Source organism: Arachis stenosperma, chromosome 7 (assembly GCF_014773155.1).
Source record: "Arachis stenosperma cultivar V10309 chromosome 7, arast.V10309.gnm1.PFL2, whole genome shotgun sequence".
NCBI lineage: Eukaryota > Viridiplantae > Streptophyta > Magnoliopsida > Fabales > Fabaceae > Arachis > Arachis stenosperma.
In genome coordinates this window covers 15606431-15678519 of record NC_080383.1, presented here as the reverse complement: position 1 = coordinate 15678519, position 72089 = coordinate 15606431, and the positions used below count along the sequence as shown (strand labels likewise).

At 28.3% G+C, this 72089-nt stretch overlaps 2 protein-coding genes across 2 annotated transcripts; both read left to right on the top strand.

Annotated features, from left to right (window-relative positions):
- Positions 1-45061: 45061 nt before the first annotated feature.
- On the top strand, positions 45062-51152 carry LOC130940265 (ARF guanine-nucleotide exchange factor GNOM-like). Its single transcript, XM_057868366.1, has 3 exons — positions 45062-45272; positions 45856-46652; positions 47040-51152. Exons 2-3 carry the CDS (start codon positions 45912-45914, stop codon positions 50718-50720), a joined length of 4422 nt encoding a protein of 1473 aa, XP_057724349.1. The 5' UTR covers positions 45062-45272; positions 45856-45911; the 3' UTR covers positions 50721-51152.
- Positions 51153-59359: 8207 nt separating this feature from the next.
- On the top strand, positions 59360-60772 carry LOC130942107 (probable transcriptional regulator RABBIT EARS). Its single transcript, XM_057870797.1, has 2 exons — positions 59360-59807; positions 60453-60772. The coding sequence occupies exons 1-2, from the start codon at positions 59522-59524 to the stop codon at positions 60674-60676; spliced, it is 510 nt and encodes a 169-aa protein (XP_057726780.1). The 5' UTR covers positions 59360-59521; the 3' UTR covers positions 60677-60772.
- Positions 60773-72089: the final 11317 nt, after the last annotated feature.

The following is a 72089-nucleotide window of genomic DNA, read 5'->3' as shown; positions in this document are numbered from 1 at the left end:
ATAAATATTAAAAACAATATGTCTGTACAAAAAAAAGTTATTAGATTTTAGAATTAAAATAAATAATACATAAAAAATAAGTTAAAAATTCATGTACTAAATCCAAAAAAAAGATATATTAGAATCTTAAAAAAATAATATTAAATATATATTATGTATATAATATTAAAATTTAAATAAATTTTGTTTTGTGTGAAATAAAATATAATATTAAATATAAACACAATGATAAAAAAAATTTTTGTGTTATATATATATATATATATATATATATATATATATATATATATATATATATATCAGAGCCTGCCCAAGGGGAAGGTATCTGATAACATTTATAAAGAAATTATTTTTAGCTGGATTTTTATTACAAGTCTTCTTGATAAACCTCAAATATTTTATAGTTACAACTTTGAAGTAGCAGTGAGAACTGTTAATACGTTGGTCAGCCCAGATTGTAATCCCGGTTGTAAGTCCTAGTAAGGCAGTGAATTCGTTGATTAACGAGGGTGGTCCCGTAACTCACAAAGTTCTAACCATAAAATGGCTAGTTTATTGAGAACGATGAGTAGTTTAAATCTAGGAAAAAATAATTCTTTAGTGATAAAAACAGATAATGATGAAGCTTCCACCTCTAGAACTAAAAATGAATTAGAAATAGCTAAGTTAGAAGAAAGTTTTCATAATTGGAATATACCTATAATAGATAAAGATAAAGTATATAAAAAGAGAAACTTCTGGGAAGGAAGAAATTATGAAATTCATATGTTAGAATATTGTAAACCAGGAACAAGTAATAATAAGATTATTACCATCTTAGAAGAGGATAAATTGAAAGAACATAGTAGTAAAGGATATAACTTCATCCATATAGGATTAATACAAGTAGCAGTAAAACCTAATTTTAGAATAGGAATTAATCTGCCTATATTATTAACTTTAAGAGATACCAGATTCAAAAATTTTAGTGACTCATTAATAGGAATATTAGAAAGTAACTGTCATGATGGACCAGTTTTCTTTAATTGTTACCCAAATTATGCTATGAATTTAAAAAATGAATACACATGGCAAGCGTTAAAATTACAAGTAAGATCTGATGAGACAATTATAAATGAGAAATATGATCCATTCGAAATAATCTATAGAATATATTATAAAATTACTAAGGTTAATTATGACTTTAAAGCATTAAGACAATCCTCAAAAGAAGAAACGATAATCATGCATGCAAATTTAAAAAGATCTAATATACAAACACCTAGAAGATTAAGACATGAAGAATTAAAAAGTAGAATGCCTGAAGAATGGATAATACCTGATGGTATTGAAGAACCACAAATACAAAATACTAGGATAAGAGAAATAATAAGAGAAGGACCTGATATTAGAATCAGGATGAATAGATCCCAATCATTAATAATTTCTGATAATGTTAAAACTATTAGCCATAGAAATTCTATAGATAATTCATCAATAGAAAATATCGATGATATTGTAGGAATTGACAACAGAAGGCCACATATAGCCACTGCTGTATATAAATCACCGTCAGAATTTGATCCAAGAGAATCACAAGTTTTATCAGTAATTATAAAGGAAGAACCATTTGAGATTGATAAAGAGTGGATAAGACAAGATTTTAATGCTGATTATAATAAATCACTAAGAGATTGGTATTTTACCAACCATTCAGGAAATGAAGTTATTAGACTAAGAGAACTATTCTATGATTTTATGAAAGAAAATAGAATTAGCTTATACTTCTTTGACTGGTACGTTAATTATTACTCCAAACCTGATAAGAAATTATGTCCTTTAACAAAACCAACTGTAGTTTGGAAGACAAGCTCAGGATCAGTAATAGAATCTGAATACCCTCCTAAAGAAACTATTAAAATACCAATTGAAAAAGACCTAGAAGTTGAAGCAACACCCTATAAAGATAGCAATGCAGATGGAAATATAGAAAAAAGAGATATTAAGAAATTACATCAACAATTAAATTTTACTAACACCATGTTAGATATAATGAAAAATCAATTAGGAAGAATGGAAAATATGGAAAAAGTCCTTAAGGTGGAAAAACCCATAGAAAAACCTATATATAAATTACAAAGTTTAGATAATATTAGCTTAAAATCCAAAGTAGAAACAGAGGTTGAAGAACTAAAAGAAAAACTCAGAAGTATTAGTCTAGAAAAATTGACAATTAATACATTACAAGAGGAAGAAGAATTAGAACTAAATAAAATATCCTATAAAAGAGATTATCCTAAAACCAGAAATTATTATCCTAGACCATCACCTGCAGACGTAGGTCTAGAAGAGCGAACACAATTAGTACAAAATAGCTTCTCAGGATCAGACTTAGTAGAATGGAATATAGATGGATTAAGTGAACAAGCCATTTTAGACCAAATGTGTAATATGACTATGGCAGCAACTGCCTATAAGATGAGAAAGGCTTCTGATAAAGAAGCAGCAATCATGATAACCCAAGGATTTACAGGACAATTAAAAGGTTGGTGGGATAATTTCCTCAGCGTCCAAGAAAAAGAATTAATTATAAATAGTATTAAACAAGAAGATCAGTCACCAGACGCTACATCCACGTTAATATATACCATTATTAAAAATTTTGTAGGAGATCCTAGTATTTTTAAAGATAGGATACATACTCAATTAATGAATTTAAGATGTCCAACCATGTCTGATTATAGATGGTATAAAGATGTTTTTATGTCAAAAGTTATGATAAGAGATGATGCACATGCGCCTTTCTGGAAAGAAAGATTCGTAGCAGCCTTACCAAAATTATTCTCTGAAAAAGTATTACAAAAACTACAAACACAGTTTGGGACCCAGATTTCCTATAATTCATTAACCTTTGGTCAGTTGCATAATATAATAGTACAAACAGGTATAGAAGTATGCACAGATACCAAGATACAACAGAAAATAAAACAAGAAAGTATCACGGGTAAAAGAGAGCTTGGCACTTTTTGTTATCAATATGGAATAACTCCTGAAAAAGCACCTAGTGGACAGCATAAAGTTAAAAAGAGAAAATTTTATAAAAAACCTAAATATAATATAGACAAACCCCTTTATTATGAACAGAAATATCATAAAAAATTCCATAAGACTCCTAAAGGAAAACCTAAATTTTCTAATAAGAAAAAACCAGTAACATGCTGGAAATGTAAAAAACAAGGACATTATGCTAATAAGTGTACGAAAGAACAAAAAATAAATAAAATAGAAAATAAAGAAATTAAGCATGCTTTGACAGCTATACTAATCAATTCAGAGTCAGAAGAAGAATCAAGTTATGAGGGTTCTTCTGAAACTGAAGACTATTTTATACAACAATTAGACTTTATGTCAGAAGAAGAAAGCTCAGGAGGAAATAGTGGAAAGGAGGAACATGATAATAATAATTGTTTAGGAATAGGATTATGTAATTGTAGAAACTGTGAAAAAACTGTAAATATTTTAACTAAAGAACAAACCTCTACACTAGTCAAAATAATTGACAAGTTAGAAGATACACCATTAAGGGATGAGTTTATAAGACAATTAGCTGAATTAGTTAAAAAAGAAGAAGAAAGTAAGCAAGAAATAAGACCAATAGAAATAAAAGAAATTTATAATCGTTTTAAAAATCCACAAGAAGAAGTTTCCCTTAATTCTCTCAAAGAAGAGATAAAAAAGTTAAAAAGAGAAGTTTCAGAATTAAAACAACAAAACATTAATATGGACTACAGATTACTAAAAATAGAAGGAGAAAACATAATAAAAATCCAAGAACAAGCTTTGCAAAATAATGAAGGGACTAGTAATATAACAATCCCCGAGAATTATATTAACCTAGGTACAGAAAATTATATAATATATTAACATTATTGGTAAGTCAAAATGGTTCACTACGATAACTTTAATAGTAGGAGAAGAAAAATTTGATTTAATAGCTATGGTAGATTCAGGAGCTGATGTTAATTGTATACAAGAAGGATTAATACCCACAAAATATTATGAGAAAACTACAGAAAGAGTCTTAATGGCAGAAAATGACAAAATGACTATAGATTATAAACTATCTAAAGCAAAAATTTGTAAAAATAGGGTATGCTTTGCCACTACATTCTTTTTAGCAAGAAATATATCTCACCAAGTTATATTAGGAAATCCTTTTACTTTATTATTATATCCCTTTAATGTCGACATCGACGGAATAACTTGTACAAGAATCCCTAATCATCCTGTCCATTTTGAATTTCTCACAAGACCAAAACAGCATGAACTCAATATGTTACAACACCTATCTACACAGGTTAGAGCAATGGAAACAGAAGTAAAACAAATTAATTGTTTGAGCCTAGAGAAAATTTTACAACACTTACCGCGCCAAGTTAATATTATAGAAAGAAAAACAAGACAAATTAACTACTTAAACCAAGAAATTACACATAAAAGAATAGAAGAACAATTACAAACTTTAGAAATACAAGATAAAATAAAAGCAATCGAAGAAAAAATTAAAAAAGAATTATGTAGTCTAAACCCCACAGCTTTTCAGCATAGAAAATTACATGAAATATCTTTACCATATGAAGATGGGTTTAATGAAAAAGATATACCAACAAAGGCAAAACCGATACATATGAACAAAGAGTATTTAGAATATTGTAAAAAAGAAATACAAGAATATCTAGATAAGGGACTAATAAGGCCTTCAAAATCACCCTGGAGCTGTACAGGTTTCTATGTGATGAAAGCATCTGAAATAGAAAGAGGTGCTCCAAGATTAGTTATCAATTATAAACCTCTAAACAAGGTATTAAAATGGATTAGATATCCTTTACCAAATAAAAGTGACTTAATTAAAAGATTAAATAAAGCAAATATCTTTTCAAAATTTGATTTAAAATCAGGATATTATCAAATTGCAGTAAAAGAGGAAGATAGATATAAAACAGCTTTTATAGTACCCTTTGGACATTATGAATGGAATGTTATGCCTCAAGGATTAAAAAATGCCCCAAGTGAATTCCAAGAAATAATGAATAATATATTTTACCCGCATATAGAATTTACTATAGTATATCTTGATGACGTATTAGTATACTCAAAAGGAATAAAGCAGCATATATATCATCTAGGAAAATTCATGGATATTATAAAAGAACAAGGATTAGTTTTATCAGAAAAGAAAATAAAAATTTTTACAACTAAAGTAAGGTTCTTAGGATATGAAATTTATCAAGGAACTATAGTACCTATTAAAAGAGCCATTGAATTTGCAGATAAATTTCCAAATGAAATAACTGACAAAAAACAACTACAAAGATTTTTGGGATGTTTAAATTATGTAGCAGAATTCTTACCTGGAATAAGAGTCACATGCGAACCTCTTTATAAGAGACTAAGAAAAAATCCACCTCCATGGACAAAAGAAATGACTTCTATAATAATAAAAATAAAAAATGCAGTAAAAGAAATACCTTGCATAAGTATACTAGACCCATCGGCTAAATTAATTGTAGAAATAGATGCATCAGAATTAGGATATGGAGGAATTCTTAAACAAATACCTCCTAATAGCTCAAAAGAACAAATAGTAAAATATCATTCAGGAATTTGGAACCAAGCTCAAAAGAACTACCCCACAGTTAAAAAAGAAATACTTGCCATAGTATTATGTGTTTCAAAATTTCAAGAAGATTTATTTAATAAAACCTTCTTAATAAGAACTGATTGTAAAGCAGCCCCAAATGTTTTAGAGAATGATGTAAAAAATTTGGTTTCAAAACAAATATTTGCAAGATGGCAAGCTATTTTATCATGTTTCGATTTTACTATTGAACATATAAAAGGAGAACTAAATTCACTCCCTGACTTTTTTACTAGAGAATTTTTGCAGGGAAAGAATGGAGCAAAAAGCAGCCTCCAGTGAAGATTATGGTCAACCTTTTGACCAAGTAAAAGAAACAAAATTACCTATTACCGTTGTACCAGCAAAACAATTATCATTAAGACCTATGACAATGTCACAGGTTGTAAAAGTATCATCATCATCATTACCTTCTAAGAGCTCTTCTATTACTACTAATAATAAATTCACATTATTACAACCATCAGATCTCTACAACACTCAACCTTTGAAAGAACAGTTTCCTTACTATGAAAAGCCCAATCCTATTAAAATACTAACCATTGAAAAAGAGTGGTTCAAAAAAGACAGAAAAACCCTATACAAGACTATTTTCCCAAACACTTTCCATTACATTCCTATTAACCCACAAAAAACCCAAAAATTCTATGAATTCATATTAGTAGACACTGGATCTATTGAATTAACACATTATAGAGACTCCAATACCAAACAACCTATTTATTCAAAAATAAAAATCATGAAAATATTATCTCTACAAGAATGGGAATTACCCCCATATCAGTCTAAAAACTTCTCTTTGAAGTTTGAACCTCAAAGCTATACCTATTATGATTACCAAGAAGCATGGAACCATATTTTATTCCTATCACCAAGTCCCCATTCTTGGTTTATATGGTTCAGGAAGGGGATATCATTACAATTTCCCAAATGGTTCCAATCATGGTTCCAGAATTTCGGACCAGTAGAAGCCTTCTTCCCGAAAGAAGCCAGTATGGCGTATGAATACTTTAAAAGCAAGTCATCATTCCTACAAGAATATAAATTCATTTCATTCATAGCAGCCATGGGAATAAGCTGGATTATGACATGGGAATATGATTCAGCAGCATATGAAGAATCTCCAAGCATACAATATCTAGTAAGAGTAATAAAAATTAAATGGTGGAACAAATATGATATAAATTTACTAAGGAGAGCAGCTATTGATCAATGGTTAACAACATCACAAAAGCGTCCAGCAATAACAGCCTCAAGCACCACCAATGAACAAATAGCATATAAAAAAGAGACTCAATTCTTAGCACAGAAGCGACAAATTATGGCAGCCCTAGCAGCGGCAACCTCAGAGGAAGATATTCAAAGCTCTCTACAAGCAATACAAACCGTACCTCTTGGAGAAGACGAAGAGGTCCAGTCCAGCCCAGCTCATTACTATCAAGATTCTCAAGACCCATTTGAAATGTAAAAAGTATTGTATATGCAATGAATGTAAAAGCTCAATCATAAAGAAAAATGATTTCTGTAAAAAAAAAAAAAAGTAAAAAGTAAAAAAATAAAAGTAAAAAGTAAAAGCAAACAGTAAAAGCAAACAGTGAATGTCGGCAAACAGTAAAAGCAAACAGTACTGTCGGCAAACAGTACTCAAATAGTCATCATTTGGGGTCTATAAATACCAAAGGCCTCACTCATTCAAGATCATCAAAAAAAAACTTGAAAGCTCAAGAAATCTCTCTACTCTTATATCTTCTTACTTTATAAATTCTCCAAGTATTTGTAATAATCTTCAAGAAAGTATCAACTTTGCAAGCAATAAAAGTACAAGTTCATCTCTGTAAACTTACTATCTTTCTTTTCTTTATTTTCTCAGTTATTATTCTTATAACATGAAAGAGTTTTATAAAAGGCTTAGATCTTTAAAATTAGTTAGAAGAAATATGAAAACAAGAGTAATGGCAATAGATAGAAAAATAAGAGAACTAATAACTGAATCTTCGAAATTAAAAGTAGAAATAAAAAAGATGGACAAGAAAATAATCAGAACCAAAAAGTTTCTACAACAAATTAAAACCATAAAATCAGCAAAAATCGTTAGACAAAATAGTAAAAATAAACGCATTCATTATGTTAGAAGGATGCATTATTTGCATATACAAAGCATGAGACAACTTTATGAGATAGAATCAAGAATACATGTATATAACGTTCAAAGAATGGATGGCAATCCCCAACCTACTAACCTTGTACAAGAACCTCAACCTTTACAAGATCCTATATATATATATATATATAATATTAAAATTTAAATAAATTTTGTTTTATGTGAAATAAAATTATAATATTAAATATAAATACAATGATAAAAAATTTTGTATTATATATATATATATAATTTTATTTTGTGTGAAACAAAATTAAAACATTAAACATGAATAGAATGATAAAAGATTTAGTACTATATAAATTTAATTAAAAAAATATTTATACAACGTAAAAAGCAAACAAATATATAATAATTTTATTTTGTGCGAAACAAAAATTTATGTAAAAAAAATATTTATATAATTTTTTATTAACAATTTTTTTATTAAAATATGTTATTTTACTATATTTATAATATATTATTTGGGATAATTATATTATTTTAGTTAATATATATTATTTAAAAAAATATTTAAAATTTATTATTTTGTATTAAGAATATTATTAAAAATATATTATTATTTTTTCTTAAAATAACATTTTCTTTTCTTTCGTTGAAATACTATGACAACAAAATTTTTTGTGTAATTGCTTCTACTCAATAAATATTATATTTATTTATTTTTATATTGCATGTAAAATAAATAATTAATGTTTAAAAAAGTTAATAAAGGATAGAAGTATTTTTTTTACCAATTCTTAGGTGAATATAAAGAAATTATGTCATTTGAACTATAATTCGTTGGCAAAGAAAGAAATACTCTTAATTATATATTAAATAGAATAATTATTTATTAGGCTCATTTTTATACAAATAAAAACTTTTCTTAGTTTTATATCTGTAATATTTTATACCAATTAGCTTCATAATTTAATTATTTTTTGAATAAATTAATAAAAAATAATACAAATAATTGTTTAAATATAATTGTATTTTAATGGTTAATTTGAAATAAAAGATAACAGACTTGTTGTAACTGCTATGTATTTTGTGCTTTGACTGCGTCGTCATCTGAGAATCCATTTTGCGTTTGGAGTTAGCTAACCAGCAGTGGCAGACATGCGTCTTCCTTTTCTTTTTGGACTTTGATGGTCATTTATGGTAGAAGTGGAATATGGTGGGTTCAAGAGCGTCAAAATCTATAGCTAGCTAAAACGATAGTGGAAGCACCTGCCAGCAAACAAAACAGTGAAAATATTTGAAGACATCACATCGACAATAACAGAGTAACAGAGGAATTAGTTTTTTTGTTAGTGCTGGTTTGTTTGTTCAGCCCATGATAAAAAAAAAAATAATAACAATAATAAATAAATTAAATTTACCTGATAACTTTTGATAGTAAGTTAACTTTTAAGGAGTGCTGCACTCCCTACTTTATCTGGAGTGCACTAGCTTTTGCCTAACTTTTGATAATAGGTTAACTTTTAAGGAGTACTGCACTCCCTACTTTATCTGGAGTGCACTAGCTTTCGCCAATTCTCATGGATATTTTGTTAATCCTTTTTGAATTTTTAATCAATTCTCTGTTGATTAATATTATTTTTTTACGAATATTAGATAACATATAACATTAAAGATGTGGTAGGATAAAAATATTTATTAATTAATTTTTTTAAATAACATGATAACACGATAAACATCTGAATTTCCTATTATATATTTTTAACATTTCAATTTTCACGATATTATACAGCCTAATTTAGATAGTCAAAACTCAGTAAAATAAGTAAGAAGAAGATATAGAATTCTACTTTTTGTTATGTGGTACAAAAATGATATAATAATATAATAAATTGTAATAAAAAAAATAAAATAAATAAAAACAAGAAGATATAAAATTTTACTTTTTGTTCTGTGATACAAAGATAAAATAATAATATAATAAACTGTAATATTCTAGTACAAAAGAACTTATTAAGAGCCTTCTATCTTTTTATTTTAATTTTGTTAAAAATACTAATATCATTTATTTTTAACTTTTAACTTTTAAAATAAATGCAAAGATGTGATCTTTTTATGCATTAGATAATTTAAAAAATTTATTATAGAAAAAGTTAAGAATATGAGTAAGTGAGAGACATAGAGAATTTTTTAACATATTAAATTTGAGTTATATCAAGTGATGATTAAGAAACAAATTAAAACTTTAAATTCAAAAAAAATGTCTCTCTTTTTGCAGTGTTTCACTTTAAGTAATGATTTTTTTATAGATAGTATTTAAGTGACAAACAAAATAATAAGAAGGTTCGTATTAGATTATGAAAACTAATGTCATCCCTACAATAGGATCGCATTATTTCAAAACATGCAAAATAAAATAATAAAATATAGTTTAATTAATTTATCCAATAAAACAAACCTACAACTTATATAAAAGTAGTCAAATATAAGAAATAATAACAGTTTTTTATTCTAAGGGCCTATATTAAATTATAACTTAAATTTATAATTATTAGTTAAAAACTTACAATAATGTACTATTTTTATTAAATTAGTTAAAAATAATATATTTTGATCTTATTTTTATGGATTATTGACATCAAATTTTGATAATTTGAGCAAAAATTTTGAATGTTTTATATCGTACATCTTTTTTAATAGAATAATGAGACAACTTAAAATGCATATTAAGAAAAAACTATTATTTTTATACATTTAGATATTCAAAAGATATAAAAACCAATTCTTTTAACAACACTTCAACGACTCATAAAAGTTAATACAATAAATGATTATAGATCAAAGTGATAGATAATATTGAAAATTGCGATAATAGTGCTTGATAATCATTAATTACGATCGGGTGAAGAGAATGTGGGAGGAGAAGAAGAAAATGAGAAGGAGAACAAGGAAATAATAGTGTAGAGTAGAAAATAATAGTAAGAGAAAATAATAGTGTGTGATACAATAAGAAGATATAATAAAAGTATAAATTAATAATTTAAAAAAGTAATAAATTTAAAAATAAAATATTTTTTTATCTATTAGAATTATGAATATAAAATTTTAAAAATACTTTGAATATAAATTTTTATCTTTGCTTCAAATTAAATACTGTTAAAAAAATAAATAAATAAATTTTGGCCTCACTTAAAAAAGATGAAGACAAATATAAATATCTATAAAATTTAAATAAAAATAATTTTTTGTAAATAACTAATATGTATTTTGGTTTATATATAATCTTTTTGAATAGGATAATATTATTATCTTTATTTGTTTTTTCTAATAATATATATATATATATATATATACTTCTTTATTATGTATTTTTATAATTTAACATTTTAAAATTTTTTTATAATAATATTAATTTTAACAAAATATAATATAAATAAAATCACATTAATATTAAAATAATAAAAAATATTTATTTAATAAATTTTGAAAAGAATAATATATTAACCAAAAAAATTTTTAAAAAACAATAGAAAAGCGACTGATAGTGCCTGTTGAGCCACTAGTAATTATAATAACAATATTATATGTATATAAAAATAACTACTTATATAAAAAATATATTAACATATAAAATATAAATTATAAATAAGTTAAATAATTTATATATATTTATATATAAATATATAATAATTAATAAATAATTTAATAATTAATTTTTGTTATATATAAATTTTTATTATAAAAATTAATATTATATTATATAAATTTTATCCACATTATTAAAATTTTTTAGATTCGTCGCGGTTGATACAATAAGTCATCTTCGCATCAGCTATGAAATTGTCTCAAGAATACATAAACCGATTCTCTTGGTCTCTCTTTCAATAGGTTGCAGAGGTTAGATATACCCTTTGTGGGTATCCCGTTTTTAGTGTTTTGCTGTCCAATTGGACCCTCGTTTGTATTCAATTATTATTTAAAAAATGAATAAATTATTACTTTTGAAAAAAAAAATTAAACTTAAATGAAATAAGGAACAAGATTGAAAGAAAATCCGTGTCTTTACATACTTCTCCAGTTTGAATGTAAGCAAATTTTATATATTGGCGTATGTGTATTTCGATGTTTTTATTGTTTCTTTTAATTTAGAGTAAAGTATCGTTTTTGTCCCTAACGTTTGGGGTAAGTCCCAAAGTTGTTCCTAACGTTTCAATCGTCCTATTTAAGTCCCTAACGTTTCAAAATTAACTCAATGTTGTCCTGCCGTTAGGGATCCGTTAATAGAATTAACGGCGGGACAAAATTGAGACAATTTTAAAACGTTGGGGACAAAAACGATACATAGAAATAAATTTTAATTTTATCTTTCAATAATATTAATTTTTACTGTACATAATATTCAATCGTTTTTTAAATTATAGTTAATCACATTACTTTTATTTTAAATAAATTAATTTTGTTATAATTTTATTCTTAAAGTAATGTAATTTTTTTATAAATAAATAAATTTTACACTTTCATTCTAAATAATGTAATTTTACTTTCATTATTTAATCACATTACTTATAATTTTTTTAATAATTTTACACTTTCATTCTAAATAAATTAATTTTTTTATAATTTTACATTTAAAGTAATGTAATTTTTTTTTATAAATAAATAACTTTTACATTTTCATTCTAAATAATATAATTTTACTTTCATTACTTAATCACATTACTTATATTTTTTTTTAATTTTACACTTTCATTCTAAATAAATAAATTTTTTATAATTTTATGCTTAAGTATTGTAATTCTTTTATAAATAAATAAATTTTATACTTTCATTCTAAATAATGTAATTTTACTTTCATTACTTAATCACATTACTTATAATTTTTTTATAATTTTACACTTTCATTCAAAATAAATTAATTTTTTTATACTTTTACTCTTTCATTCTAAATAATGTAATTTTACTTTCATTACTCAATCACATTACTTATATTTTTTTTTATAATTTTACACTTTCATTCTATTCATATTACATTATTTATTTAGAATAAAAGTGTAAAATTTATTTATTTATAAAAAAATTACATTACTTTAAGTATAAAATAAAAAAATTTATTTAGAATAAAAGTGATGTGATTAAGTGTAAATGTGATTAAAAATAATTGAATACTATGTATAGTAAAAAATTATTATTATTGAAGAATAAAATTAAAATTTATTTCTATGTATCATTTTTGTCCCTAACGTTTTCGTCCTATTTAAGTCCCTAACGTTTCAAAATCGTTTCAATTTTGTCCCGCCGTCAATTTTATTAACGGATCCCTAACGGTAGGACAACATTGAGTCAATTTTGAAACGTTGGGGACTTAAATAGGACGATTGAAACGTTAGGGACAACTTTGAGACTTACCCCAAACGTTGGGGACAAAAACGATACTTTACTCTTTAATTTATGTACGAGGAGTAGTGTTAGAGAGTCAATAAATTTTATAATTTATAATTATTAATTATTTATTATTATTATTTTTAATAATATAAAATTATATCTAATGGTATGAAATTATATATTTTTTATTAATTAAATTTTAATAAAAATACTAATTTTTTATATTTTTTTTGTATTATTGTTTAAAAATAATTTTATGTCCGTGTATTTTAGCAGGTGAGAGGTTTACGTATAACCATATGCTATTTAAGAGAAGGGATATGATTTAGATTTGGGTCAAAAATAAAACACCGTATGTAATAATTGCACTGTTCATATTGCTTAAGTCCATACCAATAATAATCTTAGAATAATATATATTAAATTTGTTTAAAATATTTAAAATATTAGAAATTAAATTAAAATTTAATTTTAAAATTAAATATTAAAATAATATTTTATTATGTATTATACTATTCAGATAATTATTATATACTACTGAATAAATATTATACTATTGAATAATTTTTATTCGGATAATTTTTTAAAAAAAATAATTATTGGATTAGAAATTTATATGCTGTAAGAGCATTTATAAAAAATTTCACATCAATCCAAAGTTGTTTGTATATTTTATTTTATTAAAAACTAACGTAACATATTTTTACGAAGAATATTTCAGTTTCATGTTTATTAATGCTCAAATTTAATAAAGCTTAGTATACTAGATCTCCAATATATGTTATTTTATATTGTGGTTCAATATTTGGATCGTTTAAATATCTTAGGAAAAGTTATTTATGAATATAATTTGCTCTGGATAAAAAGTAGCCCCAAAAAACAGATTACTTTTGAGTCAAACTTAATATTTTCTCTTGCTCCTAATTTTGTGTTGACAGATGCCACACAGGCAAGGATTAAGAAAATGTTATTAGGGCATTAGTAAGTTTTCACTTCACCCGGCCTATTATATTCACTGGATAAAAAAACTTAATTTGTTGCATAAATTATTTTATTATTAGTATTTTTGTTGATAATAATATTATAAAAATATAAATTTCTTAAAATTATATCAGCTTTGTTTTGACATTATAGATTATAATACAAAAAATTTATAAAACTAAACTATTTTCACAAAAAAATCATAAAAGATAAAAAACTCATTGATTAAAAAAATCAAACTCTCTGTAGATAAAAAAGACTAATAAAATTTTTAGTTATTATTGTTATGTGAAAAGTTTTATTTTTACTAATAATTAATTTTAATATTATTTATTATCTAAAATTTAAAATAATTTAATGTATATATTTTTATATTTGATTAAGTGTTAATGTACAAATAAAAATAATTAATTTTTATGTTTGTTATTTAAAAATAATATTTTTTCTCTCTATATAAAAAAATATAATTAGATATTAGTATAAAAAAATTATATTGATAGTTATAAACTTTACTCAAAATCAATTTTTTTTAAAACAATTGAATCTTGATTCAAATTATTAATCATCACATTAGTATTTTCTCAAAATTATATGTAGTAAATATTTGAAGAGAAGTGAGAATATATATTAAAAAAAAGCGATAAAACTTTAAAACTAAATAAAAAACTAAAAAATATGCATATAATAATAATAATAATATTTTTTATGTGAATAATATTACAAAATTATTTTTTAATTATAAGTTTAATGTAATCTTTAATTTATAAAATTATTTGAATTATATTATTTTATTAATTTTATTTTTATAGAATAAAATGATAGAGAGATAGAGAATGAGAGAGAGAAAAGAGAAAGATAAAGGATAGAGGGAGTTTGTTAATTTTGGAGAGAAAAAATGATTTTAATTGTAATAAAAGAATATCTCATGTCACGTTTTAGTTTATCAAATTAATTAATAATATAAAATATAAATTATAAGTTATATATAGAATGAGAAATTACAAGTTGAGAGAAATAGAGAATGGACGAATGATACATAGAGAATTATGGAGGACAGGAGATTATTAATTTTAGAAGAAAATATTTTATTTTAATTTTTATGAGAGAGTGTCATATAACATATTTTAGTTGTTAAATTAGTAATATATAATATAGCTATATTTTAATTTTAATTTTAATTTAATTTTAATTGTAATTAAAAAACGTTATATTACACATTTTGATTGTCAAATTTATAATTAGTTATTGATAAATAATATATAAGAGATACATAGTAGATGAAGGAATGAGAGATTGAGAAAGGAAGAGAGAGAAGGAGACCATTTTTAATTTTAGAGAAAAATATTTGATTTTAATTATAATAAAAAAAAGTGACATGTGATACATTTTAATTATAAAATTAATAAAATATAATAAATAGATATATTCGATCTTTGTTGTATATTATGAGCCATAACTACTCAAAATTATTTATTTTAATTCTAACTTTATAATCAACGAATTTAATGACTATAATTACCTACTTAATAACTAAAAATTATCACATCAATTTTATTCATCAATTTTTTACTTATAAAAAATACTTTTTATGTCTTAAAAAATATAGACTCACATAATTAACTTTATAATTTGTATATGCCTATAAATTATTCATTAATATTCTATATTTAAAAGATTTTTATATTTTTTAAATATTTATTGATTTCAGCGTTAGAGTATATTTTGTAAATATTTATCATTTATATTCTTTTTTGCTGAAATATATCTCTTTTGAAAAAGAAGAGACAATCAAATTCAATTCTTTTTTTAAGATGAAATGTATGTATCTCGAAATTATTATTGCACAAAAATAGAATAAGATCATACACTAGAACAAAAACATAAAAGCTTACCATGTATTTGAGATTAAAGGGAGTAATATTCTTTGTACATGTATTCATGAAGAATATAAGTAATAAGACATATTAAAATATTTTTAAATTAATCAAATGACGATTTAAATTATTTAAGTTGAATAAAAAATGACGTATATTATTTAAATAAAGAGAGTATGCAACTATGTGTGTAGGATAATTTAAAAACAATGAGGTGATAAGGAATAGGATCGGAAATGAAAAAATATAGTAGTAATTTGTAATAATTCTTCTAAATATTTTTTTACTTGTTAAATTAAAAAATAATATAATTAATATGTTACAAGTTTTTAAAAAATTTATTATGTTCAGACCTATTTAATAGTTAAAAGATGCCAAAACATAAAACCCGATTAGAGAGAATAAATTATTTTTCAGGAAAAAAATGTCACGCCAAAGAGGAAATTAAAAGAGACAAATTAAAGAAGAGAGGATCTGTGAATCAGGATGGGAAATATTTCTAAATATATTAAAAAGTGAAAACTCTTAATAATAAAATAATTTTAATTTTTAATGAATTCAATATATTTAAAACATAAAAACTTTTATTATATTCTTTATCTACTTAACGAGGAGAAATACTTATGTGTAATATGTGTTGTATATGTACCCAAAAAACATTGACATATATATACAATCACTTTGATATATAATATTTATAAAGGAAATTATATGGTACAGATCTAAATCTGTACAGATTTAAAGATATGATTACGTGGCAAAATCTAAACCACACATTCTAAAGCTACACTTTTCACTTAAAACCGTAACTCTTCATAAAGAAAAGCGTCACCTAATGGAAAAAGGTAAATTAGAAGATTTGAGAGAAGAAATAATTAAGTTATCAAAATTAATAGATCAAAAATTAATGATTTTAACTAATGTTAACTATAACGACACCGAATTCTTAAAATCAATACAAAATGACTTTTCTCAAAATCTTTATTTTACTATAAGTTTTATTGAAGGACTTCAAAAACCTGAAAAAACTTATTTTTCACACGGAATTTCTAAAAAATGTTACCTTAGAAATGATTTCCCACATCTATATCATACTTTTAACCCACAATTAAATTCTATAGTAGATATGCTTGAAGAAATATTAACATCCATAAAATTTCAAAGAAATAAGGAAAAAGAGAATCCCAAGGAAGAGAAATTTCAAAATATAATCAACATAACAGATTTAAAAGTAAAACCACCACTAAAATTATGAATATTGAAGAAAAATTAGAAGAAGTTACAATGCTTTTTAAACAATTAAAAATGGCTCAAGAAAATAATATTATGGAACAGGAATTTCAAATAGAAGAAGAATTAGTAAATTCTGAAAATATAGAAAATGAAGAACATATTTTAGATTATTCAAGTGACGAAAAACCAGCAATTCCAATACAAGTTAAAAATGAAGCTGGAACATCTAAGGATAATCAATCTCAATTTAAATGGAAAACATGTTTTGATAATTATGCTTTTAAAAAAGGGTTTATAAATAAAGATTCAAAATATACAAAAATACCGTCAAAATACGTTCCTAAAATTCAGGAAATAGAAGGAGAAAGAATGCTCGATTTAGACTGCAAAAAGAACGAAAAAGAAATTTTCGAAAACTGGTTGAATTCCTTCTTATTAGAAGCCTTTACTAATCCAAAACTTAGTGAATTGTCTGGAAGGGACATTTGGAATTACATAGGGTTTCATACTAAAGGAACTATAAGAGATTATACGACATCAATAGAAAACCAAATAATAGAAGAATTAGAAACAAAAACAACAGCTTATGATAAGATATTATATATAATGATGATTCTATATAAAGAATTTTTTGGAAAAAATATTATAGATCATAGACAAGAAGTCTATAATAAAGAATATCAAGAAGTAAAAAACCATTTAGCTAATATTCAGATATATGATTTATGTAATGTGGAGTCTTATATATGTGAATATAGAATACATTATTACAAATTAAAAGAAGAAGATAAAAATCATTATCTTAGTATGTACATAACAAAACTTCCATATCCTGCTAATGAATTTATAATGAAAAGATTTATAAGAGAAATAAATAGAGGAACAATTGAAAATAATTTTGGTGGAGCAACCTCTGCAATAAGAGAGGAAATAAAAGAACGTTGTATGCAAGAAGCAACTCAAAAAAGATTTGCAAATATAATTAGAATTTGTTGTCAGGATAATGAGGAGATACCTCAAAAATATGGTCTTAATAAAAATTTTCAAAGAAAAAGAAAATATCAATTTAGAAAAAGAAAATACTATCCAAACTGGAGAAAAAAGAGATATTTTAGAAAAGAAAATAACAATAAAAACAAAAGACAAAGAAATAACTATTGCCCGAATAAAAAAGAAAATTGTAAATGTTGGTATTGCCAAGAAGAAGGACACTACGCAAATGAATGCCCGAAAAAGAAGGATAAAAAGGATCTTACTAAACAAATAGAAATTGCTAAGTCTTGTTTAATGGAACCATTAGAAGAATCTGATGATAACTTAGACTATATTTTGAATATGTCTCGGAAACAGACTCAGAGACTGAGTAATAATGCTACATTTATTACTATAAAATAACAGAAAAGTTTATAAATGCTTTCATAGATTCTGGGGCAACACAATGCTTTGCTAGTTCAAATATAAAACTTGATTGGAAAAAATTAAAGAAACCATTAAGAGTTAGAATAGCTGACAAATCAATACATAAAATTGACCAAAAAGCAGAGATGGTTGAAATTTTTATTCAAAATTATAGATTCATTGTTCCATCTATATATATGTTAGATTCTGGAATGGATTTTATCATAGGAAATAACTTTTTAAAGCTATATCATCCATTCATTCAAGAATTAACCTATATAGTTTTAAAAGCTCCACACGATTCTTCAATAAATCAAAAATCAAAACGTATAAAAATACCAACTATTACTATAGATAAGATCTTAAAATTTAAAATATTTTCTATATTAGAAACATGTTATTTAAATCTATACTTTCAGATAAATATTCCAAAAAATAATCTTGAAATAAAGATAGAAGAACTCTTGGATGAAATTTGTGCTGAAAATCCTTTAGATATTAAAAATACAAATAACGAATTAGTAAGCATTAAATTAAAAGATCCCCCAAAAGAGATAAATGTTCCAAATAAAATTCCTTATTTCGCAAGAGATAGAGAAGAGTTCTCATTAGAATGTAAAGATCTTTTGGAAAAAGGAATTATAAGATTAAGTAAAAGTCCTCATGCGGCTCCAGCTTTTTACGTTGAAAACAATAATGAAATTAAAAGGGGAAAACGAAGAATGGTAATAAACTATAAGAAAATGAATGAAGCAACTATTGGTGATGCTCATAAACTTTCAAGAAAAGATTCTATTTTAGAAAAAATCAAAGGAGCAACTTGGTTTTCATCTCTTGATGCAAAATCAGGATATTGGCAACTTCGTTTAGACGAAGAAACAAAGAAATTAACCGCTTTTACTTGCCCAACAAAAGAATCAACAAGTGTGTTGCTTTATGAATGGAATGTATTACCATTCGGATTAAAGCAAGCCCCAGGTATTTATCAAAGATTTATGGAAGAAAATCTAAAAGAGTTAAATGAATTTGTTTTAGTATACATTGATGATATACTAATTTTTACAAAACAGGATAAAGAAGATCATCTTCAAAAATTATTAATAGTTTTAGAAAGATGTAAACAGAAAGGATTAGTTCTTAGCAAAAAGAAAGCAAGAATAGCAAAACAAGAAATAGAGTTTCTTGGATTAATTCTATCCACTCAAGGAAAGCTAAAACTTCAACCAAATGTTCTAGAAAAGGTAAATTTATTTCCTAACAGAATAGAAGATAGAAAACAATTACAAAGATTTTTAGGGTGTATAAATTATATTTCGGATCAAGGATTTTTAAAGAATATAACAGAATACACTAAAAGCTTATTTCCAAAAATAAGTACTAAGAAAGAATGGAAATGGGATGAAAAAGATAGTATACAAATTCAAAGAATTAAAGAATTATGTGAAAAACTTCCAGAACTTTATATTCCAGAAGAAAATGACTACTTAATAGTAGAAACAGATGTTTCAGACATAACCTGGTCAGGATGTCTAAAAGCTAAGAAAGCTATAAAAAGTTTGAAACAAGAAAAAGAATCACTAGATTCTAAATATCCCCCAAAGGAATTACTTTGCAAGTATATTTCAGGGACTTTTACTCCAACAGAACAGAGATATACCACTCATGAAAAGGAAACTCTAGCAGCAATTAAATCTCTTAAGAAATGGAAAATTGATTTACTACCCAGAGAATTTACATTAAGGACAGATTCAAGTTACCTAACAGGTTTTATACGATATAACTTAAAAGTTGATTATAATCATGGACGATTGGTAAGATGGCAATTATTTTTATTACAATATCCAATAAAAATTGATATATTAAGGGTGACAAAAATCTTATTGCAGATACATTAACAAGAGAATGGAGTTCGTCTACAACGCATTAGATCAAGAAATTCAAAAATACGAACAAGAACTCGAAAAATGCAAGCATTGTCAGTAAATAAGGACACAGATCCAATCCCTCAAGAAGGCCATCGAAGCAATGAAATCAACACAACAACCGAAACCATCAGAGTTTAGCCAGCTAAGCGTGGTGGACAAATCAGGTGAAGAAAAAATTCCAGAAAATAAAACAATTGCTGAAATTATCAAAAAATCCACCCAAGATAAAAAATATTATGTAATTTATAATGGCCCCATGAGAGGAGTATATGATGCCTGGGAAAAAGCAGCACCATTTACACATCAATCAAGGATAATTCATAAAGGAGGGTTTTTAACACTGAAAGAAGCAAAAGAATCCTTCAGGGAATATGAAGTTCTTCATCCAGAGCAAACCCTAAAAAGAGCAGATAAAGCTCCAATTCAAACCCAGAGAACAGGGATAATAAGAAACATTCCTACAAGGGCTGAAATCAAGGAAAAGAAAAGGATCTGTAGATCAAATCTCAGAGAAACCCTTAATATAGTCCTGAATTGGACTGAAGAAAAAAGAGCAATCTTGGGATATTATCCTATTGCCAAAGAACAGCTAACAAAACTGGTTATATTTCCAGATGCTTCCCCATCTGACACCTATCAGTTTTTCCAGTATGGATTAATTGATACAATTTTAATTTTTAATGATTTGAAAATTATTAGTGAGTTTCCTGCAGGATTCATTGATGCAGTAAAGAGATTTAAAAATATGATTGACAACGTAAATCCAAGGGATATATCCCTAAAATTTACAAACAGTCAACCCATTTTTAATGAAGAAGAAGAATGCTTGGTTCCAGCACACCAAGTAATATTCATGTCCGTCTTCCCAGGAAATTTTCAACCAATTGATCAGATACAAGATTTAACAATTTACAGTCATGAAGGAAGGCTAGCCAGTACATTAGCAAGAGTTTTTGAAAGAACTCAAAAAATAACAAAGGAATCTCACACAAGGATTAATTATAAAAGTAGAAATACTCTGCTTGTGTCCAGTAAAAGGAATGAAATTGAAGAAAGAGAGATGAGACTCTTAGTGGAATTTGAATCAGCATTCTACAACTTATCTGGACTCTTAGAAAAGCTCCCCGAAGGGATAAAGAGGAATCTCTGCTATTTGATAAAAGACAGAGAAGATCACAAGTGCCAGCTATGTGTCTCAGAGTTATCTGAGGAAAGCAATAATGAAACGGAATCAACCCACATGATAAAGGAAGAAGACAACGCATCTGAAGGTCACATGATGAAAGAGGAGGACAGCACATCTGAGCATCTCTCAACATTATTGCATAGTGACGTAAGCACTTAGGTCATAGAGCACCAACAATGTAGCTGGTGCAAGATAGCAAACAATGACGTAAGCAATGACGTCATAAGAAGGGTAAGGATGGGAATTGTCCATCAAACTCAACTATTATAAATAGGTTGCTTAGGCAATTACAAAAGCATCAGACAATAGAAAGCAGGAGGCTAAGAGTACTCATATGCTAGGATAGCAAGGAGGAAGCTGCCAAGACGATTCTATAGTCTGAAGAATAATTCCTTTAGGAAAAACCAATTCTAAACTCCCCTCTGGAGTTAGTATCTACAATCTCCCCTTTGGAGACAAAAACATCTTATGTAAAATATTCTAAATAAAAGAAGTTTTTCTCCAGAAAGGTACGCCTTTATCCTAATCTCTTAGCCATGAATTATTTAGAAAGTTTAGAATTAACGGAAGAATCTGATTATTATAGATTATCTGCCTTATTAGATAATGAAAAACAGGCTGTTCTAAAAACAGAATTAAATCTCAAATCAAATGAAAATTTTAATAAACAAAATCTTTTAAAAGAAGTTTTTAATAGAAAAAATATAATATACTATGGAAAAATTCAACTTGAAGCACCTATAAAGATAAAATCCGCCAATGGAGAACTTGAAATAGCTTTGATAAATGATGAAGAATTGAGTAAACAAATTGAGAAAATTAAGGATCAACAAAAAAGATCTAAAATTGGATGGATCCATATTAGTACTATACAAGTCTTAATCAAATCCACATACATGAAAGGAATTAATTCACCAATAAGCTTAGCAATCTGCGATAAAAGAATTACTGATGATCCAATAGATCAAATAATTGGAATTGTTCATGGAAACTTGGCAAACGTAAATGTTAAATTCAATGCCCATCTTGGATACGCTATACCTTTATCAACTGAAAATCTTGGAAGATCTATAAGCTTAGCTTATAAATTTCACAGAAAGAATCTAATGGAACAAGATGATGAACCATTTTCAATTACATATGCAATAAATTATGCTTTAACAAATAGCCATCATAGTATAATATTTAAAAACAGAGAAAGAATTTATGTTGATGAATTATTTCAGAAAATCGTAAAAACAGAAATACCAAAATATAAAGCTATTGAAAACCCAGTTCTATTATTAAAAGAACCATCAGGAAAATTAGTTTCATCGAATTTTCAAATAAGAGAATCTAAAATTAATAGCCCTTTAAGTTTATCTAAGTTAAAGATTAAAGAAGAAAATTCTGAAATAAAAGAATTAACAAAAAAGGTCGAAAAATTAAATGAAACCCTAAACACTAAGTTATGACAATAAATAGAGAAAATATATATGTAACCTATCAAGACAAGAAACAAGAGCTCTTTGAAAGAGAAAATCGGTTGAATTATTTACAGTTTTCTGAAATAAATCAAAGAGCATTTGAAGCTCTAAAAGTAATCTATAACAAATTGAAAGGAGAAGTTGAAGAGTTAGAAAAATTAATAGAATCTCTAGAAAATAGTAATGAATTAATGATAGAATTTGCAGAAATTCTAAGATAAATAATGAAGTATACAAAGATTGAAAGACTAGAAAACAAAATAAAAAGAAAAAAGGGCGAAAAAATTAAAAAGTAAAATAAAGGAGTATAAAAGGGAGTTAAATAACCTTTAGTTCGAAATTAATGACCTTATAATAAAAAGGATAGAAATAAGAACAAATATAAACAAGTTGGAGCTAAACTTAAAAAATTTATAAATGCCTGTAAAACCATATTATGACTTAAAAGAATTAAAGCTGTTGAAAGAAAAAATGGAGAATGAAGTTGAAAAATTAAAAAGATATTTAGAAACAACAGAAAGTGTAGAAATAAAAGAAGTTTTTGAGGATTTGAAAAATTATATTAAAGAAAAAGACAAACAGATAAAAAATTTTACATGCAAAAAATAATATTATAAACTAAAACAAGATTGAAAAAACTATAAAAATAAAATCAGAATTAGTAATAGTAGAAATGGTCAATACTTTTGATTATAAAATTGCAAATTATAAAGTACCACCAACCAAATCTATACAAATTATAAACTTATTCGAATCAAAATATGAAGAGTTAATAGAAATTTTGAAAAAGAAATTACATTTTAAAATTGGTATCAGAGCCAAGTTAACGATTAAGGATAACACTTTCTCTTTAAGCAACACTTTTAGTGACACGCTTTTGAATCACTAAAAGACAAAAATCTGTACAAGGTACATCTATACACTAGATGGACCCTATTTATAAATGTCATATAAAAGATAAGAATTAACTGATATCAATGTTTTGGAGATAAATAATTTAATACATTTTACAAACATAAAGAATAGGGTAATTTATATAAATAAAATAGGAAAATATTATTTGTATATCAAAATCAGCCACTAAAATTATTTATTAATATATTTATGTATAAATACATGTGTGGTCGTTTAATTTATTTTCAATGTATATTTATATTCTAACATGTATTTTATATTAGTTGTTGACTTTGGTGGCTGATTTTAGTGTACACGTAGTATAATCCAATAAAATAAATGGAAGAAAGCATTACGCAAATACAATAATTTAGAAAATCAAACGCAAATGCAACAAACCTAACTATACGTAATCCACGACACTCTAACACAGTTTCTGATTACACGTAATCTGCTAGATCCTGTCGCGAATTACGTTCAAATGCTGCAAACACATAAACTGCTACACCCTGTAGCGGTTTATGAAGAGATAGGCCCAAAGTGTATTCTGCGAGACCTTGTAGCGGATTATGAAGGGAGCGATTCACTATAAAAATCACGTGACGGTGTAGCGAATTTCATTTCATGAGTGTTGATAGTGACTTAGAGAGAGAAAATAGAGAGAAGTTAGAGGAAAAAGGTTAGGTTTAGGGTGAGTTTCTTGGAGCAGTTCCATTAAGCGAAACCATGGAAGATGAAAGGCGCTTATACTGGCTCAACGGCGTTACTCACGTAGCTAGAATCATCAATAAAGAGGTAAGTCTCTTTATTCTCTTTCAATTGGTTAATATCTATATATTTTATTTAATCTTAAGTAAGTTATTTATTAATTAGGAAAATAGAACCTTAGTTTAGTTTAGGTTTTGAAAATTAAAATTTAAAATTTAAAATTTAAATTTAAATGTAGAGAATTTAAAGTTAGATATTTAGAAATTAAGATTGGAATTTGAAATGTGGGATTTATGGCTTGTTAGTTTTTGCAATAATTATCTAAAGTTGAAAATTTGAAACCTAATTTTTTGGAGGTGTAGGGTTTACTAATAGAAATTTAAGATTCACAGTTTGATTTAATTTTGTGGCGTTTGTTGTCCTAAAGTTTGTAGATGGTAAATTTGTAATTTTAAAATCTAGGTGGTTTATGTATTGAAACATAAATTAGGGTTTGGTGATATCAGTGCTATAAATTAATCATGTCGCTGGGTTTGTTGAAATATCATCATCGCTGTCCCCACCAATGTCAACAGGCTCTTTATCCGAATCATCCTCTCGCATCGCATTTTCAACCCGATCTGATTCCCCCTCACGACTAACATCTAGAATCGGATGGGCTGACGTAACTACCCCAACTGCACCAGCTGGACGCCTGATAGGCATCGATGTATTAGAAGTATCCCCCATCGTGGTCGACTGAGAATTCAGCACCGATGCCCTAGAACTATCCATGCCTTGTTCCAACTTCACAAACAACTCGTGTATCCTCACTTCTGAAAAACTCCGGAAATAGTGAAACAACACCTGCATATCTTCATCGGATCGTATCACAAATGTGTCATATTTCACGCCGGTTGACACAACGGCAATAGGAATCTTGTGGAACAAATTCTTCACTCACTTTGTGCCGCACACGCACAACTTCTGCAATATACTGGTCTTCAGATCTAACTGTGTACTACTAGATGATTTGACAAAAACACTCAGTGATTCTCTGTCGGTAAACTTCACACCGTGATTCTTACTCTTTTTTATTTTTCAGAGGAATGCACTAACACTAAAAAATTTTTTTCACTCTCCATTCTAAAATTTGGAATGAAAATGACACTCTACATAATTTGATAGGTATATATAGGCATTTTCCAAACTGCCACGTCTTTCATAATCTACTATAGGGTTTTACAAAATACATTTTGAGCCTATCTCTTCATAAACCGTTATAAAATATAGCAATTTATGTGTTTGCAGCGTTTGAACGTAATCTGCGATAAAATCTAACAGATTATGTGTAATCAAAAACTGCATTAAAATATCACAGATTACGTATAGTTAAATTTATTACATTTACGTTTGGTTTTCTAAATTGTTATATTTACATAACACCTTTTTCTATTTATTTTATTTATATAAATTACCCTAAAGAATATCTCTCGTTGACAAGAATCCTAAAATTCCTTATTAGGAAAAATTTATCCATATTCACAAAACATATATACATGAAGAATATTCGCCTTATTTTTCATCCTCTATATCAATTTCTTCGGCTATTTTTTCCCAAAATATTTATATATTTTAATTTAATTTATATTTATAAAATATCATTTAATTGAGGCAGACAGGATCATGTACAAACCTAAAGTGCATGCTGCCACCCTGCAGTATACGGGCCACGCTTCGCTGCATGTGAAATACAATATCATAACATTATTGTACAATATTTGTGAAAGAGCTCTCTATAATGGTGAAAGTATCTCTAAGATTTTAAAGGATTTGAGTATAGAAAAGAATTAGAAAAAACTAAAGGGATTAATTCATAGATATGTAATTATTTTATCACAAGATTCTAAAATTCAAAAACAGTATTATATAAAAAATCTGATCTATGACTATATCGATATATCTTATTATTATTATTTATCTATTTTTCAGTTATATTGATATTATTACTACTAATATTATTATTACATTTTCATTATTATTATTATTATTATTATTATTATTATTATTAAAAATTTGTCTATTATGATATAAAATAAAGATTTTTTTAACTCACTGCTTTAAAAATACGTGTATATTTTTCTTTACAAGACTAAAATAATTTATTAACTATTTCGACCACAAACAATTTTAATTAGAGATAATATTCAATTTGGTCCTTGAACTTACACGCGAGTCTCAATTTAGTCCCTGAGGTTTCAATTGTCTTTATTTAGTCCCCGAAGTTTATAAACATGCCTCGTATTAGTCCCTGAGACAATTTTTAGTATAAAGACGTTAATAGAGCGATGTTGTAGACTATCACATGTCATATTAAAACTTGTAAAATGATGCAGTTTTGGTTTTGACATTTAAATAGCTCAAAAACGGCATCGTATTACTTATTTTGTTAGGTAAAATTTTAATAAACATCATTTAGGATGTTGTTTTTGGGTTATTTGAGTGCCAAAACCAAAACGACATCATTTTACAAAGTTTAGTGTGGCATCCGACTGTCACGACAGTGTTCCGTTAACGTTTGTACGTTGAAAATTGTTTCAAGGACTAAAATGAGTTATGTTCACAAAGTTTGGGAACTAAATAGAGGCAATTGAAACTTCAAAGACTAAATTGAGATTCGCGTATAAGTTCAAAGACCAAATTAAGTATTATCTCTTTTAATTATTAATTGCTACTTATTTATCATTATTAAAGATTTACTAAATTATAACAATTAAATATTATTTAATTTAAATTGATATGAACAATTCTAAATATAAATAATTAAAGCATCATAGTTAATAATCATAAATGTATTTTAATTCCAAATGTCAGTTCTTTTAATTTGTCAATTAATTTTATTTTAAAAAATTTATTAAATTTACATGATTGAATAAAAAAAATTAAAATTTAGATTACTCATTATTAGTTGTAACTATTAATACAAATATACAATAAAAACTTTTAAATTTTATAAAAATATTTATAACAATTATAAATACACAACAGAATCTTGATTATCAATAAGATTAAAATAATAATTACAACTAAATATCTATTAATTTGTTTATAAAGTTTAAAAATTTTTCTTGTACTCGTTATTTTCAATTTTATTCGTTATTCTAGTTGTATCTATTGCAAAATGTAACAAATGCAGTACAAATTTTTAAACTTTATACAAATAAGTACAATAGTTATAAAAAAATTCTTATATAAAAAAATTTTAAATTTTATAAAAATGTTTATGGTGATCGTTCTTTACAATGTTTTCAACTCGTTTTAACTTAAACAAAATTTCATTCATCTATGATATTAAATTAGGCTAAATCTAACTAGGAATGTCAAGAGGGCAAGGGGGAGCAGGGGATACCTCTTTGCTCCCCATTCCTGTCCTCAAATTTGCTCTCTATTCTCGTTTTCAACTGTAGAAAAATATTGCTCTCCATTTCTATTCTCTACAGAATTCTATTTTCTGTGGAGAACCTATTCTCCATCTATCTGATAGTTCTAATTAATTATTTTCATATGAATAGAGGTGCTGTAAGTATCCATCTTATACAAAAACAACAAGATTTTATACAAAAAGTCTAAACGACAAGATGGTGACTTCTTTCAAAATGATGCAATGGAGGAACGCAACAACGAGCCAAAAGATAGAGCAGTGGACGAGGTGGGAGACGCAGGAACAAAGAGAAAATTAGACACGACGACAGACTTACAAAAAAGAACACTGCAAATAGAGGGCACGACACAGTAAGAGTGATGGTACGGTGGGGTGTGACGATGCGGCGAGAAAAGAGAGTGACGAGGGGTGGCTGCAAAGAGGTTGGATGGAGTATGGACAACGTTAGGAATCTCTGAATTGAAAAAAGATTATGCAAATGAGGATTAGGATAATTCAACTATTAAAGACAATTTAATAAATTTATGAATTTCGGGGATTAACGGAAACGGGGTGGAGATCCCCTCTCGAATCCCCGCATTTGTCTCGAGAGAATTCTGTTCTCCATTTCCATCCCCACATAAAATATTTTCTACAGTCGAATCCTTATTCGAGACAGTCCCCACAAAAATTTACGCATCTCAGAGAATTTTGCCATTCCTAAATCTAACGCCATTTACTTGAAATTCATCATACATATAGGGCCAAATTTTCAATTATCATATTTATGACATGGACTCATATAAGCCACTAATATGGAATCTGAAGCGTTAGTTTTATAAAGGTCCAGTCTCTACTTTTTCTATCAAAGATAAAACTAATTTTAAAATTATTACATAAAGAATATTTTGATATTTTTATGTTTAATATAAAAAAATATTTACTTTTTAAAAATAACTCCGGAGTTTCAATATTTTAAAATTAAAAATCAAATTTTAATTTGTAATACAATTAAACAATTTTATGGGTAAAAGGACATTTTTTATTTTTTTACATTTTATAATATCAAATATTATTTATTTATGATTAACAAATTAAATTACTAACTGTTTAACTTATCTAAGTTATAAAAAAAATAAATTACTAACTTAATGGCACTAAGTATTTGTATGTAAAAGAAGAAATTTTAAATTTAAATCTTTATTTTTCATCATATGTATATGTATTTTTACGAAAATACAAATTTTATATTATTAAGAGTATAGGTATAGGTTTTGCTAATATATTATTTTTTATTAATTTTAAAAGAATTAAAATTAGACCATAATCAATATATGTGTAATCTCTTTGTCTTTAATTACTATATTAATTTAAAATCAAAGAAAGATTGAAATTTTTTTCGTTTTAAATATATAAAAAATTAAAAGATTGACTATATTACTTAATTAATAGAATTATATGAATAATAAATTAAATAATATCATCGTATTATTAATAATTGTATTACTCATGACATATCTAGTTATTAATATTTATCTACTAATTAGTTTGAATATATAAAAATTATATAATTTGTAAATAATAATTTGGGTAAAGTATTAAATTAGTTCCTATATTTTAGCGTAATTCTATTTTAATCTTTAAGATTCAAAGTGTCCTAGCTATTTGAATTCAAAAAATTTCATTTAGCTTCAATATATTCCCACTGTAAGGTCAAAGTTAAATAATTAACGGAATGTCCTACATAACAGCAGTACAAGAACAAGATCGATAATCTGGAGAACAAGTACAAGGTTTAAAGGCACAAAATTAACTGTGGATACATCAATATATTTATATTTTCTATAGAACTAATAAGGATAATAATAATAAATAAATGTATTGATGTATCCACGGTTGATTTTGTGCCTCTGGAGCTTGTACTTGTTCTCCTGATTATCAATCTTATTCTTATACTGCTGTCATCATGTAGGACATTCCGTTAATTATTTAACTTTGACCGACCTCATGGTGGGACAACATTAATATTGAAGCTAACTGAAAATTTTTTTTATTCAAATAGGACATTTTAAACTTTAAGGACCAAAACAGGATTATGTCTAAACGTAGAGGACCAATTTAATACTTTACCCTAACAATTTTAAATTTGGTATTTACTTTCGGTGATAATTTTGTTAAAAGATATGAATTAATTATATATTTTTTGGTAACAATAAAACAAAGTAAACAAAATTAATACCATTTTTTATCAATATAAAAATAGAGATAACTGATTTTTTTATTTAAAATTGATATTTACTTATATATATATATATATATATATATATATATATATATATATATATATATATATCATAAATTAATTTTATTAAATATGTATTTATTACAAACAAATTCATATTTTTTTTACTAAATTTGTACTTACAATTATTAGCATAATTAGGCTATTTTTTAATTTAGTCATTATAATTTTATTAATTTAGAGACCATCTACACAATATTAAAAATTAATATAGAAAAAGAATCATAATCACAAAAATGACATATTTTTTTGATCCTCAAAGAACCAATTTATACTTTCTCCACCATAGACAAATTCTATTTGTGAAATGTGATCTCATCTTCTTTCTTTCTATTTAAAAAGGCAATTTTAATAAGGTGATTGTTATAGTATCTAAAATTATTTGTTTAATTTATTAAAAAAAATTAAAAATTAATATTTAATTTTAAAAATATAAAAATAAATAATTATTAAATATTTAAAATTTATTAAAAAATAAATTAAATAAAAGTTAAATACTAAATTATAAACACAATAGAATTCACATTTTTAACAATTAATATTATTTATCTCTTCTTCTTGTAGTTCTTTCTATTGAATATTTATGGAATTATATATGGGACAATCATGTTTTAAGCTGCGGCGTTTGAAAAGAAAATTGAGACAGAAAAATAAAAATTTAAAAGATAAAATTTAAAAGACTAAAATTAAATTAAACTTTTATATTGTATTTAGTATAAAATATATTAAACTGATAAATCATAACTTAGCATCTTGTTTAATTTAAAATAAATATAAAAACTAACTGAAATAAGGATAATTTTTAAAATACTCTTAGTTATTAATTAAAAAAACAAAAACAAAATAAAAAATAAAATCCATTTTTCTTTCACCTTTTTTCTTCTTCCTTTTCTCGAAGACACAAACACAAAACTTGTTCTTTCTTCAAATTTCTTATTATATTGTGATTTATGATTGAATTTGAATAAGAAATTTCTGATTTTTTTAAGTAGCGTTAAAAGTTAGTTGGTTTTTATTGAAGGATTAAAAACAATGTTGCATAGGAGTAAGTAGTGTTGAGATGTCATAAAGTAGCTAGAGTCTCACTATAAGAAAAAAGTTTAGTATTTGGCAAATTTATCATCGAATTTATCATCAGATATTAGTGTTGAATTTATTGGTAGATTTGACAATAAATTTGTCAAAAAAAATATTGTCAAATTTTATTTTTTGACAGTAAATTCGCCAGTAATATTTGAAGAAAAAAAAGAGTAATTGGCGCGAGCATCACCTGAATTTACAGACAGATAAATTCGACAATAATCTAAATTAGTGAAACATTACGTTTTAGAACATAGTAAAACTTTACCGTTGAATAAATTTGCCGATCATAAACTCTCTTCCCTCTCATTTTGAATATATCTCTCTTTCTCTCTTTCTCCTCCCACACTCTCTCTAACCCTCACATCTCTCCCTCAACAATCCCCTTCGGTAGCCTCTCCGACAGCCCTCTCTCTCTCTCTCTCTCTCTCTCCCCTCCCCTCTCCTCCCCCCTCCCGGCCAAGCACCTCTGTCAGTCGCTCCTATAGCACCGACCACCACCAGCATTTTGTTGTCGTTGCTCCCTCTGTCTCTAGCAACAGTTGCTGATATTCCGGCGACCACCGGCAATCGGCCACCTCCAACCACTCGTCTCCCTTCTCCAATAATATAATCGTTTTCTAATTTTTTTATTTTAGTTAAATTTAAGAATATTTAGATTTTAGTTATTAATTAGTATTATGATTTAGGCTTTTAAGTTGATTAATGTTTTAGGTATGATTTATGTTTTTGAAGTTTGTTTAAATGATTGAGTCGAAGTTGATTAAAGATTAAAAAGGAATTAATATCTCTACTAATAAAATTTATTAGAAACAATGCTTGAAACCTCTTAGTGGATGAATTAGGATTTGAACTCTTATTTGTTGTCTTAATGATTGAAAAATTAATAAGTTAAAGACAATTAAAGATATGACGACAGGCACATGTATCACGAGTCGACCTCATGGTCGTGGTAGAGGGAGGGTATCTACTGGTACCCTAGAGATTTCTCAATCATTGCCTTCTACTCCAACTACCCCTGGGACGTCACAGGATCAGTCATTCATCATCTTGGTCCCTAACTCTAACTATGTGGTTCCTTCTGTTGCGCCACCCTCGAAGTGGACTTCTCCACCACCTTCGTCTACTCAGCAGTGATGTGAAATTTTCTAAAACCACAATTCGGCAAGTGCACAGAATCGTATCAAGTAATACTACGGTGAGTAGGTTATCGTTCCAACGAGAATTAGTGGACTAAGTAACGATGATTAACCAGTTATTCTAATTATTAGACAAATTAAAGAAACAGAGGAATGAGAATGAGGAATCAAACGTGTAAACAAAGAGTAATAAAAATAGCAAATAATGAATGAACACAATAATAGTGAGAAAGTTAAGATTTCAGAGATGTTCGCTCTCTAGAAAAATAATTCTTGTGTTCATTTAATTGAAACATGCAGAGATCAATAACGACAAATCATAAATAATCAAATTCCAATTTATTGGCAATTCAATTTTTCTTTAACATAATTAATCGCTAATTCCTTAGTCAATTATTTAAGAAAAGAGGTGAAGAATAGATTTGATTTAGTTTCAAATAAAATTCAAGAATAGTCCTTAGGTTGAATTATATCTCACTTATCCAAGCTAGTCCTAAACAATTGAAACTTACAAAAAAAATGATTTCTAAAAATTTTCTAATCCAAATTTTATGTCACTTATTTAAATTAGAGCAATTGAAAATCACAAAGTGTCGCACACTCTTTGAAATACTATTTCTAGTTAAATAAAAAAGTTGTGAAAAAGAGTTTTTCAACTCAATAACTATATGTTATGTTTAAATTGCTTTTATAGAATAAAAAATATAATAAATGAATAATTAAAAAAATTGTCTAAAATTCAGCCCATCTGTGTTAAAATTTCTAGATCGTGCGAGTTTGCTTGTGGGTAGGATCGGATGTGGATTCATGGTATATCCTACCTTACTCTATCCGCATCCTAAATATATTATATAATATATATTTAAAAATTATATGCGTAGAGAAGGAAGTGGATATTGAAACCTCCGTCTTGTAAAAACTCAAAGTAACTATTAAACTAATTATTTAAATTATTAATTTAGTATTTTTTTAATAAAGTTAACCTAAAATAAATAACTAATTTATTTTTGTTTGTGTTATTTTAATACAAAAAATAGATAAAATAAAGAATAAATTGGAATTATAGCTTACTGGAATCCCAAAATTTTTTACTATTTTATTAAGAATTTGATGATCATATTATTTATAATTTTATGTTAGATTTTTTTAAGATTTTATTATTTTTAATATTAATTTAGACTTAGTATTTTATTTTTTATTTTATTAATATGTGTGAAATATGGAATGATTGAATTTTATATTTGCTTGAAAAAATTTAATTTTTCTGTGAGTAGGATCGGTCGATTAAATAAGGTAGGATTGAGAACTTTAAGGTATGAGCAGGGTTAGAATTAAAAAAATTTTAATTTACAGATAAAATAAAATAAAATTTAAAAAAGATTCAATTTGTAGATAAAACTATAGTAAAATCTAAATCCTATTTTATCTTATTTATTGTTAATCCTAAAATCAGTATCACATAGGGCTGGCAATATATACCCTACTCGCGGGTAACCAACTCGGACCAACCCGTTCGAGTAGGGTTGTCTACCCTACCCGCTGCGGGTAGGGTAGGGTAGGGTGCAAATTTACCTGCGGGTAGGATAGAGTACGGGTTTAGGGTATACTCTGCCCTACTCTATCCGCACCCTTCATATATTATATAATATATATGTAAAAGTTATGTATGTAGTGAAAAAAGTGAGTCTTGTACTCACAATCCTCTTTTTATAAAAGTTTGAAATAATCACTAAGTTAGTTGATGATCATATTATTTATAATTTTATGTTGAATTTTTTTAAGATTTTATTGTATTTAATTTTAATTTGAACTTAAATTTTTATTTTCTATTATATGAATATGTATAAAATTTGGAATAGTTGAATTTTATATTTATTTAATTTTATTTTGTTTCTTCGGATAGGTTAGGGTTTAGAATTTTAGGATACGGATAGAGTTAAGATTGAAAAATTCTCAACCTACAAATAAAATAGAATAGAATTTTAAGAAAATTTCCAACTCACAGATAAGACAGGATAAAGTTTAAACTCTATCATGTCCTACCCATTGCCAACCCTAATATTACACTTCACCATTATGCAGAAAAGACTAAATAAAAAAAATTCTAATATAACAGATTATATTAGCCTACCGGAACCTCAAGCACATAACTTTCAAATTCTGCTGACTTTTGAATTGTTTATTGCATTTTATTTGACCCGTTCCTTATGCGCTAGCCTTGTATAATTAAGTTAAGAAACTTATTCGTTCATGTTGTTTTTTGAACGTTTTAAAAATACTTTTGTAAAAGCTCATCAAGTCGAGATCCAACAAAGCAAAGTTTTCACATACTTATAGCTGGCTCAGCTCTGCACCCATTATACACTCACACATATATGTCTTGCAAAAGAACTACTCTAAGCCATTTTATCATGTCCTTACATGTACTTTTTTGCCATTTCACACAGCAAAACAGGACAAAAAACGTGAAAACTTTTCTATAATTTAATATCACTATTGTAATTTTAATCAAAGTTAAATGTAAATATAAAGAAGAGGGGGTAAAACGCTTTTTAATTTTCATATGGAAGTATAGTATGTGTTGGACGTTATTATGGAGAAAAGGGGTGTTTCACCTGAGTGTGGTGTCAGGTAAACTACAAATCGGACCGTGTGTCTTGTATGATGTTACTCGGACGGTCTGTGTTATAGGTGAGAAAACGGACCCTCCGACTTGTACTTCCCTACCACTTGTCGCGCTCAGCCGGCTCCCCAACGGTGCCCTACCCAACATTAAGCCCCCACACTCACCATCCTTTTTCACTTTACTCTTTCACCAAACAACATTCATTACCAATTCGTTTTTTTTCTTTCTCCACCCTCCAAGCTTGCATGGTGATAGCAAGCTGAAGATGCCAAAGAAAAAAAATTGAGAGATGTTAATCGTCCTAAACTTCATGTTATGCATTATCTTAGTCATCCAAAATATGTAAGTTTTTTTAATTTTTTTTATATTTCGTAATTATAATTATTATTGTTAGGTGGTTAATTATTATTGTTCTGATTAGAAATTGAATTTAGGAATTATTATCATTTTTACTAGATGTAGGCTTTTTTTTATTTTTTTAATATTTTATAATTAAAATTATTATTGTTAAGAAATTTATTATTGTTGTTGTTATTGTTAGAAGTTGAATAGAAATTTGTATTATTTTTGTATTCTATCATCTAAAATAATACACTTTTAAAATATTCTGTTATCCATTCTTCTCACTCTATTAAATAATAACAGAAACCACACTAATAAATTTTTGAATTACATACCATGAAGGAGAAAAATATAAATGCAGAATTTGAGACTGTTGAACGAGTTGCACATTTTTATATTTTTAATAACCCTAAATCAGACCCACCGTTTATTATTGACAGATTCAAATTAATATTAAAAAAAAAGAATTCAAATTCTGCAATTTTATTTTCAACTTGATATATATATATATATATATATATATATATATATATATATATATATATATAAATAAAACGTACCGTCCGTTTTGCATTATTAAAATTCAATTTACAACCATCAACAAATCGTACCCTTCAACTTATTTGTTTATTTTTGCTTAATAAAGAACTCGAATTCTACGAATTCTTTCACCTAAAAATGACATAAAATTGTCCTACCTTCTGGTCTATCACTTCTTATTTTCATTTCCGAAAAAAGCACACTAACGAATTCTATAACTAAAAAATTGAGCCGGGGCAAAAAGGTAATATTTTATTTGGGAGAGGGGTGCCATTCATAATTCGTAGTTCAAACTTGAAAGTTGAAACCATATCCCTGCTCAGTACGATTGAGATTCACACAGTGCTCACCCCCACCCCAGAGAGCTGACAACTGACATCTGAGAATCGGCAAATTGTGTTGGATTACTGGATTGGAAGCACACGGCCGGTGGTCCACACTTTTGATAAGTGCCTTTTTTTTATCTATATAATTCAACAAACTAATCAATTAAACTACATATAAATTTATATATATATACACACTAAAATATAAAATATATATTAAAAATTAATTAAATTATATATATATTTATATTTAAATATATGATATTTAATTTTAATAATTAATTTTAATATAAAAATAATATTTTTATACTAAAATATATAAAAAAAAATATAATTTTAAATTTTAACAATTACCCACATAATTATTATAATTTTATGCTAACACTGAAAACATATATAAAATAAATCTTATTAAAAACTTTTATTTGAAAAAGTAAAAATAGGAAAAAAAATCTTCATTCTATATGAATTAATAAACAAAAATATAAAAAAACCTAAAATCAAATAAAATAAAAAATAAGTATCCTTTCACATGTTATATTGAATTGAGAATACTAAAAGCAATTTTTTCGTTCATAAATCTATGAGCACACCTTTTTTTACACCCTGACATCAATTAATTGAAAAAAATATTATATACACGTTAAAAATTAGTTACTAAATTAATAATTATATATTATTATTTTAATTATTTTTAATGTATATTTTATATTTTAATATATATTTTATATAAATAATTAATTTAATAGTTAATTTTTAGTATATACCACTTGATATTGTTAATTGAATATCCACATTTTGTTTAATAATAATTCAATAGTTTTATTTTTCCTAATCTCTTGGCAATTCCGGCATCGTAATATCACTATCACTAGATGTAGATCACCTCACCTTCAACATCTCCTCTCACTCTCTTTTTGTCTTCCCTAAACTCTAATAAGTGCTTTTGTAAAGTAATAATCTTCTTCAAAGTTGAATCCCATAGCTATGTTAATTCTTCTCTCTGTTTTCTTTAATATCATCATCTTCCTCCATGATTTGCTCTTCTTTAACTTCTCTTACTCCGCCGCTATTAGAATTAAGGGACTTTCTTTTTCATTGGGCTTATACCAGTCCTTTGATGTATGTTTAATAATATTTTTAGCATAAAACTTAATTCGGTTCAATACTAATCAACTTACTAAGGTTTTTTATGGGTTCAATACTAATTAATTAATTTACTAAGGTTAATTAGAGTATGCTCTCAAAATCAATAATAAACTCTTACACAAAAGTAATTGTAATTATATTGCCTACAGCCTACTAAAAAAGAATTCACAAAAATAGAAATTAGAAAATACAAATTCAATCTGATGTCGTTGTATACTTCATTTAAAACCTACTTTTGCTAACTAGCATGTTATTAATGCTTTGTCGTATGATAATATTGCATTGTTACTTTTTCATACGACAGGCATTGGTCCCCTTAGTTTGTCGTTTTGGTCTCTTGGGGTCTATGAAAAAATGTATGTGAACGCAGATGGGAAAAGATCTAATATAAATGTGAACATTTCACTAACAAACTAAAGCGATGCGTGGAAATACTTGAGCCAAAGAGATTGATCTTACGGTCAACAGTAGAGCAAATCATGGACCCACATGTATGTTTTCATGTATAACTCATTATTCCTCAGTATTATGAGTTATTGCATGTTCAGCACGAGTGTTAAGTTTTCTTAGTGGGAAAACCTAAAACCAGAGAAGGAGGATCCGAAGCTTGAGAAAATATTTTGGAAAGGTCAATATTTTTTAACACAAAATATATAATATTAGTACAATTAAATTAAATTTTTGTTCAAAATATTTGTTAACCTTTATCAATCAATAAATACATTAAAAATCAAATTTTTTCTTTAATAAAAGTTTTTCTAAAAAATTTTTTATAAGCATGATACTTATTATTCATATTCATCAAGTTATTTATATATATTATAAGATAAAATTTAAAGAACAATATTAATGTGATGAATTAATTTTAAAATTAAAAATATAAGATTTCTCAATATTATTTTATCTTAATTTAAAAAGAATCTATATTAAAATACTAGCACGATAAGTATTTTAAAAATAGTGACTTAAATTTTTTTTTTTAAAAAGTCAAAGATGCTAAAATGAATGTTGAAAGTTGTTGCTGTGTTGCTAAATGAATCTATATTCTTTGTTATTGCTTAATTTTAATACAAAATCACACATTTAAACTTTTTTATATGTATTAAACAAATTAAAACTTATTTTTCTTCGATCAAACAAATGAACCGGTGTCTATAAAAATAAAAAGATCTGTTACACATACAAGTCCTTTTGGTATACAAATTTATATAAGTTGGCCCAAACCCAACAATAATGACCTTCAGTTTAGATTGCGTGTAAACATGCGCTTCCCTAACTCTTGAATAACGCAAACGGTTCATCTCGCTCAATCAAAATCACAACGCTCAAAATTCAAACAAGGATCAAAATCTCTTAAAAATTTCTTAAAATCGTCGCGAAAAGTGAAGGAAGTTGCGACACTGAATTCGATAAGAATTATGAAAAAATGAAATAAAAGATGAAGAAGAAAAAGCGGCAGAAGATGAGGAAGAGAAAAAGGAAGAGTTTTGAACTATACAGAACTTATCAGCACACATACACCGAAAATTCATAAATAATACATTCAAATAGTTTTGTGTTACATCCAAATTTACTGCAAATACAGAAAAATATTTTCTCTAATGCTGCATTTTTTTCTTTTTTCCCTTATTTCTTTCTTTCTTTTAGTTGAATAAATGTAAGTCCATCATCTTCCAAGTAATTTTGCAGCATTATGTGTTTCTTCTCCTTCTTTGTTTGATTTTTTTGTTTTTATTCTTGTTAAGAGAATAAAACAAAAAGAAAAAGATGAATAAGAAAAAAGAAGAAAATCGTGATGATGATGAAAAAAATAAAGAAGCAGCAACAGAAGATGAGGAGAAGGAAGATGAAGAGTTTTGAATTATGCAGAGCTTATCAGTACACATAGACAAAAAATTCTTATATAATACACTCAAATATCTTTGTGTTACACCCAAATATCTTTGTATTACAGCCAAATTTGCTGCAAATAAAGAAAAATATTTTCTCTAATGATGCATTTTTTTTCTTTTTTTTCCTTATTTCTTTCTTTCTTTTAGTTGAATGAATGTAAGTTATCCTCTTCCAAGTAATTTTGTACCATTTTGTGTTTATTCTTCTTCTTTATTTGATTTTTTTATTTTTATTTTTGTTAAGATAATAAAACAAGAAGAAACTTGAGAAGATAAAACAAGAAAAAAATGAATAAAAAAAAATGATGATAATGAAAAAGAAGAAGAAAAAGCAGCAGAAGATGAGGAAGAGGGAGAAGAAGAGTTTTGAATTATGCAGAACTTATCAGCACACATACACCGAAAATTCTTAAACAATATACTCAAATATCTTTGTGTATCTTTGTGTTACACCAAAATTTGCTGCAAATATAGAAAAATATTTTCTTTAATGCAGAACTTTTACATTACATTCAATTCAAACCATCAACGATGAATAACAATTTTCACAAATAAAAACAATATTATTCATCTACAGAATCATAAACTACTAATGGAAACATTAATTAGAATCGAACCACACCTCAGTCACTTGATTGGATTCAAAATAATAATCAATTTCGTTCTGGTTCAATTGACAATTTGAACTTGAATTATTCATTATCTTCAATAATGAGATAATTGTTTAAAATTGATTTTAGAGCTTATTTTAAAAATGTAGAGAACGAACATAAAAAATATAGATTGGGAGAGAACATAAATTAAAAACGTTGAAAAAATTCGAAAATAGAAATAAAATTCTTTTAAAAAAGATAGTTATATATTCGTTCGTTAATTAAAAAATTAGTTAAATTAAAAAATACGTAAAGTAAATTAAAATAAAATAATTTGTATGAATTTATATAGAGAAATGGAGAATAATTAAAAAATAAAATGAATGAGGTGCGTGCGTGCGTCATGTAATAACGTCACAATTAACCCGTCAAGTTATTATTATACTATTACTACTAATTTGTTATCCTTGTTGTCCGAGTATCGAAGAACTGCCTTAAACAATACTTTCCTTTCATTACATTGTCTAATATTGATTTTGTTTTCTTTGATCTGTGCCGTATATTTATTATCAGCAATCCCAGATATTTAGATTGTGAAATTGTGAAACGTGACCAATGTAAGGTACTTGCAACATTTTTTTTTCACAGTATTTTTTAAGTCAATAAATCAAGGATTAATTTATTCATAATTTAAGTTTTATTTAAAGATTTATTGTTGTCTAATGAATTATTGTATATATAAAATAAAATTTAAATTTATAATATTTATTTAAACAAATAAATGAATTGACTAATGATCAACTCAAGTTAGTTACTTGCAACAATTCTACTGGTTGTCTTCCCATGACATATGTTGATGCAACCCTCACAAGCCCAATAAACAACAACGGGGTAGGAGACCAAGACCATTATTGTGGACCAAGGCCCAAGTCATAAAATAAATAATTAGATAGCTCCTTGTTGGACTACCAAAAGATACAAGAGTGGGGAATAAAATGTGAGAGTTGAAACCAACTTAGGTAATTACCAAAAAAAAAATTTATTTAAGTTAATTGATTGGTAAGCTTATTCGTTCGTTTAAGTAAGTATTGGAGGTTCGAATCTCGTCTTATGCATGTATCAATTTATTGGTCAATAACAAATTTTTAAATAGAGCTTAGATCTACGATAAATTAATACTTAATCTATCGAATTGAGCAATACTGTAGAAAAAAAGTGACAATTGAATCACAAAGAGATTGTAAAAAACAACACCTTCAATAAATGTTGTTTAAATGTATTACTAGACATAATTAAATCATTAAAATATATGTTTAGAATTAAATCTTTTTAAAATTGATTTGATTTGATTTGAATTAAAATGAAATAAATTGAATTCAAAATCAATGATTTTGTTCGAGATATTTTTATGTAAAATACAAATTGAATTAATTTACAAATCAATATTTTATTTTTATAGTGTAATTTAATGAGAATTAATTTAATTTGACTTAACAATTTTTTCTTTTTAACTTTTATTTACACCATAATCCTCCATCATCATCGGCAAATCACCAATTCGCAGAACTCTATCATCAGATTTTCATGGTCTCTTTTCATTTCTAAGTCCTTTTTTATGTTGATATTTAAAAATTAAAAGTGACTTTTTGCATTTTCAGTACACTAAATTATTTTAATTCTAGTTAAATCATCTAAAAAATTAAGAGATTTTATCTTAGTTATAATATAAGTCATATAGATTTACAAATCAAATTAATTCTTTGTTTTGTTTGAATTCCAAACAACAAATTTGATTTGGTTTAATTTCATTTCCATTATATTCTAAATGCATCGTAGTTGATTTTGACTAATATGAAATGGATTTTATAATGTTGTCTACTTTCATGTCAGCTCACTTTAGAGTTCATAAGGAAATAACACAAAGATGGAAACTATTTATAGTGTTTTTATGTAAAGTTGATATTTAAAAATTGTAATTATTATTTAATAAATTTTAATTATCAATATTACATAAAAATAATTATATATAATTTTTTATCATTCATATCATGACCAAAAAAGATAAAATCAAGGCCAATAAAAATAAAAATCTACCTAAAAAATGGCCTCATCTATTTACTTGATTTCATAGAGGTTGAACATAATAACGGTTCAGTCCTAATTATTTGAATGATTAATTAATTTTTAAGATATCTTCCACCTTTTTAGAAGGAAGATATTATCAACATCCTTAAAAAAAAAGTTATCCACCAATAAAAGTAAAACTACTATGAAAAGTGATTCAACATTTTATTATAAATATATTGATGCTCTCATGTATATTTCAGATTCAATCTATTAAAAAATTTGCTTAAATCTTTGTTAACTTTGATATCAGAGTCTCTTGCAAGTACCATCCCTACTTCCTCATGAAGAACTCGGATGGTGGTACCTCAGCGCTAAAAGAAGTCAGACGCTGCCATAAAAAAAGCCTGAATCTCATGTCTTGATCCAATAGCAACTCAATTTCAAATAACCCTTGAAACATTTACCTAACACAAAATGAAAGCAATTCAAATAATGAAATAGCCCTAGAATCTTTATTTTATTAAATCTGATCGACTATGTGAATTAAATATAGGTTAAATTATTTTGATACGCTCTATAATTTTTTTAAAATTTATAATTAAATATCATATTATATCATATATTATGTTTATCTTAAGATTGTTTACATAAAATTATATATTAGTAAATATTACATTTAATTTATTTATTAAAAAAAAAGAATTTAACTAACTTAGGACACATGTTAAGTTTACAAATTAAGAAAGTTTTTGTGAACAGTCTAGCTACACATTCAAATATTTTTTGCAACCAAGTCCAATCAAATTGGCTCAAACTCAACAAAAATTACTTTCATCACACCAGCGTGTACACACGCGCATTTCAATAATGCAAAACATATCCTTCTTCGTTTTCGTCTTCTCCGTTTCCTCCTCCTCCTCCTCCTTCTTTTAAATTTGCGCACGTGTCTTCTTCTTATTATTCTTTTTCGTTATTGTCATCACCAATAGCACCAATATTTTGCTAATATCTTTATTGGTTTTGATTTTTCTGGTGACATCATTAAATAATTTCGGTTCATTTTTTAGTTTATTTCAATTCATTTGTAAATTAATTGAGGTTCACTTGATGCTGCTAATAAGTATTGACCAAATTTTTTATTCCTTAAGTAATTTTGATTTATTTTTTAGTTTAAGTAAGCTTCGTTTGAATCCAGAAATAAATGTATATGTTTTTATTAATGATTGAGTCTTTTTTACTGCTTGTTCAAAACTGAACTAATTTCAGTTCATTTGTGTGTTAATTGAGATTCACCTGATGCTAGTGATAAGTATTGACCAATTTTTTTATTCTTTAAGTAATTTCAGTTCATTCTTAGTTTATTTAAGGTTCATTTTGATCCAGAAATGAATTCAATGCTTTTGTGTTAATTGAGGTTCACTTGATGCTGCTGATAAGTATTGACAAAATTATTTAGCAAAGAACAATGAAATTATTTATTATCACTTTATTCAATTGCGTTAGATTCCACTTTATTCTATTCAATTAGTTCAGATTTGAACAAGTAGTAAAAAAATTCAATTATCAACAAAAACACATTAAATTCATTTCTAGATCAAAATAAATCCCAATTAAACTAAGAAATGAGCCGAAATTACTTAAGGAATAAAAAAATTTGTCAATACTTCTCAGCAATATCAAGTGAATCTCAATTAGCACACAATTAAACTGAAATTAGTTCAGATTTGAACAAACAGTAAAAAAAACTCAATCATTAACAAAAACACATCGAATTCATTTTTGGATCCAAATGAGTTTCAATTAAACTAAAAAATAAACCAAAATTACTTAAGGAATAAAAAATTTGGTCAATACTTATCACCAGTATCAAGTGAATCTCAATTAACTCACAAATGAACCGAAATAAATTAAGAGATGAATCGAAATTATTTAACGATGGCATTAGAGAAAATCAAAACTAATGAAGATGTTTGCAAAATGTTGGTGTTATTGGTAATGACGATAACAATAAAGAAGAAGGAGGAGGAGGAGGAGGAAGAGCGTGCACAAATTTGGAAGAAGAAGAAGGATGATGATGAGAAGAAGAAGAACTTGCGTGGACGAATTTGGAAGAAGAATAAGAAGAGGAGAAAGTGGAGAAAGAGGAGAAAGAGAAGAAAACGGAGAAGGAGAAGGAGGCACGTGATTTAAAAGTTATAACAACTTGGTTAGACTTGGTTAAGTATTTTGATTGGATGTAGAACTTTATTGTTTCGTGAAATATAAAAATTTTAAGTTTTCAAAGCTGCATTTGTTTATAGGAATGAGACACTGATATAGGGACACAAAGTTGTGTTTGATAGATAAGACAAAAAAAAATATTGTGTCAAAAAATACTAAATTAGTGTGTATTTTGTAGTCATCCTGACAGGAAGAACTCAGAGATACTAACAAATGATACAACTTATTTTTTTATTTTTTTTATTATTCTTGTTAAATGTTTATAATTATATTTTTTATTATTATATATTTTTTAAAGTTTTAAATAAAAAATAAAAATAAATTAAATTTTTATAATTTGTTCTACTTTATCACTAAATAGTTATCTTTTATATCTTATTTTTAATTTTTTGCAATGTCCTGTTTCAGAAATAAGTACAGAGCAATGTATTTGGTTTACTTTTATTAAATAAAAATATTTAAAATTTTTTACTAATAAACACAAGATAGTTAGATCCTAGAAAAAAAAAAGTTATGTAAATTTTGTAGAATGTGTTTACGAAAATTCCCGCATGAGAATTAAATGAAAAAAAAATAATTGAAAATCAAAAGATGTGTCGGAGAAAGAACGAAATAGTGAGTGAGATTGATATTGAGGGAGGGGAGTGGGGACGTTCTAATTCTGGGCGAGAATTTCAATTTGAAGATTAAAGAAATAAGCCATGATTTTCAATGTGATGTAGATGTAAACTCGGATCTGTGCCTAAACCTCACCCCACCCTTCTCTCTGTAAGCTTCTCTTCTTCTTCCCTGGTTCCCATTTAAATATCCATCTGCTTCCATTTTTTGTTTCCTACTCTCTCATTTTTTTTAATGCGGATATTCTTTTTCTGTCTGTCATTGTCAGAATAAGGGCTTAACATTCTGTTGGCTGCTTCTTTCTATTGAATTCTATGTTCAATTGTGTTAGAATCTTATATCATATTGTTAATGTGCAAGGAAAATGGGTCCATTTCATTAGTGTTAGATTTGATTGCAAATCTAAGCCTTTTCATTTTAAATAGGAATTTTGAGATTCTATCTGAGATTTAGTTTTTGGCGGAAGAATTAGTGAGTGATAGTTGCTGGTGATTGGGAGAGAGTAGCTTGCTCAAATATGTTAGATTTTTGGAAGGTGGAATCATACTTCAGCAACTGAGGAAGATGTTGCAATGTGATTTTGTTAGTAGTTATATGTCTTTAAATTATTTATATTCATTTTTAACTCTTGAGGGAATTGGAATAATTGCGTTACTTGTGCTTCATTGTAATAGCATTTGGATACTCATAATCACTTTGTGTTGATTGAGTCTTTCGTTGTTGCTTTTCTCAGGGGTTGTTTTGGCTCAGCATTCTGTTGGTAGATGTTAAGCAGATCTACTTGTTAAAATGGGGCATCTAAAGTTGCTATCTCAAACCGGTATTAATGCTATAGAAGAGGAAAATGGGCATTGCAATGATGGATATCCTAATAAAACTACTGTGGCATGCATGATCAATGCAGAAATTGGTGCTGTTTTGGCAGTGATGCGAAGAAATGTTAGATGGGGAGTTCATTATATGTCAGATGAAGATCAAGTTGAGCACTCTCTTGTTCAATCTTTGAAGATATTAAGGAGAACAATTTTCTACTGGAAGGATCCATGGCATGCTATCAACCCTGTTCGTTATCTCCAACCATTTTTAGATGTGATTCAATCAGATGAAACTGGTGCACCAATCACTGGTGTTGCTCTGTCGTCAGTTTACAAGATCTTGACTCTGGATGTAATTGATCAAAACACTACAAATGTTGGGGATGCCATGCACTTGGTGGTTGATGCTGTCACAAGCTGCAGATTTGAGGTGACTGATCCTGGATCAGAAGAAGTTGTATTAATGAAGATACTACAAGTTCTTCTAGCGTGTGTGAAAAGTAGAGCATCTGTAATGCTGAGTAACCAACATATTTGCATTATAGTGAACACTTGTTTCCGTATAGTTCACCAAGCAGGAACCAAAGGTGAGTTGTTGCAGCGGATAGCACGTTATACGATGCACGAACTTGTTCGGTGCATTTTTTCTCATCTTAAAGATATTGACAACGTAGAGCATTCATTAGTAAATGGAAGCAATGGTTTGAATCAAGAGGTACAAATTGTGTTAACTTTGTCCCTTTGGTTGCAATATTCATATGCTTTTATCGTGTGATTTTTTTTTTCAAAGTTAGTAGAAAGTAAAAAGGGGACCTTGGGGCATTGATACAGAACATTGCAACCACAGAAAAAGGGTAGAACATAGAAGAATAAAATTACCATATGTTGTGTACTCATTGTTACCAGCTAAGGGCACATTGTGTTCATTGATTATTTAAAATACTAGTATTTTTTTTCTATGGTAAAAGCTGCACATTTCAAATGGAGTCTTTCAGTTGTACTCTGAACTTAATGATAAATTTGGTGGTTAAATAAAATTGAGTATCAGGACATGCATATACTTGTACTTGTAATCACTCATATATATACACTTTTTGGGCAGACTGGTGGGCAAAATAATGAACATAATTCTACAAACAGACAATTGGAAAATGGGAGCTTGAATTCTGCAAGTAATAGGCAATCCTACTCAACAGGCATTGCTTCCAGTACTGAGAGCGTTTTGACAGTAGCTGTAGTGGATGACATAACAGCCATTGACAGCAGTGGCAAGGAGGTCGACCTAGATGAACTGGACCTCATGAAGGAACCATATGGGATTCCATGCATGGTGGAAGTGTTTCACTTCTTATGTTCTTTGTTGAATGTTGTTGAGCATATGGGAACAAGTACAAGATTAAATACAATAGCATTTGATGAAGATGTGCCTCTTTTTGCCTTAACTTTGATTAATTCAGCTGTAGAGTTGGGAGGGTCTTCTTTTCACCGGCATCCTAGACTGTTGAGCTTAATTCAAGATGAACTGTTTCACAATCTAATGGAGTCCGGTTTGTCAATGAGCCCCCTTGTAGTTTCAATGGTGTGTAGCATTGTTCTAAATTTGTATCACCATCTTCGTACAGAAATCAAGTTACAATTAGAAGCTTTCATTTCATGCGTAATTTTGAGGCTAGCACAAAGCAAATATGGAGCATCATATCAGCAACAGGAAGTTGCTATGGAGGCCCTTGTTGACTTTTGCAGGCAAAAAACATTCATGATGGAAATGTATGCTAACCTTGACTGTGACATCACTTGCAGTAATGTCTTTGAAGACATTGCTAACTTGTTGTCCAAAAGTGCATTTCCTGTTAACAGTCCATTATCTTCTTTGAATATTCTTGCTTTGGATGGTCTTATTGCTCTTATGCAAGGAATGGCTGAAAGGATAGGCAATGAATCTTTGAGTTCAGAACATCCTCATGTGAATCTTGAACAATATAGTTCTTTCTGGCAGGAGAAGTGTGAAAATTTCAGCGATCCGAATAATTGGGTTCCTTTTGTTTGCCGGAGAAAGTACTTCAAGAAAATATTGATGATTGGAGCAGATCACTTTAATCGTGATGTTAAGAAAGGTCTTGAGTTTCTCCAAGGAACACATCTTTTACCCGACAAACCCCATGCCCAAAGTGTTGCCTACTTTCTTAGATTCACAACTGGGTTGGATAAGAATCTCATTGGTGATTTTCTAGGGAACCATGATGAATTCTGTGTTCAGGTCCTTCAGGAATTCGCAAGAACATTTGATTTCAAAGACACAACGTTAGACACAGCACTGCGTCTATTTTTGGAGACTTTCAGACTGCCTGGAGAATCACAGAAGATACAGAGGGTGCTTGAAGCTTTCTCTGAGAGATATTATGAACAGTCACCACAGATCCTAGCTAATAAGGATGCTGCTCTCTTGTTATCATACTCAATTATAATGCTTAATACAGATCATCACAATGTACAAGTGAAAAAGAAGATGACAGAAGAGGATTTTATCCGAAATAATAGGCGAATAAATGGTGGAAATGATTTGCCTCGAGGATTCCTTTCAGAAATTTACCATTCCATTTGTAGGAATGAGATTCGTACAACTCCTGAGCAAGGTTCTGGATTTCCTGAAATGACTCCAAGTCGGTGGATTTATCTTATACACAAGTCAAGGAAAACTGCTCCATTCATTGTCTCTGATTCCAGAGGATACCTTGATAATGATATGTTTGCTATTCTGTCTGGGCCAACAATCGCAGCCATTTCTGTGGTGTTTGATAATGCTGAAAATGAAGAGGTCTACCAAACATGTATGGATGGATTCTTAGCTGTTGCAAAGATATCGGCTTACTATCATCTTGAGAATGTACTCGATGATTTGGTTGTATCCCTTTGTAGGTTTGTTACTATTTTGGATCCATTATCTGTTGAGGAACCAATCCTTGCCTTTGCATATGACACAAAAGCAAGAATGGCAACCAACACCGTTTTCGCTATAGCGAATAAGTACGGTGATTACATTCGCACAGGATGGAGAAATATTCTTGACTGCATTTTAAGATTTCATAAATTAGGCCTTCTTCCTGCTAATATGGCTAATGACGCGACTGAGGAGTCAGAGCATCCTACGGAAACTCTACATGAGAAGCGTAATGCTAAATCTTTATCTTCAAGAAATCTTCGATCTATTAGTACTCCGAAGAGATCCTCAGGCTTGATGAGCAGGTTTAGTCAACTCTTATTGCTTGGCTCGGAAGAGCCAAGACCAATTCCAACTAAAGAACAAGTTGCTGCACAGCAGAGCACCCTTCAAACAATTCAGAAGTGTCATATTGACAGCATATTTTCTGAGAGCAAATTTTTGCAAGCTGAATCTCTGTTGCAACTTGCAAGAGCACTCATTACTGCAGGAGGGCGGCTTAAGAAAGGAAATACCACATTTGATGATGAAGATAGTTCAGTTTTCTGTCTGGAATTACTAATAACAATCACTCTGAATAACAGGGATAGGATTGAACTTCTTTGGCATGGTGTTTATGAGCACATATCTAATATTGTTCAGTTGACTGTGATGCCTTGTGCACTAGTTGAGAAAGCAGTTTTTGGACTCCTAAAAGTTTGCCATCGCTTACTTCCCTACAAAGAGAACTTCACTGATGAACTTTTAAGGTCCCTGCAACTTGTCCTTAAGCTTGATGCACGTGTTGCCGATGCCTACTATGAGAAGATTACACAGGAAGTAAGTCATCTCGTGAAGGCAAATGCTTCTCATATTAGATCTCAATTAGGATGGCGAACAATTACATCTCTGCTTTACATCACTGCCAGACACCTTGAGGCATCTGATGCTGGTTTTGATGCACTGCTGTTCATTATGTCGGATGGAGCGCACTTACTTCCTTCTAATTATGTTCTCTGTATAGATGTTGCAAGACAGTTTGCCGAGTCACGCGTTGGACAGGTAGAGCGGTCAGTTGTGGCACTTGATCTTATGGTAGGATCTGCCAATTGTTTAGAAAAGTGGACTAGTGATGCCAAGAAAGAAATGAAGGAAGAGGATTTGGCAAAGATGTTGCAGGATATTGGGGAGATGTGGTTGAGGCTTGTACAAGAATTAAAGGAAGTGTGTTTAGACCAGAGGGAGGAGGTAAGAAACCATGCATTGTTATCATTGCAGAATTGCTTGACAGGATCTCTTGGGACTCATATCCAACATGATTTGTGGTTACGATGTTTTGATCAAGTGATCTTTGCCGTGCTCGATGAGCTGGTTGAAACTTATCAGACACGCTCCCAAAAGGAGTACCGGAACATGGAAGGATCCCTCATTATTGCCTTGAAGCTCTTGTGTAAAGTTTACCTCCAGTTACTTCCAAGCATATCAGAGTCGACCAAGTTCACCAAATTATGGTTGGGTGTACTGAGTCGATTGGAAGTATACATGACAGTGAGAGTTAGGGGAAGGAGAAGCGAGAAGATTCAAGAGCTCGTGCCCGAGCTTCTCAAGAACACTTTACTTGTCATGAAAGCGCATGACATACTAGTGCGCAGCAGTAGTGGGGGTGACAATAGTTTCTCGGAACTGACTTGGAAGCATATAAACAACATTTCTCCTTCATTGCAGTCTGAGGTTTTTCCTGAGCAAGATTCAGAGCAATTGGAGAACAAACAAGCTAAAACAGTTGAAGGTTTGGGACCTAATAATGAAAACATTTCTATACCTTCAAATGAAAGAGCTGGCCAAGATGGTGCTGGCATTGGTTAATCACAGGTGCAGCCATGTTGATGAACCTCTTCATTGGTTTATTCTTATTTTTATTTCTGTTGTAGTTTGGTGGTTGCTTGGTTTCTCTCACAAATAGATCCATGCAGTATATGATAGAATTTAGAATCCCATTCAAATTTTCAATAGGACCCTTGACACAGTAAGAATTTTTGTTGAAGATATGTTATAGCTTGAGAAAATGTAGAGTGTTCCCTCTTCAGTATGGTCCCTATTGAGTTCATGCCTGAGCCTGTTAATTGAGATGTATTTGGAAGATAATGTCTTTATAGATTGTATAGAGCTCAAAATTATTAGCTGCAGGATTTTGTTCTTAGAAAGCTGAGGTTTATATTTGTTATTGTTATTGTAACAATTCTTGAATGAAGAACAAGTGCAGTAACACTGAAACACAGAATACAGAGAGGATGGAAAAATGAGTGAATGATTGTGTATTGAGCATTATCACTTGATCTATTGATGAGATAGAGTGTACACATATAGAAGCATAACAGACTTAACAAACTAACTATAAGACTCAAGAAACAGTTAACTTGTCCTAGAAGTTACTGAAGCTTTAACAGATTTAACGAAATCTGTTATTAACCGTTACAACCCTATCATCTACCGTTGTTAACCGTCTCGCCCCAAACGTGATTCTTCCTATATGAAATGAAATATAATCTATGGCCTATGCATATAAAATACAAACTACTAAAAAGATCATGTAAATTACGAGACGGAACGGAATGGGGTGGCTCGGATCAATTTATCATCTTTAACAACTTATGTAATTGACCATCCGTACATAATAAATAATTACGGTCCAAGTAACATTTTATTCTTATCCTATAATTCATTTTAAAGCAATGTCATATCACATTTAATAAACCAACGTCAAGGGCATGCACAAATCACTCCTCTTTCTAGGTAAAATAAAGTACAAGAAGAATTCAGGTGTGTTATGTTGTAAGGTATTTTAATATTTTCAGTCATTAATTTCAATTATATATATTTTTAGTTAAATTTTTTTTAAGCATGGTTGAATGTTTGATTTTCATTTTAGTCATGGAAACATTTTGATACCAGTTGTGAGGTTTTGGTTTCATTTTCTATTAGTATTCAAACTAGGGTTGTTTTTAATTGAGAGTAAGGTTGAAATCGAGTTAGAATTGAGTAAGAGATGTTTTATTTACAGCATTCCTCAAGGTTAAAAAAAAGGAATGAAAAGATTATCTTTGCACATGTATAAAATTTTTATCATAAATCCATTGTTATAAATATGTTAACAGGTGGATCGAGTTCAAATTTAATCAATATTCAGGACGCCTATTCTTCACTTTGATTGTTGAAATTTTGAGACGTGGTATGCTCTAGAATTTATAGGTCATGCATCAGCAACAGTTTTATTTTGTGGTATTCTTCATTTTTTTTTTTTTTGTTTGTAAATTTTGATTTTGGATTGATTAGCTTATTATATGTATGTTTTGTATATTAATTTCTTACGGTCTTGTATCCTATTTTAATTATAGTAAAGTTATTTTTTTAATATTGTGACTCGTAATTTTTATTTCTCCCATTGAGAGAGTTTTGTGTATCAAAAATTTTAGTGTAATCTTCTATTTATTTATTTATTTTCTGTTTTCGTGCCATTTTTTCTATATTGATATGTGTTTATTGCTATTATTATTTTTGTGAAGGTTATTATTGTTCTTCTTATTTTTATAAATAAAAAATTGTGTATTTTATTTTTATTCAATCTAATGCATAATTAGGGATGGCAACACCACCTAAATCTGCGGGTACCCACCCTGTCCCTATTTGTTCGGGGCGGGTAATTATCCGCCTCGCACCGGGCGGATTTTTATCGGGACGGGTTCTTGTTTGGGACGGGACGGGGTCGGGTTTAGGCAATACCCGCCCCGGTATATATATAACACATAATTTTAATATATAATGTATGTAATATATGTAAAATAATTAGTAAAATAATTAATAATATTATATTATATTTAAATTTTTATTTTAATTTATGTTATATATGTAATGATGGTTATATAAATTATAAAATTTATTTTTATTTATTGAATTTTAATAATTATAGGAACAGGTAGGACGGAACGGGTATCCGCAGGAACGGGTTAGGATTCAAGATTTTACTATCGTAAGTAAAAGTAGAATAAATTTTATGCGAATTATTGTACGGCAGAGCGAAGTCGAGTAAAGCAAAAACCCGCCCCTATCCGCCCCATTGCCACCCCTATGCATAACAGCATAAGTGATCAAGGTCTTTGCAAATTAACCAAACAAATAATCCCCATATTAATAAGTAGATTCCGATCGTTATGGACGATATATATTTCGTATAAAACACAAATTAACTTATATATGTAGATTTTCAACTATCCTATCTGCTAGTTTTAGTTTTGATTGCATTAGTCAATGACTCGAACTCGTCTTGTTCATTTTTGTACTATTGTTGTCTTTGCTGTTGGAATAATCTATTTACAACTATATTTTCATTATTTTCTTGGTTAGAAAGAAAAAGTCAAAATAGTGTTCAATTTATGTTTTTTATTTCTTAAACATTATTTAGTATTTAGTTCGTTTTTACTAACAATTATGACTTCTTTTAGGTAACATTTGGAACAGAAATAGAGACTGAAATTTAGAGATAGAGTTTTATAGAGACTGAAATAAGTTTTTATATTGTGTTAGAGTTTTATGAGACTGAAATAAGTTTTCGTATTGTGTTTGGTGTAAAGTAGGAGACAGATACTAAAATAAGAATAAAATTTTAATTTAATTTGCACAAAAAATAAAGTTAGAATTAATTAATTGAAATGGAGGTATTTTAAGTATAAAATATTATTAAAGTTTTAATCTCTATCTCTAAAAATTTCAGTTTCTTGTATCTCCACTTTTTAGAGGAATTGAAATAGTAAAATTTTGGAAATAAAGACTGAAATTTTAGTACTAATCTTTAGACCAACAAATATAATACTGAGTCACAATCTCCCAATCTCTATCACAGTACTTTAAAACAAATGCTACCTTAAAATATTCTTCAATTTGTTCTGTTAATAATATCGAGTGCATTATTACTTAAACTTCATAGAAAATCAAAATATAAACAAAAGGGAGTGAAATCAAATTTCACTAAAATTTAACTTAAAAAGGAGGTAAATATATTTAACCTAAAACTAAATTCTTTGTTTAAAATTGAGAACTAAATTTAAAAAAAAAAGTGCAACACAATAAAGTAGAGTTTATTATTACAAGGTAAATAATAAAACAAAATAAAGATTCAAACAAAAATAGCGTACTGTACTAAACATGTATTCTACTCTGATTGCTACACTGCCTTTTCCGCTGATAAATAATCTGTGGATAACTTTTCTCATATCAAAAGATCTTTTTTACAGCATAAAAGCCAAAAACCAAAAGTGAATTTTACTAAGAATTTAGTTATTTACAGAATATGCATGCCGTTAAAATTATGTTTGCCTACAAATATGTTCAAACTCAATTTTAGATTATTATTTATTTATATCATTGTCATATCATATAATCCAAAGACTTAAATTCAATTTCCATCTAGACAGAAACATTAGCATAAAAATACAAAGGTACCTCCATTGATTTTTGGAAACTTGTACGTATACATGGCACTTTCTTGCTTGAATAAAGGATTATTATACTATTAATTAGTGGATCATAATATAATAACTTATTTTTTATATTTTATATATCTAAAAAGACTTACTATTATTTCATCATCATAATAAATAAAATATGTATCACATTCTATTCTATTTTATAATGGTAATAAGATAATTAATTGTAAATAAGTATATAAAAACAGTAATTTTATGACTATATATATATATATATATATTAAAGTAGAGTCAATATTAATCTAACCAACAACGTTAAAAATCAGCCAATAATTTAATATTAAAAGGAAATATCCAACTTAAAAATAATAAAAATATTCAAAATTTAAATAAAAATATTTAAAAGTAAAACTAATTTAAAATATAAAATTTAAATTTTAGAATTTAGGATGGTTGATTAGCAGTCACACAATAGTAGATGTTTTGGGCAACCGTGGGGAGTTCTCTACAACCAGAAAAATTTCGGAGAGGAATCAAACGAGAGAATATAAGACATTCAACTCAAAACCTTAAGGCGTCGAGTTAATGGGTCTCTCATATTATAAAATCCTCACTCTTTCTTGCTTTCTTTGATGTGGGACTAACTTCAACACTCCTCACACTCGCAATACTAACAATCTCCCCCTCAAGTGTGAACCTCCACATTAAGTATCAACTCCCCTCTAACTTCTCCATCACATATGAGTATTCGTCCGTCACACCGCCACAAAGCACTGTGGGACACGCCGTCCAGACCACCTTTGCCGGAAAGATTTTTGATGTTTCACCTTAAATACCTTTTAAAACCACCAGACCGATTAACCATCAGCTCTGATATCGCTTTTTGGGGTCACCGTGGGGAGCTCTCTATAACCGGAGAGATTTCGGAGAAGAATCAAGTGAGAGAACATAAGATGAAAAGACACCGATGTGGTATCTTTTCATCTTATGTTCTCTCGTTTGATTCTTCCCCGATGATCGAGAGCTCTTCATGGTTGGCCCAACACGATGATGGTTAGTAATGATGGTATGGTGAATGAATTATAGTATTATAGGAGTAAAGAATAGAAGTACAAAAACAACAAAAAAATAATTTTAAAAGGAAAAAAATTATTTATCAATTGTCTGACGAAATTGACTTTTTTTTTTTATGGTTAGCTATTTATTGAGCTTTGATTAAACTACCAAGTTCTTGTATTGTGGGGCTCGGAGTCCAACTGATTTTGTAAGATAAATTCAAGAAAATTGTTCTTAAAAGAGATCCTTGTTTGCAACGAACCAAACGTGAAAAAACTGACAAGAGCTTATTGCCAATTTAAAATTTAAAGGTGTATTGATTGAAAAAGCAATTACCAAAAAATATTAATTAATAATTTTATATTATTTCTTAACAAACATGTTAAGAACTCACGTTCGAACACATACAACAAAAAACTTATTTTAGTTTCGATTGTATGTTTTGATTCACAATGTGGTTTTAAATTCAACAAATTAAAAATAATTGTCGCTACTAAAAAAAATATTTTTATTGGTCATTTATTTTATTTTTAGCGACAATAAAAATAGTCACTAATATATTTATCGGTAATTAAATATTAGTTGTCTTATATTTTGTTGATAAAAGATTTTATCAATAATTAACTTTTTTACTAACCACAAAAAATATATAATGTCTGTTAATAACGGTAAATATATAATTATTAAAAAATATAAGTTAAATAAGACATATAGTAATTATTATGTTATTGTCACTAAAAATTTGTCATTAAAAATTATTTGTGTTTCAAAAATGCTATTCGTACACTAAAATCAATTACCAATATATTTGCGTATAAATATATATATGGTTTAATTTATTTTCAATGTGTATTTATATTTTAATATATATTTTATACGGGTGGCTGACTTTAATGACTGATTATAATATACATGTAGTATAGTCGTTTTTGTTATAGTGTCGGTAAAATATAGAAAAACAAACATCAATCTTATAAAACACATATTTTTAGAAATTCAAAAATATTATTCGTACATTAAAATCAATTACTAAAATCAATTACTAATATATTTATATATAAATATATGTATAGTTTAATTTATTTTCAATGTGTATTTATATTTCGATATATATTTTACAATAATGACTAATTTTAATGGCTAATTTTAGTGTACCCATAACATAGTCATTATAAATTAATAAGTCGTACTTTTATACAGATATCAAAAGTGTTTGGTGTGTAAAAAGTATTATTGCAACAAAATTGTTGATGCTGAGTACCGTCGTTAATAAATTCAAAATCAACATTTTATTATTACTTTATTTATTTTGTGTAAACTATCTATTAGAGTATGTATCTGAAAATATATTTTCAAGCAACTTTAAAGGCAGTTAATTATTAACAGCATCAAGTGTCAAAGGAAGCTAATAAGGAAATGCTATATTCATGTGATTTGGTTGAGAAGCCGCGTTTGTGAGAGACTTAATGTCTTAATTCCAATACTATTTTGACTTATACATTTGAGTTGTTAGCTTAATTAACGTAACGCCACATGGGAGAAAAAAGAAAAACAAGCCTAAGGTAAGAAGATTATATGTGTTTGTTCGAGAACGACAAAATAAAACATGTAAAAGGTACAAAGGTGTTAATTTCTTGAGAATAATTTAGATTATCAAATCAAAGATTGACTATTAGCTACAGCTCAAACCAATGAACTTTTATGAAATGATGATTTGTTAATGGACCACAGAAAGGAATATATAATGCTTGTTCACAATCACAAACAATAAAACTATACAAGAGCAAAATTGAAAAGAAGAAAAATGGAACTATTATATTAATTTTCTTATCATATGTGTTTGTATATATACAACACTTTACTCTTTAAACTATTTGCATTTTAGAAGAGCCTTATCTAACACTTTCTACAACGATGCCTTTGCAATTCAATTCATATATATTTAATTATACATTTAATTTTTTTATGATCAAATTAATTAGGTCTTAAAAACTTTGCTTATACTAGCTTGTGTGTGAGTTTTATTAACTAAATTCTATATATAAGGTGTTATATTTATATTTTTGCAAAATAACTTTTGTCTTTATACTTTTGTACCATTATATATATATATATATATATTAGGCTGAATGTGGGGAACTCTCGACAATCGAAGAGAAATCAAGCGAGAGAACATAAGATGAGAAGACACCACATCCAACTCAAAACCTTAAAGTGTCAAGTAAATGGGTCTCTTATCTTATAAATTCCTCACTCTTCTTTATTTTTTTTGATGTGGGACTAACTTCAATACTCCTCACACTTGCAACATTAACATATATATATTATGTGAACAAATTAAAGTAATTAAGTATATATGCACCAATCAAATATATGATTTTCTAATACCAATAATAAAGTTGCAGTTATATTAGTTGCTTGCTTGGCAACACAATTAATTTATGTTGGTTTTCACTTCTCATCGCACTCAATTTTCTATATTTGAACAGTTTATATTAAATTGCTCATAGAGTAGGAAAAATTTGAAAAAGAAAAAAAAAAAGAAAGGGGCCTATCTACAAGAGATTAGTTACTGTAATAGAACAGAATTATAAATGACCTATACATAGTTGTTCACATGTTGATAGAGAATTTTTTTACAAGTAAATAAAGAAACTTGGAAATAAGTCAACACTGTTGCCGTATAGGGTTGATAGAAGCTTCATGGATCCAATTTGGCAGTGTTTTCTTACTATCACAACCGTTATCTGATCTATACTTCATTCGTGTGTGAATACTGAATATATAATATGATGCAATTAAGCTAACAATAAAAATGTTATTTATACACTAAAATTAATCACTAAAATTAACTACTAATACATTTTTATATAAACATACGTGTGATTTAATTTATTTTATATATATATATATTTTAACATATATTTTATATTAATAACTGATTTTAATTTTAATATACTTGTAATATAATCAAGCTAATATTCTAGCACAAAATGGGACCCCGTACCCGGTTTTTTTTTTTTTTTTTTATTTCAGAACAATCTGGTAACCACTGTTATTCACTGTGATTAATTTCTTACTAGTTTGTAAGTTATTCCACAAGTAAAATATCTGGTTCATCTTTATTAATAAATCAAGTTATAAAATTAAATATAAATCAACTAACATACACGGGGTTAATGATTCGATTGTTTACGAACAACTTTATCATTTTTTGTAAATAGTCGTGATTTGAAATTTAATGAGAACAAATTCAAATAGAAAAGAGATAGAACGAATATAACCTTAATATATTTTTTCTTTCTAAAATACTCTTTATCATATATAGTTATAGAAGAAACACATTCTATATTAATATTTAGAAGCATTTATCATCTCAATTGTTTTATGTTATATTTTTAATATGCTGATCTTTTATGTAATTTTTTTTAAATTGTGTAAATTTTGCGTAAATGATTATTATTATTCTTTTATATTAATTTTTTTTTGTGTTAACAAAAATCAAAATCTAAATTTTTAGTCATAATAACTCTAATATCATATCATGAAATTACTTTTTCAAAAAATTTATACATTAAGATGCAGATATCTCTTAACAAGAAATTAGAATGAATATTAATTAAATTAACAATTTCGTTATGTTACTAACATTATATCTGTCAACTTCTGCCAACTCTTATTTATAATTGAGTTTAATGAAAGTGTTTTTACGAATGTGTTTAATAACAAAAATGTCTTTTTTATGGCTGTGTTTAATAGAAATATCTTTATAGATATATTTTTTAAATGTATTTTTTTACATATGTATTTAAAATATAATAATTAATTATTATTGATAATAAGTTGACAAATAATATATTGGTATCTTTTTAGGGAGGCTGTGGAGAAAAGGCAAGGAAGAATGAGAGGAGTTGTTATTATTATAAGCAACGAAACCTTTTACACCTAGTCTCTTTGTGTTCCCTCATATATACATATATATGCAGAATGCAGCCCCTCCCTCTCTTTCCTTAATATTAGTTATTCACTCACTATATAGCTAGTCACTAGAGATATGATCGAGTAGCTACCTACTTTGATTATATATATATTTATAGAGAAGCTAATAAGCAAGTAAGTAAGTGAGTGAAGATGGAGGAGGAATATGATAATAATAAGTGGTTGATGTGGATGAAGAGAAAACAAGTGTTTGTTGGAAAGAAGAGTAGTAGTAGTAGTAGTTACTCATACTTATCATGGGAAGAGAGGGCTTTTGCAGAAGATGCAGCAAGAGTTCTTGGTGGAAGCACATGGCCGCCAAGATCATACACTTGCAATTTCTGCCATAGACACTTCACCTCTGCTCAAGCACTTGGTGGTCACATGAATGTTCACCGAAGAGATAGGGCTAGACTCAAACAATCATCATCATCATTAGGTACTTAATTCATAGCTTAATTACTCATCAATCATCCTTAATTAATTATAACTATTACTTAGTTAGACAGATTTTTACTTACTGTCGATAAAAGTGATTTACACGCATCTATGGTTGATAAAAATTCCATATAAAAATTAGAGAAAAGAATAAATCGATTCCTGATTTTTTGGTTCGGGAATATTTAAGTTCTTAAAAATTTAAAAGTATATTTAAGTTTCTAACTTATTCAAAATCTGTACGCATCGATTTCTGAGTATAATTTGTCACATTTTAAAAACTTTTTCACGTGTGTATCCGTATCAATTAGATCAATACAACGGGAGTCATGTTTCATTTTTCTATTGAGTCTGACAAACCTAAGTAAATATAAGAGATCGATATGTCCAAATTTAAAAAAATGAGTGACTTAAATGTATTTTCAAATTCTCAAAAATTTAAATGTCTGCATATCAATGACGTATTTGTTTTTTTTTTCTAAAAATTAATGATAATTAAAAATTATTGATTAAATAAATAAATATATTTGTTTAAATTATTTGATATAATACTTGTTCGTATTTTAATTATCATTGGCATTTGCCTATGAATACCAATCTTATTATTAAGTTCTTCTTCTTACTATTAGTCTTATAATGTTCACAGGAGAAGATAACCAACAACATGCTATAACAGGCTCTTACTCTTCTTCAATTAAAAGGGGGCAACAGAAGAATTTTGAAGAAGATGAAGACACCATGATCAGTAGTTGTAAGAAGTTAAAGACTACTACCACCATTTTCTGCCTCAACCCATGTTCAAACGATAATGGAATTGAAGACTTGGATCTTGAACTCAGGCTAGGTGCCAAACAACAAAAAGTTAACTAGTTTTATTATTTAGTGTATATTTCGGACACAATCAAGAACTCTTGTCAAGTTAATTAGTTGTCATCAATGATCAAGCTTTCATTAATTACTACTGTTGCTTGCAATTATTCTTCCTTTTTCAAAATTTTCAACGCTACTTTAATTTTAGGGTTATATTATGAAGTTTAAATTCAGATCATTATTCTTTATAAGTTCTTAAACAGCTTATTAAAAAATTGCAATTTGATTTTGAAAATTGCACTGTACATTAATACTATTACTTTTCATAAATCAAAAGTTCAAAAAAGTTACTTTAAAACTTCTCAAACGGGTCTAAATATTTTTTTCAATTATGTGGCGCAATTCTAGAGAATATATTATACTATACATTATTTATTTATCATCAGTATAATTATTTGTATTAATTAATAATTATATTTGTTTGTTTGTATTCTGATGTGATGAGCTATGAACAGTGATAGTAGAAGTTGACATAGTTTACACAGAGATGCATGGAGTGAAACTGCAAATATAGAGAGGAATCAGTGAAGGGAGGTAAAAATATAACTGTAAGGTATTAAAAGTGATGAAAGAAACAGGCACACTCACTGACAATAAAAAGTCACTTCAATTCCATCATCAACTACCTACACATTAATTACACTTACACATATTCATTCCACATTATCAAATAATAACTAACACTATTTTATTGATTTTTTATGATTGTTGATTATGTTCTTGTTACTTTTTTTTCTTGTATTTTTAGACTTGATGTTACTTAATTATTAGTAGAATATTGATTGATACACATATAGTTATGAAGTGATGAGTATCACATGCATTTTTTTTTCTCTTTTTTTTTTGAATTGTTTAATGTTTAATGCAGTTAGTGGAGGAAGGAGTATTTTTATTTTTCCAAATTTTTTAAATTTTACTAATAAATACACATACACGTTCTATATATAGCATCTTATTAAAAATATATAATAAAAAAAACTTAAGAGTCAGCATAATTTATTTTTTATTAATATTTTTAGTTATTAGTATAATTTTTTAAATTTAATAATTTAATAATATATTTTTACTTTATAATTTTAAATATTAATGATTAATTATGGATTAAATATAATAAATTCTACTAATCTTCTAATACTTTTTATATTATTTTTAATTTTATAATTAGATATTTTTTTATCAAAAATATTAAAATTAACATAATATTTTTCTCAAAATATATATAACCAAAAATCTAATTAGATAAATCTAATTATATATATAATTAAATTTTTAGTTATATATATTTTGAGAAAAATATTTTATATATATATATATATATATATATATATATATATATATATATATATCTAATTATTATTCATATATATCCATGTATCAATTCATCACACATATATGTACGCACTATTGATTTTTATAATTTTATTAAATTTTTAATTAAATTTTATATTTTTTAATTAAGTTATTATACTATTTTTAATTTTATAATTAATTTTTTCATATTAAAAAATTAAAATTAATATAATATTTTTTTAAATATATACGGTAAAAAAATTAATTAAATTTGTAATTATAAATACTTTTAATTTATAAAAAAATATTTAATTAATTTTTATATTAAAAAATTTAAATATAAAATTAAAAATAGTATAAAAAATTAATTAAAAATTATAAAAATTTAATTAATAAAATTATAAGGATAATTAAACCATATATATTACGATTATTGTTCATATCCATGCATCAATTTAGCACATATACACATCTTGAAATTTTTTGATTATTCCTTGGAATGGTTCCAAAAGTTCAATCTAATCAAAGAACCAAATAATACACGGAATCAAATTGAATGTATAATATTTAGTATTATTGGCAGATCAGGGGGACAAGAGAAAGAGAAGTGAGAACATCACATCAATGACCTATAGTCTTAAGGCGTCTTTGTTTTTATTCTTGGTTCCATATACATTGTTACATATATATCAATATGCATACATGTTTATTAGCTGTACTAAACTGTTATAAACTTCAAAAATTCGGAGGGAGCCCCCAGCCACTATAGAGGAGCCTAGAAGTGTCCATACATCATATATGTAAAAGGTGTAATTACTTAACAATTTTTTTTTAGTTTTTACTTTTTAAAATATTTTTAAAATAAAAACCAAAATAATATTTATTAGGTAATTACATTTTTGTACTCTTTACGTATTTCTATTATAAAATTAATTATAATTAAGCTTACATTATTATTAATGAAAAATAATTTAAATAACATATATAATACTATTTAAATAGGACTATATAGCGGGATGGTTAAATAGAAAGAATTCATTAATTTATTCCTTTTAATAAATAGATGTGTTGTTAATTAAGAAAAATTAATGTATAAAAAATTTTACAGTTTTGGGCCAACTGTCTCATATATGTCGAGATACATACACATTAGTAAACTTAAAAATAAAATATTGTTTAATTAAGTCTTTAATGTTTAATTGTAATTCTGCCTTTAATGTGTTAAACATTTTATTTTAATTCTAAAAAGATTTAAATGTTTTATTATTTCAATCTCAAAAATTTTTAAACAGATTCAATATTGTTTTATTATTAAATTTGACAGGAATAAACATATTTAAAAAAAATTAACATTTTATTTAAGCATGTAAGTAAAATCATCTCCATTGATTACCACATAAAAACTTTTTCTTTGATTTTGGAGTGTTGTAATTAATTGATAGGATTTAGGATTTTTTTTATAAAGAAATTGAAAAAAAAGAAGTATTACATACTAAAAGATTTTGATTATATTTTTTTTTTTAAAATATAGCTTATCAATATAAAACAATATTGAATTCATTTAAAATTTATTGAGTTTGCAATAAAATATTTGAAATATTAAAAACTAAATTAAAATTTAGTATAAACATTTATATAAAATTAAAATAGTACTTTACCCTAACCTTAATTACTGCTTTCAATGGAAAATAATACAATCTAGAATCAACAACATAAATCTGAGGTAGTATTGTTTGAGGAGAGCAGAATAATTGTCTTTCCAACGGAATCATAAATCTTAGTAGTAGTATTTGGACTAATTCACTTTGATTTGACTAAAATTTCATAAAAGTGGTAAAATAAATAATCTCTACACTACTTTTATCCTCAAGCGTTTGAACTTGAGCCCAAGAAGATGAGGAGAATACTTCTATTAGTTGATAAATTTAGAGATCCACAAGTTAAGGTCACCAACATATTCATTAATTATTCGTTGCTCCAAAGAAACCAAGATTTTATTGACATCCCACATAGCAAATCAAATTTTAAAAAATAAAAACAAAAAACAAAAATCAAACGTCTAAGTATAATTTTATAGTTAGACGAGTCAAGTAAAGTAGGTTTAAGTTTAACTTTGGCCAAATTAGACCTCCAAAGTCCATAACAAGGCACCGTAACCTTGCTAGACTATTCCTAATTATAGCATGGAAGATAATTTAATTTTTCTCTCTTTCAGCTGTGAACATGTTAATTGAAAAAAAAAAAAAAAAAGAATAACCTTTTGTAGTAGTATAGGATGTTTTAGTTAATGAAATTCTTTATTTTATAATCAGAAGATCTTAATTAACTTCACTAGACGAAGGTAAGGTATAGGAAGGCAATATGAGTCTAATGAGCCACTAGTGCTTAGTTGCTTCTTCTCTTATTCTCCACTTTTTTTTTTTTTTTCCTTTGGGTCCTAAAGCCTAATTTATTTTCTCTGTGTATGTTTTCTCTTAATGGCTGATGAATCTTTTTTTATGTTGGCTCATGTAGAGATCCGCAAGAGCAGAAATCAGGCCTAAAATATCTGGGCTTCAGACAAAACTTTGGAGAAAACAAACAAAAACCTTGTAGTTGTGCAATAACAAAAACATTATTAGAAAAACCAAAAGGCAATTGTCACTAGAAGTTGAAGTGCGAATTACTGTGCTCATGTGGTGGCTCCAAGAAAGAGAATGGGCTTGCTGCTACTCAACCTAGGTAGCTACCGCCTTGACCAAAAATAAAAAAACCTAGGTAGCTACTGCATAAGGTCTTAGACTGTGTTTGATGTAGTGTTTGGGAGGAGAAAAAATACGTTTAAATGTAGTGTGTACTTTCTTTTTTATATTTTGATATTTTTTTTTGCACTGAAGGTAGAAATGATTTTATGTCTTGAACGTTCTTCTTACTAATTTTATCTTTTATTTTTTTATTTGTAGCTTTTTAATACTCAAATCTTTTATATATATAATTGTTATGATAAAATCAGTATGAATGTCCATTCTCAAAAAAGAATGAACTTAAATGAAAGTTGAAAATAAGAATCTCATACATGTATAAATAGAAGTATATATATGAGGCATCATACACATCAATAACAATATTCTTTCTCTTTTTATACTCTTCTCTCTCTTTTTTACATACATATTACTTATATTAGTAATATATATATAAAACACTTCTATTATATTAAGATAATTATATTAGTAAACATTAATACTAGAGTTTTATATTTATATTTATCTATCTTATATTTATATCTTCTTTATTTATTTATTTTATAACAATAATTATTTTTTTTGTTTATATGAATTCTCTTCTTCTATTTTTTATTGTCCTTTATTTTTATTTTTTGTTTGATTTTATTAAAATTTGTAGGTGTAATTTTTGTATATTATGTTTATTATTATAATTTTGTTATAATATGAGTATTGATCCCAGTCAAGAGAAGAAGGTAAATAAAAAATAATTATAACTAATAATAAAATCATAAGTAATAAAAATTTATAGTCTAAAATAATACTAAATAAAAGTATACTGAAAATACTAAAAAAATTATAAGTAATATAATTTAATAAAATATATTTTGATATATTATTTTTGTTTTTCATATAAAATATATGTTGTCAATTTTATATGTTATTTTTAATTTAATAAGTAAATAATAATTTTTATTTTAAAATTAATTAATAAAATTTATTTAAATATCTAAAATAATATAAAATAATTATTTAAATTTATATTTTTTAATAATTTTTTATTTTGAATAATATAATCCAAATAATATTTATTTCATTATCATTTATTTTAATATAAAAATTATCAAACATAAATTAACAATAATCCCAATTCACTTTTAATCAAAATTAATTTTACAAAATTAATTTTATACAAATTTCAATTTACAAACTTCAATTCAAATACATACTTAGTTTAGTGATTATCATATCTGTTTTGCAATAAATGTATAGTGCATTCGAGAACAAAATTTGGCTGAGGTCAAATAGTGAATGAAATCCTTAAGTGTTGTGTATAAATGTGATGTGATAAATTTATAATGTTTAGTATTGGAGAGTTGTTCAATTCATCTAATAAAAAAAATTTTAAAAACTATGCAAGGTTGGTGTTATGGTAGGTAATTGGAGATTAATGGGCTGGACTTGTTAGATTGGTCCAATCATTTGGTGGAAGAAGCCTTTGTGCGGGGTTCACGCCTGGGAGCTTCCTTCCGACTTGTGTGTGAGAAAGAATGGGGAGTGGTACCTGCAAAGACACTCCGATGCCTAGGTTAGCAAGGGTCTAAGCAAGTTTTTTTTTTTTATGGAAACTTAGAGATACCTGAGGGGTGTCAGTGTATTTATAGTGGTGAACTCATAACCATCGTTGAAGTGGTTCCACCTTTTAAGGAGGATAACCGTCCCTTTATCTTAGGGAAGTCAAGATATGACTCCTGGAAGTGGGTTGAGAGATTTTAAGGGCAGTTACTTATTTGAATAAGTGTTATCTGCCAGCTAACCTTCGTTCCCGACCTCTTGCGAGGAGGTCGGTTATGGGAGAAGACCAATATTGTGGATTGAGCATTTTTATCTTATTTGGATCTGGGCCTTGGCATTGGGTTAGGGTATGAAAAGTGCCCCTACTTGAGTCCAAGCTCTTTTGTGAGTTGGGCTCGAGTATACAACTCGGGATCATAGCCGACATAGTGAGGAACCGACGTGATTCTTCAGGAACCGACTTGATTCAAATTTCTCAAACGTCGCGTCTCTTCAAAGGTTTTAGCATTTACACGTGGGGAGCAGTTACGTTGGTAACGGCACATCTCTTAAATGATTACGTTATTTTACTGTTATGCTCCTAACGTGTTTATAAATACTTTCCCTCTCTTTCTTTGTTTCGTTTCTGAAAAATTTCTTACTTGCACCCTCTGTTCGAAAGAAGAAACTTCTTTCTTTTCGAGTGCTTTGATTGTTTGTCGCACCTATCTTCTGCATGAAAAAGGTAAGTTCCTTTCTTTTCTCCTCTTTTTACAAAATGCTTTTACTTGCATGTTTTTGTTTGGAGGAGCGTTGACTGTAGGTTTAGTAATTCTGTTTGTTTGAGAAACTTGCCTTAGGCCATTTAGAGACCCTGTTTTTGATTCTTTTTCTTTTTCTTTTTTTTTTGTAGGATTCGTCACCCTTCTTAAAAAAAGATGTCTTCCCTAGAGTCTCTTTCATTATGGGTTGATGGCACCGTTCTTGGAGAGAGCCCCCTGGTAGATACCGACTATATTACCAACCTGCGTACTCATCATAGAATATGTGCTTTTTATGAGGATGAGCCGAAGCATGAACTAATTGCCTCGGGTCCAAAAGACCGTGTTTGTTTTGGGAGAACTTCTGATGCAGACCCCAATTTTTCTTTATGTATGAAAGCTTTTTTACCCGTTTGGGTGTATTTCTTCCTTTTTCCGACTTTGAGATAGCCGTTTTATCTCATTGCCGTGTCGCCCCCACTCAACTTCACCTCAACTCTTGGAGTTTCCTGAAAATTTATCAATTCATTAGCCATGCATTAGATTTTTCGACTTCTTTGAGGATTTTCTTTTTTCTTTTTCACATGACCAAGTCCTTTAGTGAGCAGAATAATAAACAGCAGTGGGTGTCTTTCCGGGCCATTCAAGGTCAGAGAGTTTTTACTCTTTTTGATGAATCATTCCATGATTTCAAAAACTTCTTTTTTAAAGTTCAAGCCGTAGAGGGTCACCTCCCCTTTTTCCTGGACCAGAATTCTTCTCTTCATTTTCCCCTGTACTGGTTAGAGGCCTCTCCCATAGAAAAATATAATCTGGATAATTTGAATGAGGTAGAGGCGACTGTTGTGGGGTTCTTCCGAGAAGTATGGGGAGAGCCCCTTATCTTGATACAAAAAATTTTCTCCAAGAGTCTCCGACCTTTGTACAGACTCAATTAGGTAGCTTTTATTGTTGTTTTTGTATTGCTTTCCGACCTAATTGGTTTCCGAGCTGTTTTCTCTGACTTGTAGGCTGATTCTTTTATTACCTAATGGTTTTTGCAGAAAAGGCGAAAAAGAATTCCAGCTCCTCCTATCAAAGAGTGCAGGATGCCAAGTCGAGGTCCCGTGCCAGGGTGAGTGCCTCCAGGGCTGCTGGCACTCTTCCTACACCTCCTCCTCCCCCTCCTCCTCCTCCTCACAACTTGGGGACCCCTCCCGACCTATTGTTATATCTTCCTCTGCTTCTTCTCTTCCGTCTCCTCCGCCCCGATCTTCTCCTAGCTCTTCTTTTGAGGGTGAGTCTAAGTCTAATGGGACTCAGTTCGTTCGGAATCATATCTATCCTCATACTCGTATAAGTATGGATGATGCTTCCGTTCGAAACCACCTTAGTGTTCTGGTTCAGGGGAGTATCCGGGCGGCTGGAGTAGGTACAAGGCTTCTGGATATTTTTGAAAAGACTCTCCTCAGCTCTTTGGGTTCTTCAGAAAAGGTTGAGGAGCTAGAAGGGAGAATTTTCTTATATCAAGAAGAGGAAAAGAGGCTGAAGGAGGAGGTCGCTGAGTTGAAGGAGGAGATGGATCGCCTCCAGGAGAAGGAGAAGAGGTTGTTGGGCCAGTGTGCTATGGCGGAGGGCCTGAAGGAGAAGGCGGAGCAAAGTTACATGAGGCTATTTGGGGAGAGTCTGGACCTAAAGAAGGAGTTGGCGAGATGTCGGGAGGCCTTCCTGGAGCTGGAGGACTCTGTAGCTGAAGGTGCCGAGGAGGCGTGGAGGATCTTCAAGGAGCAGGTCAGGGTTATCGCTCCTGACCTGCATCTTTCTCTACTGGACCCTGACAAGATCATGGTTGACAGGGTCATTGTTTATCCTCCCCGACCTGAGACGGACTCCTACCTGAAGACTCGAGGGCAATGAATAATAGAATCCCCTCCCCAACCAGAGGATGTTACGAGTTCTTCAGGAGCTCCTTCTCAGGGTCCCGATCAGCTTGCTCTGTCCTCCCCTGGTGCTGTTCAAACTTCTCTCCCTCGTCCCGATGGTGCTCCGGCTACTCTTCCTGGTTCTGGTGGTGATGGCCCTTCTCCTAGTAGTGGTGACCTTCCTTCTTTTAACCGATCATGGATATATGGGGGCTCGGCCTGTGGGTCCCCCTGTTTTTTAAACAATTTTATATTTCTTTTATTGGTGGTGGCTGCTGGTACTTGACATTTCATGGCCCTTTGCAGTCGTAAACAAAAGTTAAAAATACCCTTTTTTGGATAAGGATTTTTAGGCTATCTGTAATGCGTGCATGCTTTCTGTTTAGGTTTTTGAAAAAACCTTTTGATCTTTTTGCTTTTTGAAAACTTTTTTGTCATGGCTGACAATCCTTTGTCTAAGTTACTTTGAATTTTCTCAAGGGCTTCGGACAGCCTCTGCCTTTGGATTTTCGATGGGTTTTCTTATCCCTTTTTGGTATTTCTCGTACTCAATTTTCTTTTATTGAGTTTCCATAACTTAGGTTATTTTTGTGATGTATTTCTTCTCGGTTTTTATGACTTGTAAGTCGACTATCCTCCGAGTTCTTTTATGATCTACTTTTATAACCTCTTTACGCTGACTTGTACCTCGTCGTTTTATCCTAACGACCATCTAGGTCGGTTCATGGGATTTTCACGGTTTGTCGAGTTTAAGTCGGCGCGTTTCGTAGAAAAAATGAGAATAACGTATAAAGGAATTTATAAAAAGATATGGAAAAAGATCTTTATTTATTTGAAAAGGTACTTTTTGCTACTAAAGGATTTTATAATTCATTGCCCTTTAGTCCCCACTTTGATGACTCGTTAAAAACCCCCTTCAGGAAAACCCTTTCTTTGGAAAAAAAACCATGAAGTTGGGAAAAGAGTACATCAGGGAGTGGAGTTTGCTTTTAACTATAGTACATTTTCATATTACAAGCATGCCACGACCTAGGTAGCTCGGCGCCATTTAAGTCGGTCACCTTGTAATAGCCCTTTCCTAAGACTTCACTAATTTTGTATGGTCCTTTCCAATTAGCAGCAAGCTTCCCATCCCCAGATTTGTTGACTCCAATGTCATTTCTGATCAAAACCAAGTTGCATGGGGTGAAACTTTTTCGAATGACCTTTTTGTTGTATCTATTTGCCATCCTTTGTTTCAACGCTGCTTCTCTTATCTGGGCTTGTTCTCGGACTTCGGGGAGTAACTCAAGTTCTTCTTTGTGCCCCTGTATATTTCCGACCTCATCGTAGAAGCTCACCCTTGGACTTTGCTCACTGATTTCAACTGGTATCATGGCTTCTATGCCATAAGCAAGTCGAAAGGGTGTTTTCCCTGTGGCAGACTGAGGTGTAATCCGATAAGACCAAAGTACATGTGGGAGGTCCTCAGCCCAGGCCCCCTTTGCATCTTGCAACCTTTTCTTCAACCTTGCCAATATGACTTTGTTAGATGCCTCATCTTGTCCATTTGCCTGTGGATGTTCTACCGAGGTGAATTGATGCTTAATCTTCATGCTGGCTACCAAATTTCTGAAGGTTGAGTCGGTAAACTGAGTGCCATTATCAGTGGTGATGGAGTGAGGTACTCCATACCTTGTGATAATATTTTTGTAGAGAAACTTCCGACTTCTTTGAGCGGTGATGGTGGTCAATGGTTATGCTTTTATCCACTTCTTGAAGTAGTCTACTCCCACTATTAGGTATTTTACTTGTCCAGGCGCTTGGGGAAATGGTCCTAACAAGTCCAATCTCCATTTTGCGAAAGACCATGGAGAAGTTTTACTAATAAGTTCCTCGGGGGGAGCAACGTGGAAGTTTGCATGCATTTGGCATGGCTGGCACTTCTTCACAAAGGCTGTGGCATCCTTTTGCGAGGTCGGCCAGTAGAACCCAACTCAGATGACTTTTCTTGCTAGCGATCGGGATCCGAGATGGTTTCTGTAGATACCATTGTGGACCTCTTCTAAGACTTTAGTTATCCTTGAGGTTGGGACGCACTTTAACAGTGGTGTTGATATTCCCCTTTTGTAGAGAATATTTTTCACCAAAGTGTAGTTTTGTGCCTCCTTCTGGATCTTCTTAGCCTCTTTTTCCTCCTTAGGTAGGATGTCAAATTTTAGGTATTCGACTAAGGGGTTCATCCATCCGAGGTCTAACCCCGAGATTTCAAGGACATTTTGCTTGGCCTCTGTTTTTGTCACAGAGGGCTCTTGGAGAGTCTCTAGTATCAGACTTCTATTATTTCCCCTGGCTTGGTAATTGCTAGTTTTGAGAGGGCGTCTGCTATGCTGTTGAGGTCCCGAGTTATATCCTTGATCTCGGTTTCTGCAAAGCGCTTAAGATGCTCCAAGGTTTTATCCAAGTATCTCTTCATATTGGAGTCTTTAGCCTGATACTCTCCATTTATTTAGGAGGTCACCACCTGAGAGTCGCTGAATATCGCTACTTTTGTAGCACCGACTTCTTCTCCCAGCTTTAATCCTCCAATCAAGGCTTCATATTCTGCCTGATTGTTGGAAGTTGAGAATTCAAATTTGAGAGAGACTTCTATTTGCGTTCCCCCTTTGTTGACCAGTATTATGCCTGCACCACTTCCTATTTTGTTTGAGGAACCGTCTACATATAGCTCCCATGTAGTGGATTCTTTCTCTTAGTCTCCTGCATATTCTGCTACGAAGTCGGTGAGGCATTGGGTTTTGATAGCCGTCCGAGTTTCATATTTCAGGTCGAACTCGGAGAGCTCTATTGCCCATTGAACCATTCTTCCCGCAATATCCATTTTCTGAAGGATTTGCTTCATGGGTTGGTTCGTTCGGACTTTTATTATCTGAGCTTGAAAATAAGGTCGTAGCCTTCGTGAGACTATTACTAAGGAGTATGCAAACTTCTCCAGTTTTTGATACCTTAGTTCATGGCCTTGTAGAACTTTGCTGGTGAAATATACGAGATGCTGCCCGACCTCGTCTTCCCGTATGAGAGCTGATGTTACAACTTTGTCTGCTACAAACAAATACAGGACAAGTTCTTCCTCGACTACAGGTCGGGTTAGAATCGAAGGTTGGCTTAGAAACCTTTTGAACTTTTGAAATGCTTCTTCACACTCAAGGGTCCATTCGAATTGGTA

Bases quoted from the DNA above. Each gene is read 5' to 3' on its own strand.
- LOC130940265 (XM_057868366.1), top strand. From the start codon at position 45,912: ATGGGGCATCTAAAGTTGCTATCTCAAACCGGTATTAATGCTATAGAA. The intron at 46,653-47,039 runs GTACAAATTGTG...CTTTTTGGGCAG, and splicing joins GCAATGGTTTGAATCAAGAG to ACTGGTGGGCAAAATAATGA.
- LOC130942107 (XM_057870797.1), top strand. From the start codon at position 59,522: ATGGAGGAGGAATATGATAATAATAAGTGGTTGATGTGGATGAAGAGA. The intron at 59,808-60,452 runs GTACTTAATTCA...TAATGTTCACAG, and splicing joins ACAATCATCATCATCATTAG to GAGAAGATAACCAACAACAT.